The sequence below is a fragment of the Ranitomeya variabilis genome, chromosome 5 (assembly GCF_051348905.1).
Source record: "Ranitomeya variabilis isolate aRanVar5 chromosome 5, aRanVar5.hap1, whole genome shotgun sequence".
Classification (NCBI taxonomy): domain Eukaryota; kingdom Metazoa; phylum Chordata; class Amphibia; order Anura; family Dendrobatidae; genus Ranitomeya; species Ranitomeya variabilis.
Genome location: NC_135236.1, coordinates 67,711,443 through 67,783,531, shown reverse-complemented (window position 1 = coordinate 67,783,531; position 72,089 = coordinate 67,711,443).

Genomic DNA, 72,089 nt, shown 5'->3' with positions numbered 1-72,089 from the left:
AGCCAAACCTCCTTGTAAAGACAATAGAAATCAGTACTAAATAAATTACCTCTGTAACCGTATAGCGGATTTAAAAAAGACAAAACTGAATACTCAAGGGAGCAGTGTGATAAAATAAAAGTAAAATCTGGTCAATTTTGATTTGGTTCATGTACAAAGCCAAGGTCCTCTTTAAAGAATTGGGAAACAGAAGGAAATATAATCCAATAATAAAAAAAAACTATTCTCACTGATTTCAATCCCCAGCAAATCTGACACTTATCTGGTCCCTGACTGTTTTTGCTTACCTTCCTAAGTGATGGCGTACCATAAATTCACACGGTTACTGTAGCCATTCACTGGCATGGCTGGTAATGCTAACGTGATATCATTACAATGGCAAGCAGAAAGCTGGGAGTAGGGCGGTAATGAGACATCCCCTTTTAAATGATGTACTGGGGACCCTAAGAACGGTGCTAAAATCTATTTTCAACCCACCATGAAAATGGTCTTCAGCCCATGCGTCTTAATAATATAGCAAAAAAAAAGAGCATAGAACTGGTAGCAAAAGTGTTAACACCTTCACAGTTTGTCTTTGTTTGTTAGAACTTTTCGTAGAATTTACGCATTCCCAAATACACAATGTGCTCACCCAGTACAATCCAAATTCCAGGTCCCTATTGTTTTTCATGCATTCTGCAGAAGACATGTTGGGTCATGTAATGCAGGTAAATATGTCTGGCATGTCTTCATTATAGGTATGAAGCTTGAGAAGAAGGTGGTTGGGACCTCTCTAATATACTACAGTAATTCATAACCAATATCAGCTAGGTAAGATCAAGGACTCTTGTGAAAATCAACAAAAAAATGTGATAGTCTTCGAAAGCTGACAAGGAATGTTCAAGAATGTGCAGAAAAACTTCACATCAACTAGAATGTAATGAGATAAATACAAAAATACAAGCTATGCACCATCAAGGCATATAGGAAGCAAAAAAAAGAGAACTTCAGTGGAATATTATGCAACTGGCAAAGGTGCCGGGCTGTTGCTTATTACCTTTTTCCACTGAAAACACATGCAAGCTGAAACAAATCGATCCAAATTGAATTTGCTTAAAATTTCACCCAAATTTCTGATTAACTTTTCTCAAATCCATCAAAAAGGAGGCCATAATGGGTAAAAAAGTAAAATAATACTCACCTCTCACCAGCTCTCACACAGCTTCCTCAAGCTCTGCTCAGTTCCATAGCTTCTTGAAGCCTTCAATTCTAACTAGGCCTCACAACAATTACTAGGCCTCACAATAATGACTAGGCCTCACAACAATGGCTAGGGCTCACAAAGATGGCTAGGCCTCACAACGATGACTAGGCCTCACAACGATGACTAGGCCTCACAATGATGACTAGGCCTCACAACAATAATAAGGCCTCTAAACAAAAACTAGGCCTCACAACGATGGCTAGGCCTCAAAACGATGACTAAGCCTCACAACAATAAGGCCTCTCAATGATAACTAGGCCTCTAAACAAAAACTAGGCCTCACAATGATGACTAGGTCTCACAATAATAATAAGGCCTCTCAATGATAACTAGGCCTTTTGACAAGAACTAGGCCTCTCAAAGATGGCTAGGTCTCATAATGATGGCTAGGCCTCACAACTAAAACTAGGCCTCACAAAGATGCCTAGGCCTCACAACAGTGCCTAGGCATCACAACAATAATAAGGCCTCTCAATGATATCTAAGCCTCACAATGATGACTAGGCCTCACAACAATGACTAAGCCTCACAATGATAACTAGGCCTCACAACGATGACTAGACAACACAACAATGACTAGGCCTCACAACGATGCCTAGGCCCCACAACAATAATAAGGCCTCTCAATGATAACTGGGCTTCACAACAATAACCAGTCCTCACAACGATAACTAGGTCTCACATTGTCATGACCACACTGGGTAAATTACACCATGACTGTTGTGAATTTGCTTTTTGCTCCCTCTAGTGGTTACTAGTTTTTTGACTCTGGTTTTTCTGTCATTCCTTTTATCCGCACCTGGGTCGTTAGTTAGGGGTGTTGCTATATAAGCTCCCTGGACCTTCAGTTCAATGCCTGGCAACGTAGTTATCAGAGCTAGTCTGCTGTGCTCTTGTCTACTGATCCTGGTTCCAGTTATATCAGCTAAGTCTGCCTTTTGCTTTTTGCTATTTGTTTTGGTTTTGTATTTTTGTCCAGCTTGTTCCAAATCTATATCCTGACCTTTGCTGGAAGCTTTAGGGGGCTGGTGTTCTCCCCCCGGACCGTTAGACGGTTCGGGGGTTCTTGAATTTCTAGTGTGGATTTTGATAGGGTTTTTGTTGACCATATAAGTTACCTTTCTTTATTCTGCTATCAGTAAGCGGGCCTCTCTGTGCTAAACCTGGTTCATTTCTGTGTTTGTCATTTCCTCTTACCTCACCGTTATTATTTGTGGGGGGCTTCTATCCAGCTTTGGGGTCCCCTTCTCTGGAGGCAAGAAAGGTCTTTGTTTTCCTCTACTAGGGGTAGCTAGATTCTCCGGCTGGCGCGTGTCATCTAGAATCAACGTAGGAATGATCCCCGGCTACTTCTAGTGTTGGCGTTAGGAGTAGATATATGGTCAACCCAGTTACCACTGCCCTATGAGCTGGATTTTTGTATTCTGCAGACTTCCACGTTCCTCTGAGACCCTCGCCATTGGGGTCATAACAGTTTGCCAGGCCAGTATTAAATGTTTAATGCATTGCAGAAGAGGGATTATAAGAAAGAAGATTCTGAGTTTTTTTTTTTTTTTTTTTTCTTCTTCCCCTTTACCTCAGAGTGGCTATGCTTGCTGCAGACATGAATGTCCAGACCTTGATTACAAGTGTGGACCAGCTGGCTACTCGTGTGCAGGGCATACAAGACTATGTTATCAGAAATCCTAGGTCAGAACCTAAAATACCGATTCCTGAACTGTTTTCCGGAGACAGGTTTAAGTTTAGGAATTTCATGAATAATTGTAAATTGTTTTTGTCCCTGAGACCCTGTTCATCTGGAGACTCTGCTCAGCAAGTAAAAATTGTTATTTCATTCTTACGGGGCGACCCTCAGGATTGGGCTTTTTCGCTGGCGCCAGGAGATCCGGCATTGGCTGATATTGATGCGTTTTTTCTGGCGCTCGGTTTACTTTATGAGGAACCCAATCTTGAGATTCAGGCAGAAAAGGCCTTGCTGGCTATGTCTCAGGGGCAGGACGAGGCTGAAGTGTATTGCCAAAAATTTCGGAAATGGTCCGTGCTGACACATTGGAACGAGTGTGCACTGGCCGCTAATTTTAGAAATGGCCTTTCTGAAGCCATTAAGAATGTTATGGTGGGTTTTCCCATTCCCACAGGTCTGAATGATACTATGGCACTGGCTATTCAAATTGACCGGCGGTTGCGGGAGCGCAAAACCGCAAATTCCCTCATGGTGTTGTCTGAACAGACACCTGATTTAATGCAATGTGATAGAATCCTGACTAGAAATGAGCGGAAAATTCATAGACGCCGGAATGGCTTGTGCTACTACTGTGGTGATTCTACACATGTTATCTCAGCATGCTCTAAACGTATAGCTAAGGTTGTTAGTCCTGTCACCGTTGGTAATTTGCAACCTAAATTTATTCTGTCTGTAACTTTGATTTGCTCACTGTCGTCTTATCCTGTCATGGCGTTTGTAGATTCAGGTGCTGCCCTGAGTCTTATGGATCTGTCATTTGCTAAGCGCTGTGGTTTTACTCTTGAACCATTAGTAAATCCTATTCCTCTTAGGGGTATTGATGCTACGCCATTGGCAGCAAATAAACCGCAGTATTGGACACAGGTTACCATGTGCATGACTCCTGAACACCGCAAGGTGATACGTTTCCTGGTTTTACATAAAATGCATGATTTGGTTGTTTTAGGGCTGCCATGGTTACAGACCCATAATCCAGTCCTGGACTGGAAGGCTATGTCAGTCTCTAGTTGGGGCTGTCGTGGTATTCATGGGGATTCCCTGCCTGTGTCTATTGCTTCTTCTACGCCTTCGGAAGTTCCTGAGTATTTGTCTGATTATCAGGATGTCTTCAGTGAGTCTGAGTCCAGTGCACTGCCTCCTCATAGGGACTGTGACTGTGCTATAGATTTGATCCCAGGCAGTAAATTTCCTAAGGGAAGACTGTTTAATCTGTCGGTACCTGAACATACCGCTATGCGTTCATATATCAAGGAGTCTCTGGAGAAAGGACATATTCGTCCGTCTTCTTCCCCTCTTGGTGCGGGATTCTTTTTTGTGGCAAAAAAGGACGGATCTTTGAGGCCTTGTATTGATTATCGGCTTTTAAATAAGATCACTGTCAAATTTCAGTATCCTTTACCGCTGTTGTCTGACTTGTTTGCCCGGATTAAAGGTGCCAAGTGGTTCACCAAGATAGACCTTCGTGGTGCGTACAACCTTGTGCGCATTAAGCAAGGTGATGAATGGAAAACCGCATTCAATACGCCCGAAGGTCATTTTGAGTACTTGGTGATGCCTTTTGGGCTCTCCAATGCGCCTTCAGTTTTTCAGTCCTTTATGCATGACATTTTCCGGAAGTATCTGGATAAATTTTTGATTGTTTATCTGGATGATATTTTGGTTTTTTCTGAGAATTGGGATTCGCATGTGGAGCAGGTCAGGTTGGTCTTTAAAATTTTGCGTGAAAATTCTTTGTTTGTCAAGGGCTCAAAATGTCTCTTTGGTGTACAGAAGGTTCCCTTTTTGGGGTTCATTTTTTCCCCTTCTGCTGTGGAGATGGACCCAGTCAAGGTCCGAGCTATTCTTGATTGGACTCAGCCCTCGTCAGTTAAGTGTCTTCAGAAGTTCTTGGGTTTCGCTTACTTCTACCGTCGTTTTATCGCTAATTTTTCTAGCATTGTGAAACCTTTGACGGATATGACCAAGAAGGGCTCCGATGTAGCTAACTGGGCTCCTGCTGCCGTGGAGGCTTTCCAGGAGTTGAAACGCCGGTTTACTTCAGCGCCTGTTTTGTGCCAGCCCGATGTCTCACTTCCCTTTCAGGTTGAGGTGGATGCTTCAGAGATTGGAGCAGGGGCCGTTTTGTCACAGAGAGGTCCTGGTTGCTCTGTTATGAAACCTTGTGCCTTTTTCTCTAGGAAGTTTTCGCCTGCCGAGCGAAATTATGATGTGGGCAATCGGGAGTTGTTGGCCATGAAATGGGCATTTGAGGAGTGGCGTCATTGGCTCGAGGGTGCTAAGCATCGTGTGGTGGTCTTGACTGATCACAAAAATCTGATGTATCTCGAGTCTGCTAAACGCCTTAATCCGAGACAGGCCCGCTGGTCATTGTTTTTCTCCCGCTTTGATTTTGTTGTCTCGTATTTACCAGGTTCAAAGAATGTGAAGGCCGATGCTCTTTCTAGGAGCTTTGTGCCTGATGCTCCTGAAGTCGCTGATCCTGTTGGTATTCTTAAAGATGGAGTTATCTTGTCAGCTATTTCTCCGGATCTGCGACGTGTGTTGCAGAGATTTCAGGCTGATAGGCCTGAGTCTTGTCCACCTGACAGACTGTTTGTCCCGGATAAGTGGACCAGCAGAGTCATTTCCGAGGTTCATTCCTCGGTGTTGGCAGGTCACCCGGGAATTTTTGGCACCAGAGATCTGGTGGCCAGGTCCTTTTGGTGGCCTTCCTTGTCAAGGGATGTGCGGTCATTTGTGCAGTCCTGTGGGACTTGTGCTCGAGCTAAGCCTTGCTGTTCTCGTGCCAGCGGTTTGCTCTTGCCCTTGCCTGTCCCGAAGAGACCTTGGACACATGTCTCCATGGATTTCATTTCTGATCTTCCGCTATCTCAGGGCATGTCCGTTATCTGGGTGATATGTGATCGCTTCTCCAAGATGGTCCATTTGGTTCCTTTGCCTAAGCTGCCTTCCTCTTCCGATCTGGTTCCTGTGTTTTTCCAGAACGTGGTTCGTTTGCACGGCATCCCTGAGAATATTGTGTCAGACAGAGGATCCCAGTTCGTTTCCAGGTTCTGGCGATCCTTTTGTAGTAGGATGGGCATTGATTTGTCGTTTTCGTCTGCTTTCCATCCTCAGACTAATGGACAGACGGAGCGAACCAATCAGACTTTGGAGGCTTATTTGAGGTGTTTTGTCTCTGCTGATCAGGACGATTGGGTGACATTCTTGCCGTTGGCTGAGTTTGCCCTTAATAATCGGGCTAGTTCCGCCACCTTGGTTTCGCCTTTTTTCTGCAACTCTGGTTTCCATCCTCGCTTTTCTTCGGGTCATGTGGAGCCTTCTGACTGTCCTGGGGTGGATTCTGTGGTGGATAGGTTGCAGCGGATCTGGAATCATGTGGTGGACAACTTGAAGTTGTCACAGGAGAGGGCTCAGCGCTTTGCCAACCGCCGCCGCGGTGTGGGTCCCCGACTACGCGTTGGGGATTTGGTATGGCTTTCTTCCCGCTTTGTTCCTATGAAGGTCTCCTCTCCCAAATTTAAACCTCGTTTTATTGGGCCTTACAAGATATTGGAAATCCTTAATCCTGTATCTTTTCGTCTGGATCTTCCTGTGTCGTTTGCTATTCACAATGTATTTCATAGGTCCTTGTTGCGGCGGTACATTGTGCCTATAGTTCCTTCTGCTGAGCCTCCTGCTCCGGTGTTGGTTGAGGGCGAGTTGGAGTACGTGGTGGAGAAGATCTTGGATTCTCGCCTCTCCAGGCGGAGGCTTCAGTACCTGGTCAAGTGGAAGGGCTATGGTCAGGAGGATAATTCCTGGGTGGTCGCCTCTGATGTTCATGCGGCCGATTTAGTTCGTGCCTTTCATGCCGCTCATCCTGATCGCCCTGGTGGTCGTGGTGAGGGTTCGGTGACCCCTCACTAAGGGGGGGTACTGTTGTGAATTTGCTTTTTGCTCCTTCTAGTGGTTACTAGTTTTTTGACTCTGGTTTTTCTGTCATTCCTTTTATCCGCACCTGGGTCGTTAGTTAGGGGTGTTGCTATATAAGCTCCCTGGACCTTCAGTTCAATGCCTGGCAACGTAGTTATCAGAGCTAGTCTGCTGTGCTCTTGTCTACTGATCCTGGTTCCAGTTATATCAGCTAAGTCTGCCTTTTGCTTTTTGCTATTTGTTTTGGTTTTGTATTTTTGTCCAGCTTGTTCCAAATCTATATCCTGACCTTTGCTGGAAGCTTTAGGGGGCTGGTGTTCTCCCCCCGGACCGTTAGACGGTTCGGGGGTTCTTGAATTTCCAGTGTGGATTTTGATAGGGTTTTTGTTGACCATATAAGTTACCTTTCTTTATTCTGCTATCAGTAAGCGGGCCTCTCTGTGCTAAACCTGGTTCATTTCTGTGTTTGTCATTTCCTCTTACCTCACCGTTATTATTTGTGGGGGGCTTCTATCCAGCTTTGGGGTCCCCTTCTCTGGAGGCAAGAAAGGTCTTTGTTTTCCTCTACTAGGGGTAGCTAGATTCTCCGGCTGGCGCGTGTCATCTAGAATCAACGTAGGAATGATCCCCGGCTACTTCTAGTGTTGGCGTTAGGAGTAGATATATGGTCAACCCAGTTACCACTGCCCTATGAGCTGGATTTTTGTATTCTGCAGACTTCCACGTTCCTCTGAGACCCTCGCCATTGGGGTCATAACACATGACGTTTTGAAGCATAGTCAGCATGGGAGGTGAAAAACTGCCCTGAAGAGTGACTGGAGCTGGAGGGAGCTGCGTGATGGAACAGGTAATTCGTATGAGCCTTACATTGCTGAGATAGGAATAAGTACATCCATCTTTGACCATTGGAAGTAGTATTATGGGATAAACATAGAACAATTGAGCTGCACTGGTTCTGTAACTTCCATAGAAATGAATGGGAGTTATGGAAAAAACATAGCACATGTACTTTCATAACACTTTAAGCAATGTAAATATAGAAAAAATGGACCAGATTCATTCTTGAATTTGTGCTTTTTATTCATCTGGTTTTAGGTGGTTGTCACCTGTTTTTCATTTGTGCAACTTTCTCCTTTTTTAAAAGTATATTCCTTATTTGTTCCCTGTTTTTTATGTTTGTCATTGTGTGTGTGGGGGGAAGGGATGTTGTGGTTTCCATATCTTTTCAGATGATTGATCAATTGCAACTTTTAAAATGTTTGCATAAACATGCTCCAGTGGCCTCTAAACTTTGTGCATGTAGTACATTTTTTTGTTAAATTTTGCCGAAAAGCTTAACTATTTTCTGTTAAAATGCCAAGAAGAAGGGGAAAAACAAAGAGCACGTTTTATTTTTTTAATTTTTGAGCCACATTTTGGAAAAAAGAGCGCAAAATCAATCAACAAATGGAACAAAACAAAAAGAAACTTTAAAAAATGCAAATTATGAATGGAGCCAAATAATGTATCTGTAAACGTATATCTTCTTTCTAGTGTTTTCAAAAGTAGCTAAAAAGGGTTAAACACATTCAAACTCTTTCATGTGGTCAGAACTCTAACTTTGACCACAATATCAATGTCAATCTGGAAAACCATATCCCTAGACTTTTTGGACCAGTGATGGTCATTTTTGAACTGCAGACTAAAACCTTATAAATGAAGCTGATCATTTTGTATATGGATTTAGAAAGATCTGAAGTTAAGTGTGGATCAACAACTGAACCAAAAACAGGAATTTCAAGCAATGAGACCCAAAAGGACAATCTTCCATAATTAGAAATATTCTGTATACTTGATTGGCTTTAGGATGTCCCCTACATTTTTTTTTTTACGTTTTACAGTGAGATAGTCAATGGTTCACAGTGTTTTACTCATCTTTCATTTTTTTACTTGAAACCTTAAGTAGTTTTTAAGATGTTCCCTGTGTCTCTTTATAAACAATGGATCTATCCTCATGTAAAGTATAACTACAGCATGTGCCTAAAGAATGGACCTAGAATAACACTTCATACCAAGCCAAATTCTTCATACTTGAAAGAAAAGTGGTGGGTAAACTTCCCGGGATATACTGTTGGTAGACACTAATCCCAACATCATAAATACTTCACTTGGAATATTATGAAAAAACGTAATATTTGCATAATTGTGTAGCGTCTGCTCTCCGAAAGAAATACGTTTGCCCTCAACCCAACAAAAAGTTGACCAAATTTCCATGTATATGAGAACATATATGTAGAAGATACAGTATATGTTCAATTGAAATATGTAATATTAATATGGCTCATGATGGCCAATGTTCTTCTACAACCCAAAGTATTGTCCACTAAAATATGTTGAAATAAGTGAAGCTTTATTTAGCCAACTCCGACAGGTGCATACAGACACATGGCCCATCCTTTCAACCTTAAATGGTCCTCCTCAAGGTTATCTAAATACAGATAATACAACATAGTGAAAAAGAAAAGTGGTAACTATATACAACATCAAATAAAGTGTTTACATGGTGTAAACATATATACAGAGGGTGAAGTAAATATTGAACATGTCACCAATTTTATGTATATTTCTAAAGGGGCTACTGACATGAAATTCTCACTAGATGTTGATAACAAGTCATCCAGTACACACAGGAAAAGAAATCAAACCATAGATGTACATAAAACATTTTTCTCTATATTTTTCTCTGTGCATAAATTAAGTTATGTCTGTGTAATAAAGAGAAATGACACAGGGAAAAAGTATTGAACACACAAAGAAAGAGAGGTGCAAAAAGCCAAGGAAAGTCATGACACCAGCTGACATCTATCAGTAACTAGAAAGCAATCCTGCCACTTAATGAAAAATAATATCAGCTGGTTCAAGTGATGGCCTATAAAAAGGTGTCTCATTACCAAGGTGCCATACAAGAAGCATTTCATGAAGGGTAAAACCAGTGTGCTTTCTCAAGACTATAACAACCTTATTGTTGCAAAACATACTGATGGCAGTTGTTACAGAAGAATTTATAAAGTATTGTAGGCTTCAGTGAGCACTGTTGGGGCCATAATCCAAAAGTAGAAAGAACATCATTTCACCATAAACTGGCCACAACCAGGTGCTTCCTGCAAGATTTTAGACAGAATGGAAAAAATTATCAGAAGATTTGTCTAAAGGTACCGTCACACTAAGCGATGCTGCAGCGATACAGACAACGATGCCGATCGCTGCAGCATCGCTGTTTGGTCGCTGGAGAGCTGTCACACAGACCGCTCTCCAGCGACCAACAATGCCGAGGTCCCCGGGTAACCAGGGTAAACATCGGGTTGCTAAGCGCAAGGCCGCGCTTAGTAACCCGATGTTTTCCCTGGTTACCAGTGTAAAATGTAAAAAAACAAACACTACATACTCACCTTCGCGTCCCCCGGCGTCCGCTTCCTGCACTGACTGAGTGCCGGCCCTAACAGCAGAGCGGTGACGTCACCGCTGTGCTGTGCTTTCACTTTGCGGTCGGCCGGAGCTCACAGTCAGTGCAGGAAGCGGATGGCGAGGGACGTGTGACAGACATCAGAGGGTGAGTATGTACTGTTTGTTTTTTTACATTTTACACTGGTGACCAGGGTAAATATCGGGTTACTAAGCGCGGCCCTGCGCTTAGTAACCCGATGTTTACCCTGGTTACCATTGTAAAACATCGCTGGTATCGTTGCTTTTGCTGTCAAACATGACGATACACGCCGATCTGACGACCAAATAAAGTTCTGAACTTTAATCAACGACCAGCGATATCACAGCAGGATCCTGATCGCTGCTGCATGTCAAACACAACGATATCGCTATCCAGGACGCTGCAACGTCACGGATCGCTAGCGATATCGTTTAGTGTGACGGTACCTTAAGAGCCAAGGACCACCTATGGAAATCTACTGGAATCAGGAGGTACCATTGTTTTGTTTTTTAAACAAATAAGTAATTTCACTCAATCTCCATGGCTTGTATGCATGCTCACCACGGAGTGGTCCTGTAAGAAGAATTTCAAGGTCCTGGAGTGTCCTAGCCAGTGTCCAGACCTGAACCTAATAGAAAATCTTTAGAGGGAGCTGAAACTCAAGGTTGTCCAGCAACAGCCCCGAAACCTGAAAGATCTGGAGAAGATCTGGATGAAGGAGTAGGTCAAAATCCCTGCTGCAGTGTGTGAAAACTTGATCAAGAACTACAGGAGATATCTGACCTCTGTAATTGTAAACAAAGGTTTCTGTACCAAATGTTAACAGAAATAACCAATGATGGTTTCGGGGATTGGTACTTTTGGCAGTGTGGACAGGGGCCAAGTCCTGCTTGAGAATGAAATTTCCATCTCCAATAAGCTTGTCAGCAGAGGAAAGCATGAAGTTCTCTAAAATTTCCTGGTAGATGGCTGCGCTCACTTTGGTCTTGATAAAACACAGTGGACCTACACCAGCAGATGACATGATTCCCGAAACCATCATTGATTGTGGATACTTGTAAAGAGGAAGATGAGAGACACCAGACCCAACAATGCAGATGAGCTAAATGCTGCTATCAAAGCAACCTGGGCTTCCATAACACCTCAGCAGTGCCAAAGACTGATCGCCTTCATGCCACATTGCATTGATGTAGTAATTGATACCAAAGGAGCCCTGACCAAGTATTGAGTGCATTTACTGAACATACATTTCGGATTTTAAAATAATTTTTTCAAGCTGGTGTTATAAAGTATTCTAATTTAATGAGATAATGACGTTTGGGTTTTCATTGGCTGTAAGCCATAATCATCAACATTAACAGAAAAAAACACTTGAAGTAGATTATTATTATTATTATTATTATTATTTATTTATAAAGCACCATTGATTCCATGGTGCTATACCTGAGAAATAGATCACTCTGTAATGACTCACTATAGTATATGAGTTTCACTTTTTGTATTGAAGAACTGAAATAAATGAACTTTTTGATGATATTCTAATTTTGTGAGATGTACCTGTGTTGTACCATTGTCCCCACATAAACTAATCGCTCCAGTAATACATTTTCTTCAAGGGATCCTCTTTTCAGGTAGGTTAAAGCTACTTATTTGCAGTTATGCGGATATTCTGCAGGTAAATAGCATTGTGAATGTGCCTGGCTTCTGTCCTGAAAGTGCGACTCTTGGAAAATAATTGTTTTCCTCCCGGGAGCTGCCAGCTTTCAGTCATGCAGGCATGCTGGTGTGACTACACACACTGCTTATAGCACTGTGAGCCACAGTCATAGGCACTATGCACTTAGCGGTGATTGACGCTGCTCTGCCCCCATGACTGAAATCTGTAACCATGACAGACCCTTTAAAAGTAAAGCATTTATCTATAGCTTAAGCTGTATAGTGTTTTTTTTACATTCAGCATATTATGCTTCCTGAAGTTATATTTTTTTTTTTTTTTTTTTCAGTTAGGCTATGTTCACAAGTATTTGTGATCAGAGCTCTGTTCGTGAAAAAAAACTGACAGTGTTCAGATGACCATTTTTTTTTTGCTCACAGATCGAATATCTGCATGAAAAAAATCGGACCATTTACCAGTTACTTTCATATTTCGGATAAGACTTCTTCAAGTACTTTGGTGCACAAAAAAAATCAGTTCAGCGGTCAAAATACCAGGAACATAGCTGATCAAGCAGAGGGTCAAAGCAAACGTATGGTCAGAGCGTGGTCCTTGGTCAGGCAGCAGTAGATGAGAGCATTGAGCGCAGTGAAACAAAGCAAAAACCAGTGAGCAAGAAGCTACAACTGGCACTAGTCTGAGGCAGAGCTGGTTAAATATCCAGGTAATTATCCGACCAGCAGACACCTGGAAGAAGCTCAGACAACCCCCCACTCCGATTGGATGACTAGACTGTCATACAAAACACTGACCACTCAGCATGCCCCAGCATCCGATTGGGCAGTTGATCTGTCTATCAAATACGCACAGTCCTGCTATAGATTGGACAGCAGACAGTAATTCACGGTGTCCAGACACACTGAAAGTGGAGAATCATGACAGAATGAATGTGAGTGTTCATGTTTCTGAGAAAAAGCCCACCAAGCTCTGAGCTTGCAGCTCCACAAGCCAGCATGCTACCTGGAGATGCAGAGCGTATGCCTCTCACTTGAACATCTACTCCTGGAGACAGGCCCTGAATTGTGGGGTAATATGATTTAGCATGGACCTTTGAGAGCCACTAATGGATCTGGATTGCCCCCACGTGTAAGGGCAATGGGGTACTCGGTACCGGGTCCTTCTCAGTTCTGGGGATGTCACGGTGGCCTGACCCGGCCCGTGGCCCTTTGAGCGGCGTCCAATTAAAGGGGAAGTCTGTATAATGTTCGTGACGCCACCTGTGGTACTCGGTCAGGATGACCGACGCTGCTTAGGGGTCCGCTGGGGTGATGGAATGGCAGCTAGATGGTATACCTTCCCACAGGTGAAGTGTATCCCCAGGGCTTCCCAGAAGTGTAGGTGGTGATGGTGGATGATGTAAAGTGCAGTGAATAACAAGGACACAAAGGTTGCAGTCTCTTTACTTTTTACTGAAGACTTCAGCATTCACAGTCCAGAGTACAGATCACAGGGCAGGCAGAGTCCGGCCGGTCCAAAGGCAAAATCCAGAGTTCTCTTATCCAGGTGGAAATCAGTAGCCTTCTTACTAGCGCCTGTGTGTTGTAGTACCTCCCTGCTGAGCACCACGGGATAGTCCTCACAACTTTCGTGGATGTTCTAGATGTTATTTCTTCCTCTCTGTCCCCCAGATGGTATGGATAGGACATACCCGTATGACTGATGGCCTGAGGCTTGTTTATAGGGACCCTAGAGACGCCCCGACCCCCACAATTTGCCACTGTGTCTTCTTAGGTTTTAAGGCCGGGGAGCCAACTTGGAATTGACTGTCCTGCCGGTCTTTGAAGTAAAGCGTGGAGTCAATTACTCCCTCGGTGTTCCGGCCACCGGCTATGCGCCTCAGAAGGAGGCAGCCTCTTACAGGACAGAACTCCTTCTGGTGTTGTCTCCTTGTGCTGTGACTTAGTTTTTCACTCCCTGCCACACAATTCCTTTCTTGTCCTTCGTTAGGATGCTGTCGCACGTGGGGCAGCCACAGCTCCGTGTCTTTCTGTCTCGTGCTAGGCCTCTGCCAGGATCCCACCCCTGACAGGGACCCTCTATCTGCAGCTCAGATGTTCCTCCTTTCCCCCTGTCTGCCTGACAGGTGTTGCCTGGGCCGAGCCCAGTCAGCTTCTCCCTAACTTTCTATCCAGCCCACCAGTTTTACACTAGTGTGAGGAGTGTCCTAATAGATAGAAACAAGGCTCCCCCTGGTGGACTGGAGTGTGAAGTGTGGTGTCTGTTTTGTGATACCTGGAAAGATGAACTCCTTTAGTACCATCAGACGTAATATCACTCCCCCTGGTGGAAGAGCGACATTACTGCAACAACCAGGACTCTGGGGCGCTGCAGATCACTGGGTTGAACTGACTGAGGCCCCTTTCACACATCAGTTTTTTGCCGTCACAATCCGTTGGATCAACGGATCCGTCACAGATTGTGTAAAACTGATGTGACGGATTCGTTTTTTCGACAGATCCGACTAGCGGATCTGACTAATTGGATCCTTAACCCCTTTCTGTCATCGGACATACTATTCCGTCCATGTGGGGTGGGCCCTACTTCCCAAGGATGGAATAGTATGTCCAGCACGATTGGCCTCGCTCACGGGGGGAGCGCGGCCGATCGCGGCCGGGTGTCAGCTGACTATCGCAGCTGACATCCGGCACATTACCCCCCCGCCACACTGCGATCAAACATGATCGCAGTGTGCCGGCGGTATAGGGAAGCATCGCGCAGGGAGGGGGCTCCCTGCAGGCTTCCCTGAGACGATCGGTACAAGGCGATGTGCTCACCTTGTACCGAGTGTCTCCTCCCTGCAGTCCCCGGATCCAAAATGGCCATGGGGCTGCATCCGGGTCCTGCAGGGAGGTGGCTTCACAGCGCCTGCTCAGAGCAGGCGCCGGGAAGCCTCCCTGTTGTGCACGTCAGATCGCCGATCTGACACAGCGCATAGCAAAGTGTCAGATCGGCGATCTGTCACTTTACTGTGATGTCCCCCCCTGGGGCAAAGTAAAAATGTAAAATAAAAAGAAAGAAATTACATGTGAAAAAAAAATAAAAAAATTCCTAAATAAATAATAATAAAAAAAAATATTGTTCCAATAGATACATTCCTTTAGCTAAATAAAAATAAAAAAACAATAAAAGTACACATATTTAGTATCACCGCGTCCGTAACGACCCGACCTATAAAACTGTCCCACTAGTTAACCCCTTCAATGAACACCGTAAAAAAAAAAAAAAAAAAACGAGACAAAAAACAACGCTTTGTTATCATACCGCCAAACAAAAAGTGGAATAACATGTGATCAAAAAGACGGAAATAAATAACCATGGTACCGCTGAAAACGTCATCTTGTCCCGAAAAAAACTAGCTGCCATACAGAATAATTAGCAAAAAAATAACAAAGTTATAGTCCTCAGAATAAAGCAATGCAAAAATAATTATTTTTTATATAAAATAGTTTTTATCGTATAAAAGCGCCAAAACATAAAAAAAGATATAAATGAGGTATCGCTGTAATCGTACTGACCCGAAGAATAAAACTGCTTTATCCATTTTACCAAACGCGGAACGGTATAAGTGCCCCCCCAAAAAGAAATTCATGAATAGCTGGTTTTTGGTCATTCTGCCTCACAAAAATTGGAATAAAAAGCGATCAAAAAAGTCACATGCCCAAAAATTTTACCAGTAAAACATCAACTCGTCCTGCAAAAAACAAGACCTCACATGACTCTGTGGACCAAAATATGGAAAAATTATAGCACTCAAAAATGTGGTAACGCAAAAAAGATTTTTTGCAATAAAAAGCGTCTTTTAGTGTGTGACGGCTGCTAATCATAAAAATCCGCTAGAAAACCTGCTATAAATAGTAAATCAACCCCCCCCTTCATCACCCCCTTAGTTACGAAAAATAAAAAAATAAAAAAAATGTATTTATTTCCATTTTCCCATTAGGGTTAGGGTTAGGGCTAGGGTTAGGGCTAAGGTTAGGGTTAGGGCTAGGGTTAGGGTTAGGGTTAGGGCTATGGTTAGGGCTAGGGTTAGGGCTAGGGTTAGGGTTAGGGCTAGGGCTAGGGTTAGGGCTAGGGTTAGGGCTAGGGTTAGGGTTAGGGCTAGGGTTAGGGTTGGGGCTAGGGTTAGGGCTACAGTTAGGGTTAGGGTTGGGGCTAAAGTTAGGGTTGGGGATAAAGTTAGGGCTAAAGTTAGGGTTAGGGTTTGGATTACATTTACAATTGGTAATAGGGTTGGGATTAGGGTTAAGGGTGTGTCAGGGTTAGGGGTGTGGTTAGGGATACAGTTGAGATTAGGGTTAGGGGTGTGTTTGGATTAGGGTTTCAGTTATAATTGGGGGGTTTCCACTGTTTAGGCACATCAGGGGCTCTCCAAATGTGACATTGCGTTCAATCTCAATTCCAGCCAATTCTGCGTTGAAAAAGTAAAAGAGTGCTCCTTCCCTTCCGAGCTCACCCGTGTGCACAAACAGGGGTTTACCCCAACATATGGGGTATCAGCGTACTCAGGACACATTGGACAACAACTTTTGGGGTCCAATTTCTCCTGTTACTCTTGGGAAAATACAAAACTGGGGGCTAAAAAATAATTTTTGTGTAAACAAAATATTTTTTATTTTCACGGCTCTGCGTTATAAACTGTAATGAAACACTTGGGGGTTCAAAGTTCTCACAACACATCTAGATAAGTTCCTTGGGGGGTCTAGTTTCCAATATGGGGTCACTTATTGGGGGTTTCTACTGTTTAGTTACATCAGGGGCTCTGCAAATGCAACGTCTGCATTCCAAATGGCGCTCCTTCCCTTCCGAGCTCTGCCATGCGCCCAAACTGTGGTTCCCCCACCCATATTGGGTATCAGCGTACTCAGGACAAATTGGACAACACATTTTGTGGTCCAATTTCTCCTGTTACCCTTGGAAAAATACAAAACTGGGGGCTAAAAAATAATTTTTGTGGAAAAAAAAAGGATTTTTATTTTCATGGCTCTGCGTTATAAACTGTAGTGAAACATTTGGGGGTTCAAAGCTCTCACAACACATCTAGATGAGTTCCTTAGGGAGTCTACTTTCCAAAATGGTGTCACTTGTGGGGGGGTTCAATGTTTAGGCACATCAGTGGCTCTCCAAACGCAACATGGCGTCCCATCTCAATTCCAGTAAATTTTGCATTGAAAAGTCAAATGGCGCTCCTTCCCTTCCGAGCTCTGCCATGCGCCCAAACAGTGGTTTACCCCCACATATGAGATATCAGCGTACTCAGGACAATTTGTAAAACAACTTTTGGTGTCCAGTTTCTTCTCTTACCCTTGGGAAAATAAAAAATTGGGGGCGAAAAAATCATTTTTGTGAAAAAATATGATTTTTTATTTTTACGGCTCTGCATTATAAACTTCTGTGAAGCACTTGGTGGGTCAAAGTGCTCACCACACATCTAGATAAGTTCCTTAGGGGGTCTACTTTCCAAAATGGTGTCACTTGTGGGGGGTTTCAATGTTTAGGCACATCAGGGGCTCTCCAAACACAACATGGCGTCCTATCTCAATTCCAGTTAGTTTTGCATTGAAAAGTCAAACGGCGCTCCTTCCCTTCCGACCTCTCCCTTGCGCCCAAACAGTGGTTTACCCCCACATATGGGGTATCAGCGTACCCAGGACAAATTGTACAACAACTGTTGGAGTCCAATTTCTTCTCTTACCCTTGGGAAAATAAAAAATTGGGGGCAAAAATATCATTTTTGTGAAAAAATATGATTTTTTATTTTTACGGCTCTGCATTATAAACTTCTGTGAATCACTTAATGGGTCAAAGTGCTTACCACACATCCAGATAAGTTCCATAGGGTGTCTACTTTCCAAAATGGTGTCACTTGTGGGGGTTTCAATGTTTAGGCACATCAGGGGCTCTCCAAACGCAACATGGCGTCCCATCTGAATTCCAGTCAATTTTGCATTGGAAAGTCAAATGGCGCTCCTTCACTTCCGAGCTCTGCCATGCGCCCAAACAGTGGTTTACCCCCACATATTGGGTATCGGCATACTCAGGGCAAATTTTGCAACAACTTTTGGGGTCCATTTTCTCCTGTTACCCTTTGTAAAATAGAACAAATTGGAGCTGAAGTAAATTTTTTGTGTAAAAAAATTAAATGTTCATTTTTATTTAAACATTCCAAAAATTCCTGTGAAACACCTGAAGGGTTAATAAACTTCATGAATATGGTTTTGAGCACCTTGAGGGGTGCAGTTTTTAGAATGGTGTCATACTTGGGTATTTTCCATCATATAGACCCCTCAAAATGACTTCAAATGAGATGTGGTCCCTAAAAAAATGGTGTTGTAAAAATGAGAAATTGCTGGTCAACTTTTAACCCTTATAACTCCCTAACAAAAAAAAATGTTGGTTCCAAAATTGTGCTTATGTAAAGTAGATATGTGGGAAATGTTACTTATTAAGTATTTTGTGTGACATATCTCTGTGATTTAATTGTATAAAAATTCAAAGATGGAAAATTGCTAAATTTTCAAAATTTTCACCAAATTTTCATTTTTTTTCACAAATAAACGCAGGTAATATCAAAGAAATGTTACCACTGTAATGAAGTACAATATGTCACGAGAAAACAATGTCAGAATCACCGGGATCTGTTGAAGCGTTCCAGAGTTATAACCTCATAAAGGGACAGTGGTCAGAATTGTAAAAATTGGCCCAGTCATTAACGTGCAAACAACCCTTGGGGGTAAAGGGGTTAATAAATCGGAACATGCTCAGATAAAAAAAACAGAATCCGGCACCCATAGGCTTCCATCCTACAAGTCTATGAAAAAAAAAACTGATCCAGCGCCATCAGTAGCCGGACCCGTTTTTTCAAAGTTCGACGGATTGCGACTGATAGCAAAAAACTGATGTGTGAATGGGGCCTAACTGATGCCAATACAGTTCTACTTATGAGACGAAAAAAGGAGCAGTAACTGGTCCCGATATGTTTTAGTAAACACTTGCTTTCCTCCAAAAATTGCCATTCTGTAGCCCCTCTTCTTAGAACCCAGATGTGTTCTGTTCCTCTGTTATTTTGCTTTCAAATTTATGTATCTAGCTACCACCAGTTGGGGATGTGTCCTGAAATTGACTGAAACTATTCAATCAGTGTATCCTCTGACAAGGGAAATTGTATCACCCAATATCTATCAATCCATCCATTTCTAGTGTAAAGAAGAGAGGAATGGCAAAAGGCAGAGTTCTAAGAAAAGTTGCTACAGAATGACTATGTCTTGGGAATGCAAATAATTACTAAACCAGACATGTCTAGAGCGGTGCCAGGTCCCTCTGTATTTTTAATTAAGACTGACTGGTTGTTAGTCAGTTCTAGGCAGAGACCCATCAAATATTTGATGTTGGTCTAAAAAGTGTACACACATCATTTAATGCCCAGCCTATCCCCTATATAGGGCCATAGGTTATGTGAAATTGCATAATGTGGTCTTTGTATTGAAATATATATTTGCCAACAGTCCCAAATTTACCAGGATTGTCTTGAGTTTTTGGAAAAAAAAGAAAAACAAAGAAAAGAAAATTTAGTACCCTATGTTATTTACATGTACTATTACTATTTACTTGCCGTATAATATATGCTCAATTTTTTTATTTATTTTTTTTCTTGGCGGAGGGTTGTTTTTAATGGTAGGTTAGCAAATACCCTTCCATATCTAGCCACCACATGAACACAATGGGATACAAAATAAAGCACGAGTCATGAAAAAGGGAGCACAATGAGGACCCAAATATTTCAGACGTGGAACCAGTTATAAATAATCGATTTTGAGTGACAGGAAGAAGTGAATTTGCAGCGCCCCAGAGTCCTGGTCGTTGCAGTACTGATGCTCCGCTGCTAAGGGGGGCTATGGTACGTCTGATGGCACTGAAGGAGTTCACCTGACCAGGTATCACAGACACCAATACACTTCACAGTCTGGCCTCCAGGGGGAGCTAAGGGTGCTATGTATTAGGCCACTCCTTACAATCTGGTAAAACTGGGGGTTAGATAGGAAGTTAGAGAGAAGCTGACTGGGTTGGAACCAGGCAACATCCTGTGGCAGAGGGTGTTGCAGGGGAAGATTCAGGGGGGTCCTTGTCAGGGGTGGGATCCTGACAGAGGCCTAGCGAACAGAAAGAACGTTACGGGACCGCGCCTGCACTTCATCGCGGCGGTACCCCAAGAAAGGACAAGAAGCGAGGTTTATTGTGCTGAGTAAGAAACGAGATCAATGCAACAAGGAGAAACACCAGTAGGAGTCGTGCTGTAAGACGAGGCAACATCGTACTGAGGCGCGCAGCCGGTGGCCGGAAACGCCGAGGAAGTATTGAGCTCCAGGCCTTACTTCAAACCTACGGCAGGACAGTCAGTTATAGGCGGGCTGTCTCACCCAACATCACCTCGGCCCTGCGGCAGTGGGGGCGCTCCAACTTAGCGTCACGAACAGGATCTACTTGAGCCTGAAGAGTCAGGTCATGTGTGCCTTGGAACTGTGATTTATTGTACTTGGACTGTGACTTATTGCAAAGACTGTGCATTGCCATTTGCCGCCAAAGGTTCCCGCCAAAACCCGCCGCCATTGCAGCGCAGAGGAAGAAGAAGGGCGTGGAAGTGGGTGTAGACAAGCTGAAGAGCGCGAAAGACAATGGCCGCCCAATCTAAATATTTCTGTACCTTGAGGACGTGTCCGTCAGCGGGCGAGATCCGCCTCCTGATTCTCAATGGTGGGCGGAGACAGAGAAAACGAAACCGCCCACGAAGGAGAGAGCGGGAAAAGGACGAGGAAGAAGAAGCGAACCACGTGGAGGACGCCATGGCGAGCTGCCCGGAACCGGAGCGTGGGGTCCGAGCAGAGGACTCCCCCAGCTACCCGGAGGGACACCGTGACCAGGCCTCCACCGCTGATACTGACGTCCTGCAGGCCGGAGTGGATGAGCTCAGCGACCAACTCCAGCGGACGCAGCTGAGCACTGAGGCCGGGTGGAAGAAGGCCTTCATCGTGAGCCTCATCAGACGTCTGTCGGCAGCCTCGTCCGGTCCGGAGCAAGAAAGAAGTTCCAGCGCTTCGAAGCTAGAAAGCAAGGCCCTGCCGGAAAGCGAGATGCTGCAAATGGAGATGACAACGTCGCAGCGCAAGGCCCTGCAACCAGCATTCCAGATCCCAGCGGAGACGGAGCAGATCGGCACCGGAGGGACCGCATCTGAAGCAGGTATGAAGAGCGACCCTGCCTCAACCAGCAGAGGACCTGTTGATAGGCCCCGTTGCGGTACCCCCTCTCCCTGGGACCTATAGACTCCGGCGCCTTACACCCTGGGATCGGGCAACGGGTATGGAGCACTTCTTAAAGACCCCGATCTCGCCAATCACCTTGCCGAGCGAGGTCTATGCTGAGCTACGGCCGCCAGAGCGAGAGTAAACCTCGATGCCATGGATATGTAAATAGTTAACTGTCTTTTTGTGTGTCTCTGCTGCTACAACCCGATTAGGGTTAACTCTTAAAGGGATCCCTTAGTTTACCCGGGATCCCTACTTTTGCTTTTGTTTTGTTTCTCGTTCATCATTGTTGAAAAGAACTGCTGGATCATGAACACTGCATGATTACAAACTTATTGTAAATAGTTTGCACCTTCTTAAGGGTGCCCTCTACTGGTTTTACAAAGAAAAGGACTCTTTGCGAAGAAACTGTTCTTGGAAACAGCACCGGAGTCCTTGCTGAGTACGAACTTGCAGCTTGAGAAGTTGCGCTACCTCATAGAGACTTGGTTCCCTTTTAAAGGGAACGTTCACCAATAGCACTTAAGGTGTAATGATGTCTTAAAATAAGAAGTAATAATGCTTACATGTAAAAGTTATATGTAGTTAGCTAGTTAAATGTAAGAAATGTTTAATAATGTGTTAGAGAATGAGGACAGGAAGTGAACCCATACGGGGTTAATTGGTGAGTCCTCCTAGGAGCCATATAGAGATGGCTCAGCGATCTTGAACTGAGAGAAGGATGATAAGATCTATACTGTGTATAGTAGCAGAGAGGCAGTAGGCCTGGATGAGAGATGGGGCAGTCCTGCAACAGAGTGAGAGGCAGTAGGCCTGGGGCAGATAGACAGGCGGTCCTGCAGATGTAAAGAAGGAAAATGAAGAAAACTTGATTAGCCTTATAGCGTTTTATAAGAAGGTCTTTAGTGGATTCAGCGTGTACGTCCTTAAAGGCAATGTTAAATTATTGTTCAGAAATTGCACTAAGTAGAATACCTGGTTGGGTAAGAGAAGTTATTTATAGTATGTTATTTAAAATATTTAACCATGTTTGTAACGTTCAAGTGTCCTCACCTCCCATAAAGGGAAGCCTTGTTAAAGTTTACTTGTTATTGCATTTCAAAAATTGTATGTCTTTTTGCTGACATGTAGTGTTGTTTTCTTCCCAGTCCAGGAGTACTGGATTTAACAGGGGGGGAGTGCAGCGCCCCAGAGTCCTGGTCGTTGCAGTACTGATGCTCCGCCGCTAAGGGGGGCTATGATACGTCTGATGGCACTGAAGGAGTTCACCTGACCAGGTATCACAGACACCAATACACTTCACTATGTATTAGGCCACTCCTCACAGTCTGGTAAAACTGGGGGTTAGATAGGAAGTTAGAGAGAAGCTGACTGGGTTGGAACCAGGCAACATCCTGTGGCAGAGGGTGTTGCAGGGGAAAATTCAGGGGGGTCCCTGTCAGGGGTGGGATCCTGACAGAGGCCTAGCGAACAGAAAGAACATTATGGGACCGCGCCTGCACTTCATCGCGGCGGTACCCCAAGAAAGGACAAGAAGCGAGGTTTATTGTGCTGAGTGAGAAACGAGATCAACGCAACAAGGAGAAACACCAGTAGGAGTCGTGCTGTAAGACGAGGCAACATCCTACTGAGGCGCGCAGCCGGTGGCTGGAAACGCCGAGGAAGTATTGAGCTCCAGGCCTTACTTCAAACCTACGGCAGGACAGTCAGTTATAGGCGGGCTGTCTCACCCAACATCACCTAAGCAGACATAGGGGGCAACATTTGGAGAGGGGCGACTCTAGGGTCCCAGAAGACCTCCGAGCCTACCCGTCATACGGGTGCATCCTAGCCATAGCATCTGGGGGACGAAGAAGAACATCATAATCGAGTTGTGAGGGAACTTCAGAAACAGACACAACAGTTGTGAGGACTATCCCGTAAGCACAGCAGGGAAGGACTGCAACACACAAGCGCTAGAAGGTAGGCACAGATTTCCACCTGCAAAGGGAACTCTGGAGGTGCCATCGGACCGGCTGGACTCACGCAGCCCGGTTAACCGTATTTCGGACTGAGGATCCTGAAGCCTTCAGTAAAGAGGTAAAGAGACTGCAACCTGGTGTCCTCGTTATTCATCGCGACCTGCACCACACAATCATCACTTTACACTTTCACTGGACGCCCCTCAGCAGGGTCACGGACCGGGCCTAGCCACCGTGACAACCCCAGAACGAGACTCAGAGGCCCGGTACCGGGTGCCCCTCGGCCCTGCGGCAGTGGGGGCGCTCCAAATTAATTGCTTTGTTGGACTAGTTAAAAAGGTATGATGGCAGTCCCATGGAGAAACCCTATGGCAATGTTCACAATGAGTTTTTCAAATTACTCAAAAACTATGAGCCGATTTATCATTTGTGGAGGGTTTTTAAGTCATTTTTCTTTATTTGATATTTGGTATTTAAAATGGCACACATGGCTCATTACATTTTTAGAAAGTCAAAAATGGTCATAATTTTGTCGTAAAATTTTTGTTTTTGCACTTACAACTACAAGTGCTTATCACAAAATTAGAATATCATCAAAATGTTAATTTATTTCAATTCTTCAATGCAAAAAGTGAAACTCATATATTATATAGAGTCATTATAAACAGAGTGATCTATTTCACGTGTTTATTTCTGTTAATGTTGATGATTATGGCTTAAAGCCAATGAAATCCCAAAAGTGATTATCTCAGTAAATTAGAATAATTAATGAAAAACACCTGCAAAGGCTTCTTAAATGTTTAGCCCCTTCATGACCCAGCCTATTTTGGCCTTAATGACCTTGCCGTTTTTTGCAATTCTGACCAGTGTCCCTTTATGAGGTAATAACTCAGGAACGCTTCAATGGATCCTAGCGGTTCTGAGATTGTTTTTTCGTGACATATTGGGCTTTATGTTAGTGGTAAATTTACGTCAATAATTTCTGCGTTTATTTGTGAAAAAAATGGAAATTTGGCGAAAATTTTGAAAATTTTGCAATTTTCAAATTTTGAATTTTTATTCTGTTAAATCAGAGAGTTATGTGACACAAAATAGTTAATAAATAACATTTCCCACATGTCTACTTTACATCAGCACAATTTTGGAACCAAAATTTTTTTTTGCTAGGAAGTTATAAAGGTTAAAATTTGACCAGTGATTTCTCATTTTTACAACAAAATTTACAAAACCATTTTTTTTAGGGACCACCTCACATTTGAAGTCAGTTTGAGGGTTCTATATGGCTGAAAATACCCAAAAGTGACACCATTCTAAAAACTGCACCCCTCAAGGTGCTCAAAACCACATTCAAGAAGTTTATTAACCCTTCAGGTGTTTCACAGCAGCAGAAGCAACATGGAAGTAAAAAATGAACATTTAACTTTTTAGTCACAAAAATGATCTTTTAGCAACAATTTTTTTATTTTCCCAAGGGTAAAAGGAGAAACTAGACCATGAACGTTGTTGTCCAATTTGTCCTGAGTACGCTGATACCTTATATGTGGGGGTAAACCACTGGTTGGGTGCACGGCAGGGCTCGGAAGGGAAGGAGCGCCATTTGACTTTTTGAATGAAAATTTGGCTCCAATCTTCAGCGGATAGCATGTCACGTTTGGAGAGCCCCCGTGTGCCTAAACATTGGAGCTCCTCCACAAGTGACCCCAATTTGGAAACTAGACACCCCAATGAACTTATCTAGATGCATAGTGAGCACTTTAAACCCCCAAGTGCTTCACAAATTGATCCGTAAAAATGAAAACGTACTTTTTTTTCACAAAAAAATTCTTTTAGCCTCAATTTCTTCATTTTCACATGGGCAACAGGATAAAATGGATCCTAAAATTTGTTGGGAAATTTCTCCTGAGTACACCGATACCTCATATGTGGGGGTAAACCACTGTTTGGGCATATGGTAAGGCTCGGAAGGGAAGGAGCGCCATTTGACTTTTTGAATGAAAAATGATCTCCATCGTTAGCGGACACCATGTCGCGTTTGGAGAGCCCCTGTGTGCCTAAACATTGGAGCTCCCACACAAGTGAACCCATTTTGGAAACTAGACCCCCCAAGGAACTTATCTATATGCATAGTGAGCACTTTAAACCCTTATGTGCTTCAGAAATTGATCCATAAATATGAAAAAGTGCTTTTTTTTCACAAAAAAATTTCTTTTAGCCTCAATATTTTCATTTTCACATGGGCAACAGGATAAAATGGATCCGAAAATTTGTTGCCCAATTTCTCCTGAGTACGCCGATATCTCATATGTGGGGGTAAACCACTGTTTGGGCGCACGGCAAGGCTCGGAAGGGAAGGAGCGCCATTTGACTTTTTGAATGGAAAATTAGCTCCAATCATTAGCGGACACCATGTCGCATTTGGAGAGCCCCTGTGTGCCTAAACACTGGAGCTCCCCCACAAGTGACCCCATTTTGGAAACTAGACCCCCCAAGGAACTTATCTAGATGCATAGTGAGCACTTTAAACCACCAAATGCTTCACAGAAGTTTATAACGCAGAGCCGTGAAAATAATAAATACGTTTTCTTTCCTCAAAAATAATTTTTCTTTTCTCAAAAATGATATTTTAGCCCTGAATTTTTTATTTTCCCAAGGGTAACAGGAGAAATTTGACCCCAAAAGTTATTGTACAGTTTCTCCTGAGTACGCTGATACCCCATATGTGGGGGTAAACCACTGTTTGGGCACACGTCGGGGTTCGGAATGGAAGTAGTGACGTTTTGAAATGCAGACTTTGATGGAATGCTCTGCGGGCGTCACGTTGCGTTTGCAGAGCCCCTGATGTGCCTAAACAGTAGACACTCCCCACAAGTAACCCCATTTTGGAAACTAGACCCCCAAAGGAACTTATCTAGATGTGTTGTGAGCACTTTGAACCCCCAAATGCTTCACAGAAGTTTATAACGCAGAGCCGTGAAAATAATAAATACGTTTTCTTTCCTCAAAAATAATTTTTTTGCCCAGAATTTTTTATTTTCCCAAGTGTAACAGGAGAAATTTGACCCCAAAAGTTGTTGTCCAGTATCTCCTGAGTACGCTAATACCCCATATGTGGGGGTAAACTACTGTTTGGGCACATGCCGGGGCTCGGAAGTGAAGTAGTGACATTTTGAAATGCAGACTTTGATGGAATGCTCTGCGGGCGTCACGTTGCGTTTGCAGAGCCCCTGATGTCCCTAAACAGTAAACCTTCCCACAAGTGACCCCATTTCGGAAACTAGACCCCCAAAGGAACTTATCTAGATGTGTGTTGAGCACTTTGAACCCCCAAGTGCTTCACAGAAGTTTACAACGCAGAGCTGTGAAAATAAAAAATCATTTTTCTTTCCTCAAAAATGATGTTTTAGGCAAGCAATTATTTATTTTCACAAAGATAAAAGGAGAAATTGGACCCCAATAGTTGTTGCCCAGTTTGTCTCGAATATGCTGGTATCCCATATGTGGGGGTAAACCACTATTTGGGCACACGCCGGGGCTCAGAAGGGAAGTAGTGACGTTTTGAAATGCAGACTTTGATGGAATGGTCTGCGGGCGTCACGTTGCATTTGCAGAGACCCTGATGTGTCTAAACAGAAGAAACCCCCCACAAGTGACCCTATTTTGGAAACTAGACCCCCCAAGGAACTTATCTAGATATGTGGTGAGCAATTTGAACCCCCAAGTGCTTCACAGAAGTTTACAACGCAGAACCGTGAAAATAAAAAATCATTTTTATTTCCTCAAAAATGATGTTTTAGCAAGCAATTTTTTATTTTCACAAGGGTAGCAGATGAAATTGGACCCCAATAGTTGTTGCCCAGTTTGTCCCGAGTATGCTGGTACTCTGTACATGGGGGTAAACCACTGTTTGGTTGCACGTTGGGGCTCGGAATGGAGGGTGCACCATTTGACTTTTGGAATGCAAGATTGGCTGGAATCAACGGTGGCGCCATGTTGCGTTTGGAGACCCCTGATGTGCCTAAACAGTGGAAACCTCTCAATTCTAACTCCAACACTAACCCCAACACACCCCTAACCCTAATCCCAACTCTAGCCATAACCCTAACCCCAACACACCCCTAACCACAACCCTAACCCAACACACCCCTAACCCTAATCCCAACCCTAATTTCAACCCTAACCACAACCCTAACCCCAACACACCCCTAACCAAAACCCTAACCACAAGCCTAATCTTAAACCTATTTCCAACCCTAGCCCTAATTCCATCCCTAACCCTAAGGCTATGTGCCCACGTTGTGGATTCGTGTGAGATTTTTCCGCACCATTTTTGAAAAATCCGCAGGTAAAAGGCACTGCGTTTTACCTGTGGATTTACGACAGATTTCCAGTGGTTTTTGTGCGGATTTCACCTGCGGATTCCTATTGAGGAACAGGTGTAAAACGCTGCGGAATCCGCACAAAGAATTGATATGCTGCGTAAAATACAACGCAGCGTTTCTGCACGGTATTTTCCGCACCATGGGCACAGCGGATTTGGTTTTCCAAAGATTTACATGGAACTGTAAACCTGTTGGAAAACTGCTACGAATCCGCAGCAGCCAATCCGCTGCGGATCCGCAGCCAAATCCACACCGTGTGCACATAGCCTACATCTAAGGCTATGTGCACACGCTGCGGAAAACGCTGCGGATCCGCAGCGTTTCCACAGCTGCGGGTCCGCAGCAGTTTCCCTTGAGATTATAGTTCAATGTAAACCTATGGGAAACAAAAAACGCTGTGCCCATGCTGCGGAAACAACTGCGCGGAAACGCAGCGGTTTACATTCCGCAGCATGTCACTTCTTTCTGCGGATTCCGCAGCGGTTTTACAACTGCTCCAATAGAAAACCGCAGTTGTAAAACCGCAGTGAAATCCGCAGAAAAACCACGGGGAATCCGCGATAAGTCCGCTGCGGTTTTACACTGCGAATTTATCAAATGTGCTGTGGAAAAATCCACAGAGGACCAGAATACCCTAACCCTAAGGAAAAATCCACAGAGGACCAGAAAACCCAAACCCTGACCCTGACACTGAACCCTGAACCTAGTGGGGGAAAAAAAAAAAAAAATATTTTCTTTATTTTATTGTTGTCCCGAGCTATAAGGGTGATAAAGGGGAGGGGGTCATTTACATTTTTTTTTATTTTGATCACTGTGATAGGTTTTCACAGTGATCAAAATGTATATAGAACGAATCTGCCGGCAGGCAGATTCGGCGGGCGTACTGCGCATGTGCCCGCCATTTTGGAAGATGGCGGCGCCCAGGGAGGAGACGGACCGACACCGGAAGGCTCGGTAAGTATGTGGGGGTAAGGGGGGGAGCTCGGGGGGTGGATCGGAGCAAGGAAGGAGCGGGCAGGAGGACGGGGGAGCGGACAGGAGGACGGAGAGGACCGGGCCACATAATGGACGACTGGGGAGGAGATCGGGGGCGGTGGGGGGGGGGGCAGAACATGATTTCCAGCCATGGCAGATGCTATTGCAGCATCGACCATGGCTGGATTGCAATATTTCACCATTTTCATAGGTGAAATATTGCAAATTGCTCTGATTGGCTGTTGCACTTTCAACAGCCAATCAGAGCGATCGTAGCCACGTGGGGGCAAAGCCACCCCCCCTGGGCTGAAGTACAACTCCCCCTCTCCCTGCAGATCGGGTGAAATAGGAGTTAACCCTTTCACCCGATCTGCAGGGACGCGATCATTCTGTGACACAGCATATGCGTCACAGGTCGGATTGGCACCGACTTTCATGATGCATACGCTGTGTCACAGGTCGGGAAGGGGTTAAAAAGGTTCCTTAGTCTGTTTTAGTAGCTCCACAATCATGGGGAAGACTGCTGACTTGACAGATGTCCAGAAGGCAGTCATTGACTCACTCCACAAAGAGGGTAAGCCACAAAAGGTCATTGCTAAAAAAGCTGGCTGTTCACAGAGTGCTGTATCCAAGCATATTAATGGAAAGTTGAGTGGAAGGAAATAGTGTGGTAGAAAAAGGTGCACAAGCAACCGGGATAACCGCAGGCTTGAAAGGATTGTTAAGAAAAGGCCATTCAAAAATTTGGGGGAGATTCACAAGGAGTGGACTTCTGCTGGAGTCATTGCTTCAAGAACCACCACACACAGACGTATCCAGCACATGGGCTACAAGTGTCACATTCCTTGTATCAAGTCACTCATGACCAATAGACAACACCAGAAGCGTCTTACCTGGGCCAAGGAGAAAAAGAACTGGACTGTTGCTCAGTGGTCCAAGGTGTTGTTTTCAGATGAAAGTAAATTTTGCATTTCATTTGGAAATCAAGGTTCCAGAGTCAGGAGGAAGAGTGGAGAGTCCACAATCCAAGCTGCTGGAGGTCTAGTGTGAAGTTTCCACAATCAGTGATGGTTTGGGGAGCCATGTCATCTGCTGGTGTAGGTCCACTGTGTCTTAGCAAGACCAAAGTCAGCGCAGCCATCTACCAGGACATTTTAGAGCACTTCATGCTTCGTTCTGTCGACAAGCTTTTTGGAGATGGAAATCTCAATCTCTAGCAGGACTTGGCATCTGTCCACAGTGCCAAAAGTACCAATACCTGGTTTAGAAACAACAGTATCACTGTGCTTGATTGGCCAGAAAACTCGCCTGACCGTAACCCCATAGAGAATCTATGGAGTATTGTCAAGAGGAAGATGAGAGACACCAGACCCAACAATGCAGACGAGCTGAAGGCTGCTATCAAAGCAACCTGGGCTTCCATAACACCTCAGCAGTGCCACAGGCTGATGGCCTCCATGCCACGCCGCATTGATGTAGTAATTGATTGAAAAGGAGCCCTGACCAAGTATTGAGTGCATTTACTGATCATACATTTCAGTAGGCCAAAATTTAAGATATTAAAATCATTTTTCAAGCTGGTGATATAAAGTTTTCTAATTTACTGAGATAATGACGTTTGGGTTTTCATTGGCTGAAAGCCATAATCATCAACATTAACAGAAATAAACACTTGAAATAGATCACTCTGTGTGTAATTAATCTATATAATATATGAGTTTCACTTTTTGTATCGAAGAACTGAAATAAATTAACTTTTTGATGATATTCTAATTTTGTGAGAAGCACCTGTAAGATGAATATCACATAAACAAAAAAAGAAGGTGCAAAGTACAAAAAGCTTGATAAAAATAATAGACCCACAGGCAATATTGAATTGGGCCATATGAGTATTTTTAAAAAGGAATCAACAACAGGAAAGGCTACTTTTTTGGAAAAATGTTCAAGGAGTTTTTGCTCTCCTGAAGGAATTTTGATGTGTATTGTAAGTTTTCTTTCCTCAAGCATTGTTTTGCAGCCTTTTCATAGGACACAGCCTGGATCCATTAGGATCCGCTTCAAAGATGTGTCATGCCCTCTTTGTTTTTTTAAAACCTTTTTGAGAAGAAAGACCTTGAAAACATCCAAGATATACTCACACTAAGTATTTTTGCTGAGTTTTGGAGAAGAAACGAAGCAGAAGCTCCAAATTTTTTAGGAATTTTGAGGTTTTGAAAAGTATTTTGAAGTGTTTCGGCTGAGTGGCTATGTGCACACAGAAACTGAGAGAAAACTCCAGATTCTCCAAAAAAAATGCAAAACTCCTCAAAAACTTTGAGTTTCCGTTCAGCTTCTGCTCAGTTTTTCCTCCAAAAATGCAGCATGAGAATACCCCAAAGTGGATTTCCCACAGAAATTAATGAGTAGTCTTCTAACTTTTTTCAAGCAGTTTTTGAGGAGGATTTTGGAACTGATCCACTCTGAAAAACTCTTAAAAAAATCCTATTTTGTATTCCTTCAGTTTCAATGAAAGAAAAGGTGAGGTAACGTGATCTTTCTTCTTCCTAGTATGTAATAGGTTTTCCCTGGATATCTTTGATATGTGACCTCTACTAGCGTCAGGACTATGTGCGTATCTCCTGTATTGCGGAGGTGGGATGAGTAGGATGAGATCTGACAGGAATGGTTCAGCTCTTTAATTAACGCTGGTTAAGTGTCTGCTGACTTGTGGTCTGTGGACAGTAACGCTTGCAGACAGATGGCTGAGGGTTGCGTGACAGCAAATGGCAGATAACTAGGTGAAGGTCTCCATGCTCGGCTTCCTTTACAGAGGAAACAAGCAGATAAAGTTTCAGCCATGTCTGTATTGTCATTGAACTGACGTACCCGATGACAATTCTCATCATCCAAAAATATTTCATGTGTCACATTGTAATTATCCATTGTCATTGTGTTATCTAACGCAGCTGGGACCAGGGAGAGGAGCATAGGGAAATGTATGAAAGCGCAATAATTCGTGGGTTCATGGATGAGACTGTTGGGGCTCATGGACGGCTATCGGCTTCCCTACAAGCGATAAATTGTAAGGCACCCATGTGTATACTCATAACCTAGCACATTTCTTGGGATTCTCCCCCCCCTAAAGACTATGAATGGAGAGGTGGCGCGCAGGCATGGCTAATGCACTTTTCTAAGAGCTCTGTTCTTGGCAATGGTGGGGTCCCACTAGTTTGCACCCAATAAAACAGCAAGTTATCGCCTATCCTGTGTATAGGTGATTATTACTATCAATACAGAGAAACCAAGGAACCAAGGCACCAGACATCCTCCTTTTGGAAACTTTATTAGTGCAGAAAAATCACAACATATCAAGCCATACGAAAAGAGAGCTATGCGTGTTTTTCTATGGCTTGATAAAGGCCCTGCACAGCCGAAATGTTGTGACTTTTCTGCACTAATGAAGTTACCAAGAGGAGGACGTCTAGTGCCCTGGTTCCTGTATTTTTCTTTATTGCTACAAATTTTTGGAATAGTGGTCCCGAGTGTGCACAGGCAACGGAGTGGTGCACGGGGAATGGAGTTGTGTGTGGACAACAGAGTGGTGCACAGACAACAGAGTGACGCACGGTCAACGGAGTGATGCACGGTCAACGGAGTGGTGCACGAACAATGGAGTGGTGCACGAACAACGGAGTGGTGCACGTGCAATGGAGTGGCGCACGTGTAACAGAGTGGCGCCCGTGTAACAGACTGGTGCACAGGATTCATCTACTGCAAGTATAAGTGATCACTATCAATGTTGGGAATAACCCATTGAGAGAATATAGCTCCATAATACATGGCGTTATAGAAGTACCATATGGTGGCACACTATATACAGCTTTATCATGTGCATGAGCGCTTAGATCTCAGACAAATTTTAAAAATAATGAAATCAAACCAACAGAAACCACATGGGCCCCACACCATCTGTGTGTAAGTGTAAGCGGTTGATTGTCCTTACCCATGTATATAAATGGAAAATAGTAACGTATACTCCGAATAACTTAGTTTAACAAAAAAAGGGAGTTTTTATACGAATATATATATATAGAGAAAAAAGAAAAATTACCAATGAGTAAATATAAAAATATAAATTTTATTGTGACAATAATAAAAACACATAGCATATTTTAGTACACAGATAAAAGGAAAAAACCCTAGTAACAAACATCCAAGTCACAGGCAAAAGAAGAAAAGTAGAAAACACATCAGGGTATTCTCATAAGTCAGCATCAGTATCAGCGCAAAAAAACATGGTGTGACTATATTATATACTTTGAAGGTCCATGTGGACATACATCTACCATGCTTAAAATCAGTTGCTGTGCCTACTTAATGCGAGACTGCTTACCCATGATGGAATAGTTAATCTGCCTGGGGCTCCGAATACCCCCTGACGCGCGTTTCGCGTTTCTTAAAGAAACGCGAAACGCGCGTCAGGGGGTATTCGGAGCCCCAGGCAGATTAACTATTCCATCATGGGTAAGCAGTCTCGCATTAAGTAGGCACAGCAACTGATTTTAAGCATGGTAGATGTATGTCCACATGGACCTTCAAAGTATATAATATAGTCACACCATGTTTTTTTGCGCTGATACTGATGCTGACTTATGAGAATACCCTGATGTGTTTTCTACTTTTCTTCTTTTGCCTGTGACTTGGATGTTTGTTACTAGGTTTTTTCCTTTTATCTGTGTACTAAAATATGCTATGTGTTTTTATTATTGTCACAATAAAATTTATATTTTTATATTTACTCATTGGTAATTTTTCTTTTTTCTCTCTATATATATATTCGTATAAAAACTCCCTTTTTTTGTTAAACTAAATTTTAAAAATAATCTTGACTGCAGCAAATATGTTGGCCAATGTACATCAAGGCATGATGGTGTAGAATTTTTTAAGTGTTGTATTATTGCATGGCTGACAATTCAATTTAGTTTTGAGCGCCCTCAATCAATGAAATAGGAACTGATATTTGGGATTTATTTCATCCTGTGGTAGGGTTGTAGAATCAGTGATTAGATCCATTGCATTCATCTGAATTTAAATCAAATCAGTTAATCTAGTGTATGGCTCCATCAGTCAGTGGATTGGAAGAAGAATATGCCATAGACATGGCCACGAGGACCAATGAATAGGTCGGCCAACAGTCCTCGACTCCCACTCTCCCATAGACTTTAATGTTTTATTCTGCTCATGGAAACGTGTTATTACTGTTTAAAAAGGGAGAAACGGGAAGTTGTTGTCATTCATACGTGGGACCAATTCTCTTAGTAAATGGAGTAGGATTTGACTAAAGGGAACCTGTTGGGTGATTCATGTTGCCCAAACCAAAGGCATCATGAATCAGAGCTTGGCTGCATGAATACAGTTGGGTATATTATTCTATGAAATGTTCCAGAGTTTCAGAGAAGATATACTAGAAGATGTGTCCCAAGCTGGCTCTTCCCAGCGCTGCTAGAGGTGATTCACAGGTCTCTCATTTGTGTGCATATAGGGCGAGACCTGTCAATCACCTGCAGCAGCCCTGGGAAGAGCCGGCCAGGGGAGGATCTTCTTATATACTTTCTCTGAAAACTCTGGTGCCGAGAATTATATCCTTGACTGCAATTGTGCACCCAGGCTGGGATTCATGATGCCTGTGGTGTGGGCAGTATGATTTGCCTGACTGGTTCCCTTTAAAGACATTGTCCAACTTAGTAGTCTGATGACCATTGGCCAAAAAACAGCAATTCTGGAGTTTTAATTTTTTTTTCTTTATCGTGTTAAATAATTTGCTACAACAGGCTTTTACAGAAGTGACAATACCAAGAGCTATGCTTTTTTTTAGTTTTTTATTATTCTCTGAAAGACAAAAAGCAGTGACTTAAATTTTCAGGGTTTTTTTCTTTTACTTTTGTTTTTGTCTTCTCCCCCCAGGATGATTGGGTTGCCCTAACATACATGGAGCGCCCCCACGTTAAGGGCAATGGGGTACTTGGTACCGGGTCCTTCTCGGTTCTGGGGAATGTCACGGTGGCCCGACCCGGTCCGTGGCCCTTTGAGGGGCGTCCAATTAAAGGTGTAGTTTGTATGGTGTTCGTGACGCCACCTGTGGTATTCGGTCAGGGTGACCGACACTGCTAGGGGTCCGCTGGGGTGAAGGAATGGCAGCTAGATGGTATACCTTCCCACAGGTGAAGTATGTCCCCAGGGCTTCCCAGATGTGTGGATGGTAATGGTGGATGATGTGAGGCGCAGGGAATAACGAGGACACAAGGTTGCAGTCTCTTTACCTTTTACTGGAAGCTTCAACATCCACAGTCCAGGGTGCAGACCACAGGGCAGGCAGAGTCCAGTCGATCCGAAGGCAAATCCAGAGTCCCCTTATCCAGGTGGAAATCAGTAGCCTTCCTACTAGCGCCTGTGTGTTGTAGTACTTCCCTGCTGAGCACCACAGGATAGTCCTCACAACTTTCGTGTATGTTTCTGATGTTCTCTCTCTCTGTCCCCCAGATGGTATGGATAGGACAACCCGTATGATGGGGTAGGCCTGGAGCTATTTTATAGGGACCCTAGAGACGCCCCTCTCCCACAATTTTGCCTCTGTGTCTTCACAGGTATTAAGGTCGGGCAGCCAACTTGGAATTGACTGTCCTGCCAGTCTCTGAAGTAATGCGTAGAGTCAATAACTCCCTCGGTGTTCCGGCCACCGGCTACGCGCCTCAGAAGGAGGCTGCCTGTCTCGGGGCAGAACTCCTCCCGGTGTTTTCTCCTTGTGCTGTGACTTCGTTTCTCACTCTCTACAATACACTTCTCTCCGTGTCCTTTCTTAAGATGCTGTCGCATGTGGGGCAGGCGCAGCTCCTTGTCTTTCTGTCTCGTGCTAGGCCTCTGTCAGGATCCCACCCCTGATAGGGACCCTCTGTCTGCAGCTCAGATGTTCCTCCTTTCCCCCTGTCTGCCTGACAGGTGTTGCCTGGGCCGAGCCCAGTCAGCTTCTCACTGACTAGATGTTACCTGGGCGAAGCCCAGCCTGCTTCTCTCTCACTTTCTATCCAAACCACCAGTTTTACCCTTCTGTGAGGAGTGCCCTACTAGATAGGAGCATGGCTCCTGTTGTGAATTCTGCTTTTGGGCTCCCTCCGGTGGTTGTAGGTGGTAATGCAGTTGCCCCTGAGTTGCAGTCCTGGTCAGGTGTATCTGCTGATTGCAGTTCTGACTGGGGTATTTAGGCGTGCAGGATTAATTAGTCCTTACCAGTTGTCAATTGTTGTTGGGAGGTGTAGAACCTCTGCCTGGTTCCTCCTGCCTTTCTGACAAATCAGCAAAGATAAGTGTCTGGTTTTTTTTTCTCCTGTGGCACATATGTTGTGTGCTTCACAATTCAGTGCTATTCTTTGTGTTTTCTTGTCCAGCTTAGATTGTGTCAGTATTTTCTCAGTATTGTTGGATTCTCTGGAGTGGCAGATATACATTCCATGTCTTTAGTTAGATTGTGGAACTTTTTGTATTATCTGCTGTGGATATTTTTGGAAGGGTTTTAATACTGACCGCCTAGTAATCTGTCCTATCCTTTCCTATTTAGCTAGAGTGGCCTCTTTTGCTAAATCCTGTTTTCTACCTGTGTGTGTCTATTCTTCTCCTACTCACAGTCATTATTCGTGGGGGGCTGCCTATCCTTTGGGGGTCTGCTCTGAGGCAAGGTAGCATTCCTATTTCCATCTATAGGGGTATTTAGTCCTCCGGCTGTGTCGAGGTGTCTAGGGTATGTTAGGCACACCCCACGGCTACTTCTAGTTGCGGTGTTAGTTCAGGATTGCGGTCAGTACAGGTTCCACCGACTCCAGAGAAAGTTTCATGTGGCTCCAAGGTCAACAGATCATAACAGTACAACTGGCCCATAATGAGTTAAATGCATCTCAGAAGAAGGGAAGAAAGGTGTTGAGCCATTTTTTTTTCTGCAGTCTGTTTTGTCTTTTTTTCCCTCTTTATTTATGGGTGGCTGAGGAGTCTTGTGCCAGCATGGATGTTCAGGAATTAGCTTCTCGTGTAGACCAGCTTGCTGCTAGGGTACAGGGTATTTCTGATTATATTGTTCAGACTCCTGCTTTAGAGCCGAAGATTCCTACTCCTGATTTGTTTTTTGGTGATAGGTCCAAATTTTTGGGTTTTAAAAACAATTGTAAACTGTTTTTTGCTCTGAGACCGCGATCCTCCGGTGATTCCATTCAGCAGGTTAAAATTGTCATCTCCCTGCTGCGTGGCGATCCACAGGATTGGGCATTTTCCCTGGAATCTGGGAATCCGGCCTTGCTTAATGTAGATTGCTTTTTTCAGGCTTTAGGATTATTATATGATGAACCGAATTCTGTGGATCAAGCGGAGAAAACCTTGTTGGCCCTGTCTCAGGGTCAAGAGGCGGCAGAATTGTTTTGTCAGAAATTTAGAAAATGGTCTGTGTTGACTAAATGGAATGATGATGCTTTGGCGGCAATTTTCAGAAAGGGTCTTTCTGAATCCATTAAAGATGTTATGGTGGGGTTTCCCACGCCTTCCGGTCTGAGTGATTCTATGTCTCTGGCCATTCAGATTGATCGGCGCTTGCGGGAGCGTCAAACTGTGCGCGCTGTGGCGTCATCCTTAGAGCAAAGTCATTGTGGCGACGCTTCTCATGTCATTTCAGTCTGCCCTAAGTGGACAAAAAGGATCGCTAGTTCATTTACTATCAGTACCGTACAACCTAAATTTCTGTTATCGGTGTCCTTGATCTGCTCATTGTCATCATTTTCTGTCATGGCGTTTGTGGATTCAGGCGCCGCCTTGAACTTAATGGATTTTGAGTTTGCCAGGCGTTGTGGTTTTCCCTTGCAGCCTTTGCAGAACCCTATTCCTTTAAGGGGGATTGATGCTACACCTTTGGCTAAAAATAAGCCCCAGTTTTGGACACAGGTGACCATGCACATGGCGCCAGCCCATCAGGAAGATTGTCGATTTCTGGTGTTGCATAATTTGCATGATGTTATCGTGCTGGGTTTCCCGTGGTTGCAGGTACATAATCCTGTGTTGGATTGGAAATCTATGTCTGTGACTATTTGGGGTTGTCAGGGGGTTCATAATGATGTTCCTTTGATGTCAATCTCCTCTTCTTCCTCTTCTGAAATTCCAGAGTTTTTGTCTGATTTTCAGGATGTATTCGATGAGCCCAAGTCCAGTTCCCTTCCACCGCACAGGGACTGTGATTGTGCGATTGACTTGATTCCAGGCAGTAAGTTTCCTAAGGGCCGACTTTTCAACCTGTCTGTGCCTGAACATACCACCATGCGGAGTTATGTTAAGAAGTCTTTGGAGAAAGGGCATATTCGGCCATCTTCTTCACTGTTGGGAGCAGGTTTTTTTTTTGTTGCTAAGAAGGATGGCTCCTTGAGACCTTGTATTGATTATCGCCTCTTGAATAAGATCACGGTCAAGTTTCAATACCCTTTACCTTTGCTTTCCGATTTGTTTGCTAGGATTAAGGGGGCTAGTTGGTTTACGAAGATTGACCTTCGGGGGGCATATAATCTTGTTCGTATTAAACAGGGTGATGAATGGAAAACTGCGTTTAATATGCCCGAAGGCCATTTTGAATACCTTGTGATGCCATTCGGGCTCACTAACGCTCCATCTGTTTTTCAATCCTTCATGCATGATATCCTCCGGACTTATATTGATAAATTCTTGATTGTATATTTGGACGATATTTTGATTTTTTCCGATGATTGGAAGTCTCATGTGGAACAGGTCAGGATGGTATTTCAGATCCTTCGTGACAATGCTTTGTTTGTGAAGGGGTCTAAGTGTCTCTTTGGGGTGCAGAAGGTTTCTTTTTTGGGCTTTATTTTTTCTCCCTCATCTATGGAGATGGATCCGGTTAAGGTTCAGGCCATTCATGATTGGATTCAACCCACATCCGTGAAGAGCCTTCAGAAATTTTTGGGTTTTGCAAATTTTTATCAACGTTTCATTGCTAACTTCTCCAGCGTGGTTAAACCCTTGACTGATTTGACGAAAAAAGGCGCTGATGTGGCGAATTGGTCCTCTGTGGCTGTCTCTGCCTTTCAGGAGCTTAAACGCCGATTTACTTCTGCTCCGGTGTTGCGCCAACCAGATGTTTCTCTTCCGTTTCAGGTTGAGATTGATGCTTCTGAGATTGGGGCAGGGGCCGTTTTGTCTCAGAGGGATTCTGTTGGTTCTTTGATGAAACCGTGTGCCTTCTTCTCCCGCAAGTTTTCGCCTGCTGAACGCAATTATGATGTCGGCAATCGGGAGTTGTTGGCTATGAAGTGGGTGTTTGAGGAGTGGCGACATTGGCTTGAGGGAGCTAAGCACCGTATTGTGGTCCTGACCGATCATAAGAATTTGATTTACCTCGAGTCTGCCAAACGGCTGAGTCCTAGACAGGCTCGATGGTCCTTGTTTTTTTCCCGTTTTGATTTCGTGGTTTCGTATTTTCCGGGTTCTAAGAATATTAAGGCTGATGCCCTTTCTAGGAGTTTTTTGCCTGATTCTCCTGAGGTCCTTGAACCGGTCGGCATTCTGAAAGAAGGGGTGGTCCTTTCTGCCATTTCCCCTGATTTACGGCGGGTTCTTCAGGAATTTCAGGCTGATAGACCTGACCGCTGTCCTGTGGGGAAATTGTTTGTTCCTGACAGATGGACTAGTAGAGTGATTTCTGAGGTTCACTGTTCTGTGTTGGCTGGTCATCCTGGTATTTTTGGTACCAGAGATTTGGTTGGTAGGTCCTTTTGGTGGCCTTCGTTGTCACGTGATGTGCGTTCTTTTGTGCAGTCCTGTGGGACTTGTGCGTGGGCCAAGCCTTGTTGTTCCCATGCTAGTGGGTTACTTTTGCCATTGCCGGTCCCTGAGAAGCCCTGGACGCATATTTCTATGGATTTTATTTCTGATCTTCCGGTTTCCCAGAGGATGTCGGTTATCTGGGTTGTTTGTGACCGGTTTTCTAAGATGGTTCATTTGGTGCCCTTGTCTAAATTGTCTTCCTCTTCAGAGTTGGTTCCGTTGTTTTTTCAGCATGTGGTTCGTTTGCATGGTATTCCGGAGAATATTGTGTCCAACAGAGGTTCCCAGTTTGTTTCTAGGTTTTGGCGGGCCTTTTGTGCTAGGCTGGGCATTGATTTGTCTTTTTCTTCTGCATTTCATCCTCAGACAAATGGCCAGACCGAGCGAACTAATCAGACTTTGGAGACTTATTTGAGATGCTTTGTGTCTGCCGATCAGGATGATTGGGTGGCCTTTTTGCCATTGGCCGAGTTTGCCCTTAATAATCGGGCTAGTTCGGCTACTTTGGTTTCGCCTTTTTTTTTAAATTTTGGTTTTCATCCTCGTTTTTCTTCAGGGCAGGTTGAGCCTTCTGACTGTCCTGGTGTGGATTCTGTGGTTGACAGGTTGCAGCAGATTTGGGCTCATGTGGTGGACAATTTAGTGTTGTCTCAGGAGGAGGCTCAACGTTTTGCTAACCGTCGTCGGTGTGTTGGTTCCTGGCTTCGGGTTGGGGATTGGGTTTGGTTGTCTTCCCGTCATGTTCCTATGAAGGTTTCTTCTCCTAAGTTTAAGCCTCGGTTTATTGGTCCTTATAGGATTTCTGGGATTATTAATCCGGTGTCTTTTCGATTGGCGCTTCCGGCCTCTTTTGCTATCCATAATGTCTTCCATAGATCTTTATTGCGGAAATATGTGGTACCCGTTGTTCCCTCTGTTGATCCTCCGGCCCCTGTGTTGGTTGATGGGGAGTTGGAGTATGTGGTTGAGAAGATTTTGGATTCTCGTTTTTCGAGGCGGAGGCTTCAGTACCTTGTCAAATGGAAGGGTTATGGCCAGGAGGATAATTCTTGGGTTTTTGCTTCTGATGTCCATGCTGCTGATTTGGTTCATGCTTTTCATCTGGCTCGTCCTGATCGGCCTGGGGGCTCTGGTGAGGGTTCGGTGACCCCTCCTCAAGGGGGGGTACTGTTGTGAATTCTGCTTTTAGGCTCTCTCCGGTGGTTGTAGGTGGTAATGCAGTTGCCCCTGAGTTGCAGTCCTGGTCAGGTGTATCTGCTGATTGCAGTTCTGACTGGGGTATTTAGGCGTGCAGGATTCATTAGTCCTTGCCAGTTGTCAATTGTTGTTGGGAGGTGTAGGACCTCTGCCTGGTTCCTCCTGCCTTTCTGCCAAATCAGCAAAGATAAGTGTCTGGTTTTTTTTTTCCTGTGGCACACATGTTGTGTGCTTCACAATTCAGTGCTATTCTTTGTGTTTTCTTGTCCAGCTTAGATTGTGTCAGTATTTTCTCAGTCTTGTTGGATTCTCTGGAGTGGCAGATATACATTCCATGTCTTTAGTTAGATTGTGGAACTTTTTGTATTATCTGCTGTGGATATTTTTGGAAGGGTTTTAATACTGACCTCCTAGTAATCTGTCCTATCCTTTCCTATTTAGCTAGAGTGGCCTCTTTTGCTAAATCCTGTTTTCTACCTGTGTCTATTCTTCTCCTACTCACAGTCATTATTCGTGGGGGGCTGCCTATCCTTTGGGGGTCTGCTCTGAGGCAAGGTAGCATTCCTATTTCCATCTATAGGGGTATTTAGTCCTCCGGCTGTGTCGAGGTGTCTAGGGTATGTTAGGCACACCCCACGGCTACTTCTAGTTGTGGTGTTAGTTCAGAATTGCGGTCAGTACAGGTTCCACCGACTCCAGAGAAAGTTTCATGCGGCTCCAAGGTCACCAGATCATAACAGGCTCCCCCTGGTGGTCTGGAGTGTGAAGTGTTGTATGATGCTGTGATACCTGGAAAGATGGACTCCTTTATTACCTTCAGACGTAATATCACTCCCCCTGGTGGAAGAATAACATTACTGCAGAAACCAGGACTCTGGGGCGCTGCATACACATGAGACACCTGTTGGCCAAATGACAGCTATTTCTCTCGACTCCCCCGTGCACATGAGCGCTCAGCCGAAGTTTCTTGTGTTCTCTATGAGAGACCCTCTGCCAAAATCATCTAGCGGCATCTTATCTCCCCACAAAGCCAAAGGATCAGGATTGAATTCCAACTGCCCCATCGTTATATCCCCACATAATCTGCAAGGGGGCCTTCTATACTCATCAGATGATTCGCTGATCCCACCAAAATTGACAGGTTTAGCAGAATTTTATCTCTTGTATTTGGACTGAGCTGCACAGGAGACTAGTCAGATGGGCGGGTTCCCGGCAGCTTCTCCTCGCCCACTGCCCTGGAGTGACAGATCTCCTCTGTGTGTCTATATAAAGAGACCTAGGGAGTATCAGGCAACATATCAGCTGTTGGTTCCCTTTAAGAATAATGGGATATCCATGAGCCACTAAATACAAAATCTGATTCATAAATAATGTTGCCTATAGTGTAACTTTCCTTTTTTCCTTTTATAATTAGTTTTTTAGTTTCCCACTATTTTCAACATTGTTCTGCAAGTGAATGGAAACATACACCAGTAGAGCGAAAGGAAAAGCAAAACAAAAAATGTAAAGTTCCATTTAAAAAAAAAAAGTAAATATATATATATATATATATATATATATATATATATATATATATATATATATATTAATGGCGCTATTGGTAAATGGTTTGTGGCTATACGAAGTGACACCATAGGGAACTACATTTTAAAATCTATTTTCACCTTATGATAAATTATATGATTGTGTTTCCCGGGACGATCAAAATGAATTTAGCATGAAAATATTTCCAGAGAAGTGAAGGTGAAGTTATAAATGTGTCACACATCCATTGTGATACAGATAATTCACACATGCAAAAAAAAGGCGCAGTGGGAATTATTCACTATGGAAACTGAGCTCTGAATGTGGCTTTTGCGTCATTTGGTGTTCTCTGCGGAAAAGTCACTCCATCCTTTACCTCCTCCCACCATTCGCTTTCCAGTAGGCTTCATTTTTCTGGAAATGTGATAATGGCAGCAGAAGTCTATGTTAGCGTTTAACAATTACCTTGACCAGGACTGATTCCAGATCTTCTGCTACTTTAGATAAAATTTTATTGGAGCCCCCAACCTCCAAAATACCCCAACCTATCAAAAAAACCTCAGATATTAAAATATCATTTCCCATCCCCTCCGTATTAACCAGGATGAGCAGTAATAAATTCCACTATATACTGTATATATACCTAAAAATGCTTCATAAAATACAAAAATAATTCCACCATACGCAGTACATTAAATATTGCTATATTATCTACATAAATAGTTCTACAACATGCTATATATTCTATTTATACATATATAGTAGTGCTAAATAGAGATGAGTGAATTCATCGATGTGATGAAGCAAATTTGTCTATCCCCCAGGAATTAGAATTAGATTTGCACAGATTGCCTGCTGTTATTTTACACATCGCAGAAAACTGCGTGAGTTACAGAAGGTTGACGTAACCACAACACGAGCATGCAAGCTTCCACATAATGTCTTGCAGCTATCACATCACCATGTGTGTAGTGCAATAGGGAGTATTGAAGCCTGTTTAAAAGCTGAGGCAGGGAATGCATCAGCCATTTTAGGGTGATTTAGAATAGTGAGAGGACGTCAGAATTTTGGACAAATGCTTAAATCAGTAAACTGAAAAAAAGCAGCACTGAAAAATCTGAGAGAAGTATTCTGTGAATTAGACCAAGGTCACATGAGTGTTGATTCTCTCACGAGAGAGAATCCGATCAATTATGTTAATGACACTCTGATTAGAGTTCAAGTCAAGTGTCTGGTTACTGTGATCCAATTCTCTCTCATGAGAGTAACGTATCACAGCTGTGAAGGAGATGGAGAACTTAATTTCTCCATCTTCTCCATTGTCTGTGTCTTCGTAAATCAGAATGCATTTGGATGGCACAGTCCTATGTTTTATACGTACCATAAACTTGAATGGGGGTGCATGATCTCATTAGCAGATCCATTTGCAGCATGCTGCTAATTTTTTCTTATGCCAAATTAGCTTGAGAAAAAAACACAGATCTGCACTGCCCCATAGTATAATACTGGTCCAAGGGCTATCCAACAAAACATTGTACATAACTCATCTGAGTTATGCGCTCAGGTGAGGAAGCCTTAATGCCAAGACTGAACTGATTTGTAACAAAGAGAAAAGTAGGGGAATTGCCAGCAATAGTGCCAATGTGAGTGGTGTAGCTAGGCTGGCACCTTGTACTGCTGCATTTGAATTGCAGATATATTTCCTAATTATTCATGCTCTAGAAAACAGCAAGCCAGCGCAATATTTTTTTAAGGAAATAAAACTGAGGTCCGTGTCAGTCAGAGAGCGTGTGTTTGTCACAAGCTACTACAAGGGCTTGCCAAAGTAGTTACCCCCTTGGCTTTTCACCTATTTTATTACATTACAACCTGTGTTTAAATATTTTTATAATCCGATTTGTGTGTGATGAATTAGCACTAAATAGTCTAAGTTGGTGAAGTGAGAAAAATATAGGCATACATTAAATTTATAGGACCAAATAACTAAAAATTGTTATGTGCATATGTGTTCACCCCTTTTGTGATGAAGCCCCTAAATATTTTTGGCGCAAGCAATTTTCTTCATAAGTCACATAGGTGTCACATGGCCTGTCACACCTATTGTGAAAGGCCACAGAGGCTACAGCATCATTAAGCAAGAGGCGCCACTAACCGAACTCCATGAAAACCAAGGAGATCCCGAAATAAGTCAGGGACAAAGTTGTGGAGACGTCCAAGTCAGCGTTGGGTTATAAAAAAAATCCCAATCTCTGCTGATCCCCTGGAGCACCATCAAATCTATTATCATAAAATGGAAAGAAAGAACATGGTACCACAACAAACCTGCCAAGTGAGGGCTGTCCACCAAAACTCTCAGCCCAGGCAAGAAGAGCATAAGAGTGTTAGCACAGAAACAAATGGTAACCCTGAAGAAGCTGCAGAGTTCGCAAGCAGAGACCGAAGTATCTGTCATCTGTCCATATGACCACAATAAGCCGTGCAGTCCATAGAGGTGACTTTTAGTGAAGAATGGTCAGAAAAAAGGCTTTACTTACACTCAAAAATTGTAAGGCTCGTGTTGAGTTTGCCGAAAGACATGTCGGAGACTCCCAAATGTATGGAGGAAGGTGCTGTGGTCAGATAAGACCAAAATTTAACTTTTTGACCACCAAGATAAATGCTCTGTCTGGCGCAAACCAACACAATTCTTCACCCCAAGAACACCATCCCAACATTGAAACATGGTGGTGGCAGCATCATGCTGTGGGGATGTTTTCAGCAGCTAGGTCAGGGAAAATGGTACAAATCGAGGGGAAGATAGTGAGAAATACAGGGATTTTCTTGAGCAAAACCTGTTTCAGTCTGTCAGTGATTTCAGACTGGGACGGATGTTCACCTTCCAACAAGACAATGACCCAAAGCATACTGATAAAGCAACACTCGAGTGGTTTAAGGGGAAAAGTGTAAATGTTTTGGAGTTGTCTTGTTAAAGCCCATACCATAATCCAATTGAGAATCTTTGGTCAGATTTGAAGATTGCTGTTCCCCAGAGGAAACCATCTTACTTGAAGGAGCTGGAACAGTTTTGCCTTCAGGAATGGGCAAAAGTCCCAGTGGCCAAATGTGGAAAGCTCATAGATAGTGTTGAGCATTCCGATACCGCAAGTATCGGGTATCGGCCGATATTTGCTGTATCGGAATTCCGATACCGAGATCCGATACTTTTGTGATATCGGGAATCGGTATCGGGATCAATATTAATGTGTAAAATAAAGAATAAAAATAAAAAATATTGATATACTCACCTCTCCGACGCAGCCTGGACCTTACCGATGTAACCGGCAGCTTCCGTTCCTAAGAATGAGCGCTTGAAAGACCTTAGATGACGTCGCAGCCTGTGATTGGTCGCGTGAGCGGTCACGTGACCGCCACGCGACCAATCACAAGCCGCAACGTCATCTAAGGTCTTTCAAGCGCTCATTCTTAGGAACGGAAGCTGCCGGTTACATCCGTAAGGTCCAGGCTGCGTCGGAGAGGTGAGTATATCAATATTTTTTATTTTTATTCTTTATTTTACTCATTAATATGGATCCCAGGGCCTGAAGGAGAGTTTCCTCTCCTTCAGACCCTGGGAACCATACAGGATACCTTCCGATACTTGGTGTCCCATTGACTTGTATTGGTATCGGGTATCGGTATCGGCGATATCCGATACTTTTCGGGTATCGGCCGATACTATCCGATACCGATACTTTCAAGTATCGGACGGTATCGCTCAACACTACTCATAGAGACTTATCCAAAGCGACTTGCAGCTGTATTTACAGCAAAAAGGGGGGTCAATAGTTATGCACACTGAAGTTTTCAGTTATCTTGACCTATATGTTCATTGACTCACAATAAAAAGAAAACTATATGTTCACAGTTGTAGGCATGTTCTTTACATAAACTGATGCAAACCCTCAAGAAACAGTGAAATTCCAGGTTGTGAGGTAGCAAAACGCAAAAAATGTCAAGTGGGGTAAATGCAATCTGTATATTAATTTTTTGCATTTCTTATTCATCCATTTTATTACAGAGCAATAACTATGTTTAAGAATACAAAATCAAATCAAAATCCATTTTGCTGAGACTTTCTACCTCACCTGTTTTGACAGGGGATTGTCTCCAATTTGAAATATTGAAAACTGTCTTGGCCGCGCCAATGTCCGTCACATGCTCAGGCACCCTGACTTTTCATTCCCCTGTCGTAAGACCTACATAAATCATAGGGCAACCACAGCTAGCATAGTAGATCACATGTGTGGTACTACAAGAGATATAATGGTTAATATGGAAATGTTTCGTCCCATCAGCTGAGTCGAAGATTGTGCTGCGAAGTACATTGGCGAAGGCAAGACAGTGGCAGCACGGATAGCATCCCAAAACCGGCCCCTTTGAACTGAAGTGGTTCATTTTTTTTGGAACATAATTACTTTTTACAAGTATATCTGTTAAGTTTTTAAAGTGCCTAGGTGTCATAAGGGGTAGTTCAGCAAGGAAAAGTCCTAGAGAATACTCCGTTTTAAGCATCGGCCAATGTTTGGCAAAGGTAGATCCCATGTTAGTCCATTCTTGCTTTGTAAGCAGCATAAAGCGGTGTCTGATAAAATACTCCTCAACTTTGAAATTTTAAGACCAAAAAGGAAAAGTTGTGGAATCACAGGCTCAAAGGACATGTTAATGACACGCAAATTATGAAAAAATAGAAACAAAAGTTTCAAAGCATCTGGATTTATTCAGTATTTAATAAGAGCGCCACAATCAAAAATACACACACAAGTTGACATGCTTTCAATCAGGTTATCAAAGGCTGTTTGAGGAATGTTTCAAAATGCCGAAAGCACGTAAGAGCTTAAATCACCAAGATCCGTTGCTGGCAGCTACTTTTGAAATTGGTGACTAATGATATACCAGATGTGCCACTTTACTCTAAATCCCATCCACAAAGACATTAATAAAGAGGTTAAAAAGTGCACATCCCTGCAGTCCTCACTGCTCGAAGTACAGATTCTTGTGGTTCTCACTGCTCCAAGCACAGATCTCTGCAGTCCCCACTGCTCCCAGTACAGATTCCTGCGATCCCCACTGCTGACTTTATCCCATTTAGAGAACATACCATTTATGACAACTTTTTGTTTCCAGTCATTTAGCCAATCCCTTACCCATCTGCATATAGTTTCCCACAGTCCTTGCTTCTGTAGCTTCAGTATAAGGGTGTTAAATAGAACACTATCAAATGCCTTTGCAAAGTCCAGATATATCACATCAGCCGAATTACTGACATCCAGATTTGCACTTACCTCCTCATAGAAACCCAACATGTTAGTTAGACATGACTTATTCTTCATGAATCCATGCTGGTCGTCAGTTATTATATTATTATCTACAATATATTTCTGCAGGTCATCTCTTATAATGCCCTCAAAAATTTTGCACACTACTGATGTCACGTTTACCGGACGGTAGTTGCCTGGATCCACTTTCTTACCTTTCTTAAATATTGATACCACGTGAGCCATCCTCCAATCCTGTGGCACTACCCCTGTTACACCAGAGTCTAAGAATATGAGATACAGTGCTCTTTCAATTATTGAGCTCAATTCCCTCAGTATCCGTGGATGAATGCCATCTGTGCCAGGGTGTTTGTCAATGTTTAAATTGCTCAGACGTAGATGCACTTCTTTCTGTGTTGAACTTGTTTTTATCAGGATGTGAATATTGATTTTTCCCTTGTTGAATGATCCCTGTAACAGACAGTTCATTGGTGAACATGGATAAAACGTGCCTGTTTAATATCTCAGCCTTTTCTTTGTCCTCTGTAATTATCTTGTTATCGTCATCTTTTAAGGGCCCAATACCAACTATTTTTTTATTTATTGCATTGATATATTTATAAAAAAAATTGGTATTTATTTTAATGTTGTTGGCAATTTGTTTCTCTGTAGATAACTTTTCTAGCTTGATCTCCTTTTAACATTTCTTATTTAGATCTTTATACTCCTGAAATGCTATTTCAGTATTCTCAGCTTTCAAGATTTTGAATTCCCTTTGTTTTTGTCTTATTAAACTTCATACTGTCCTGTTCATCCATAATGGTTTCTTTTTATTCCTTGACATTTTATTACCAGAGGGTATAAGTTTTTTGCAGGATTCTAGTAGCACTCCCTTAAAAATGCCCCATTTATGTTCGGTATCCCCAGTTACCATAACTTTGTACCAGTTTATAAAATTAAGCTCTTTCCTTAATTTGTTAAAATCAGCTTTCTTAAAGTTCCAGGTTTTGGCTTTTCCCCTTTTGAATGTTTGATTGAAAATTACATTGAAACTTACCATCAGGGCCGGACTGGCCATCGGGCACTTCTGGCAAATGCCAGAAGGGCCGGTGCCAGTAGTGGGCCGCTGCACTGTTCCTCCCCCTCCCCCTGCCAGTGCCGCCGCCGCCGCATTTAACTATACCGGCGTCTATGACGCCGGTATAGTTCAATGCAATGATGGAGGAGAGAGCATCTCCTGACGCTCCCTCTCCCATCATTCCCCGCTCTGCCTCTGACAGTACACTGCAGGTGCGCGATGACGTCGTATCATCGCGCACCTGCTGTGTCCTGGGCAGACTGCAGCCGCCGAGACAGGAGCAGGGAGCAGCGCGGGCAAAAGGAAAGGTGAGGAGAGTGTGTTTTTTTTTTTAACTGGACTGTGGGGCCATTATCGGGGGGGTTGGTGGGGGAGAGATGAGATGTGGGCTGTGCTCTATATATCCCTATGTGGGCTGTGCTGTATATACCCCTGTGTGGGCTGTGCTCTATATATCCCTGTGTGGGCTGTGCTGTATATACCCCTGTGTGGGCTGTGCTGTATATACCCCTGTGTGGGCTGTGCTGTATATACCCCTGTGTGGGCTGTGCTGTATATACCCCTGTGTGGGCTGTGCTGTATATACCCCTGTGTGGGCTGTGCTGTATATACCCCTGTGTGGGCTGTGCTGTATATACCCCTGTGTGGGCTGTGCTGTATATACCCCTATGTGGGCTGTGCTGTATATACCACTGTGTGGGCTGTGCTGTATATACCCCTATGTGGGCTGTGCTGTATATACCCCTGTGTGGGCTGTGCTCTATATACCCCTGTGTGGGCTGTGCATACCCCTGTGTGGGCTGTGCTGTATATACCCCTGTGTGGGCTGTGCTGTATATACCCCTCTGTGGGCTGTGCTGTATATACCCCTGTGTGGGCTGTGCTGTATATACCCCTGTGTGGGCTGTGCTGTATATAGCACTGTGTGGGCTGTGCTGTATATAGCACTGTGTGGGCTGTGCTGTATATAGCACTGTGTGGGCTGTGCTGTATACTACTATGCGGGCTGTGCTGTATACTACTACGCGGGCTGTGCTATATTATGTGCTATATACCAGGGGTGTCAAACTGCATTCCTCGAGGGCCTCAAACCATGAGTGTTTTCAAGATTTCCTTCTCTTTGCACAAGGTGCTGGAATCATTCTGTGCAGGTGATTAAATGATCACCTGTGCAATACAAGGAAATCTGTTATGACCCCAATGGCGAGGGTCTCAGAGGTACGTGGAAGTCTGCAGAATACAAAAATCCAGCTCATAGGGCAGTGGTAACTGGTTTGACCATATATCTACTCCTAACGCCAACACTAGAAGTAGCCGGGGATAATTCCTACGTAGATTCTAGATGACACGCTCCAGCCGGAGAATCTAGCTACCCCTAGTAGAGGAAAACAAAAGACCTTTCTTGCCTCCAGAGAAGGGGACCCCAAAGCTGGATAGAAGCCCCCCACAAATAATAACGGTGAGGTAAGAGGAAATGACAAACACAGAAATGAACCAGGTTTAGCACAGTGAGGCCCGCTTACTGATAGCAGAATAAAGAAAGGTAACTTATATGGTCAACAAAAACCCTATCAAAATCCACACTGGAAATTCAAGAACCCCCGAACCGTCTAACGGTCCGGGGGGAGAACACCAGCCCCCTAGAGCTTCCAGCAAAGGTCAGGATACAGATTAGGAACAAGCTGGACAAAAATACAAAACCAAAACAAATAGCAAAAAGCAAAAGGCAGACTTAGCTGATATAACTGGAACCAGGATCAGTAGACAAGAGCACAGCAGACTAGCTCTGATAACTACGTTGCCAGGCATAGAACTGAAGGTCCAGGGAGCTTATATAGCAACACCCCTAACTAACGACCCAGGTGCGGATAAAAGGAATGACAGAAAAAACCAGAGTCAAAAAACTAGTAACCACTAGAGGGAGCAAAAAGCAAATTCACAACAGTACCCCCCCCTTAGTGAGGGGTCACCGAACCCTCACCACGACCACCAGGGCGATCAGGATGAGCGGCATGAAAGGCACGAACTAAATCGGCCGCATGAACATCAGAGGCGACCACCCAGGAATTATCCTCCTGACCATAGCCCTTCCACTTGACCAGGTACTGAAGCCTCCGCCTGGAGAGGCGAGAATCCAAGATCTTCTCCACCACGTACTCCAACTCGCCCTCAACCAACACCGGAGCAGGAGGCTCAGCAGAAGGAACTACAGGCACAATGTACCGCCGCAACAAGGACCTATGAAATACATTGTGAATAGCAAACGACACAGGAAGATCCAGACGAAAAGATACAGGATTAAGGATTTCCAATATCTTGTAAGGCCCAATAAAACGAGGTTTAAATTTGGGAGAGGAGACCTTCATAGGAACAAAGCGGGAAGAAAGCCATACCAAATCCCCAACGCGTAGTCGGGGACCCACACCGCGGCGGCGGTTGGCAAAGCGCTGAGCCCTCTCCTGTGACAACTTCAAGTTGTCCACCACATGATTCCAGATCCGCTGCAACCTATCCACCACAGAATCCACCCCAGGACAGTCAGAAGGCTCCACATGACCCGAAGAAAAGCGAGGATGGAAACCAGAGTTGCAGAAAAAAGGCGAAACCAAGGTGGCGGAACTAGCCCGATTATTAAGGGCAAACTCAGCCAACGGCAAGAATGTCACCCAATCGTCCTGATCAGCAGAGACAAAACACCTCAAATAAGCCTCCAAAGTCTGATTGGTTCGCTCCGTCTGTCCATTAGTCTGAGGATGGAAAGCAGACGAAAACGACAAATCAATGCCCATCCTACTACAAAAGGATCGCCAGAACCTGGAAACGAACTGGGATCCTCTGTCTGACACAATATTCTCAGGGATGCCGTGCAAACGAACCACGTTCTGGAAAAACACAGGAACCAGATCGGAAGAGGAAGGCAGCTTAGGCAAAGGAACCAAATGGACCATCTTTGAGAAGCGATCACATATCACCCAGATAACGGACATGCCCTGAGATAGCGGAAGATCAGAAATGAAATCCATGGAGATATGTGTCCAAGGTCTCTTCGGGACAGGCAAGGGCAAGAGCAAACCGCTGGCACGAGAACAGCAAGGCTTAGCTCGAGCACAAGTCCCACAGGACTGCACAAATGACCGCACATCCCTTGACAAGGAAGGCCACCAAAAGGACCTGGCCACCAGATCTCTGGTGCCAAAAATTCCCGGGTGACCTGCCAACACCGAGGAATGAACCTCGGAAATGACTCTGCTGGTCCACTTATCCGGGACAAACAGTCTGTCAGGTGGACAAGACTCAGGCCTATCAGCCTGAAATCTCTGCAACACACGTCGCAGATCCGGAGAAATAGCTGACAAGATAACTCCATCTTTAAGAATACCAACAGGATCAGCGACTCCAGGAGCATCAGGCACAAAGCTCCTAGAAAGAGCATCGGCCTTCACATTCTTTGAACCTGGTAAATACGAGACAACAAAATCAAAGCGGGAGAAAAACAATGACCAGCGGGCCTGTCTCGGATTAAGGCGTTTAGCAGACTCGAGATACATCAGATTTTTGTGATCAGTCAAGACCACCACACGATGCTTAGCACCCTCGAGCCAATGACGCCACTCCTCAAATGCCCATTTCATGGCCAACAACTCCCGATTGCCCACATCATAATTTCGCTCGGCAGGCGAAAACTTCCTAGAGAAAAAGGCACAAGGTTTCATAACAGAGCAACCAGGGCCTCTCTGCGACAAAACGGCCCCTGCTCCAATCTCTGAAGCATCCACCTCAACCTGAAAGGGAAGTGAGACATCGGGCTGGCACAAAACAGGCGCCGAAGTAAACCGGCGTTTCAACTCCTGGAAAGCCTCCACGGCAGCAGGAGCCCAGTTAGCTACATCGGAGCCCTTCTTGGTCATATCCGTCAAAGGTTTCACAATGCTAGAAAAATTAGCGATAAAACGACGGTAGAAGTTAGCGAAACCCAAGAACTTCTGAAGACTCTTAACTGACGAGGGCTGAGTCCAATCAAGAATAGCTCGGACCTTGACTGGGTCCATCTCCACAGCAGAAGGGGAAAAAATGAACCCCAAAAAGGGAACCTTCTGTACACCAAAGAGACACTTTGAGCCCTTGACAAACAAAGAATTTTCACGCAAAATTTTAAAGACCAACCTGACCTGCTCCACATGCGAATCCCAATTATCAGAAAAAACCAAAATATCATCCAGATAAACAATCAAAAATTTATCCAGATACTTCCGGAAAATGTCATGCATAAAGGACTGAAAAACTGAAGGCGCATTGGAGAGCCCAAAAGGCATCACCAAGTACTCAAAATGACCTTCGGGCGTATTGAATGCGGTTTTCCATTCATCACCTTGCTTAATGCGCACAAGGTTGTACGCACCACGAAGGTCTATCTTGGTGAACCACTTGGCACCTTTAATCCGGGCTAACAAGTCAGACAACAGCGGTAAAGGATACTGAAATTTGACAGTGATCTTATTTAAAAGCCGATAATCAATACAAGGTCTCAAAGATCCGTCCTTTTTTGCCACAAAAAAGAATCCCGCACCAAGAGGGGAAGAAGACGGACGAATATGTCCTTTCTCCAGAGACTCCTTGATATATGAACGCATAGCGGTATGTTCAGGTACCGACAGATTAAACAGTCTTCCCTTAGGAAATTTACTGCCTGGGATCAAATCTATAGCACAGTCACAGTCCCTATGAGGAGGCAGTGCACTGGACTCAGACTCACTGAAGACATCCTGATAATCAGACAAATACTCCGGAACTTCCGAAGGCGTAGAAGAAGCAATAGACACAGGCAGGGAATCCCCATGAATACCCCGACAGCCCCAACTTGAGACTGACATAGCCTTCCAGTCCAGGACTGGATTATGGGTCTGTAACCATGGCAGCCCTAAAACAACCAAATCATGCATTTTATGTAAAACCAGGAAACGTATCACCTCGCGGTGTTCAGGAGTCATGCACATGGTAACCTGTGTCCAATACTGCGGTTTATTTGCTGCCAATGGCGTAGCATCAATACCCCTAAGAGGAATAGGATTTTCTAATGGTTCAAGAGTAAAACCACAGTGCTTAGCAAATGACAGATCCATAAGACTCAGGGCAGCACCTGAATCTACAAACGCCATGACAGGATAAGACGACAGTGAGCAAATCAAAGTTACAGACAGAATAAATTTAGGTTGCAAATTACCAACGGTGACAGGACTAACAACCTTAGCTATACGTTTAGAGCATGCTGAGATAACATGTGTAGAATCACCACAGTAGTAGCACAAGCCATTCCGGCGTCTATGAATTTTCCGCTCATTTCTAGTCAGGATTCTATCACATTGCATTAAATCAGGTGTCTGTTCAGACAACACCATGAGGGAATTTGCGGTTTTGCGCTCCCGCAACCGCCGGTCAATTTGAATAGCCAGTGCCATAGTATCATTCAGACCTGTGGGAATGGGAAAACCCACCATAACATTCTTAATGGCTTCAGAAAGGCCATTTCTAAAATTAGCGGCCAGTGCACACTCGTTCCAATGTGTCAGCACGGACCATTTCCGAAATTTTTGGCAATACACTTCAGCCTCGTCCTGCCCCTGAGACATAGCCAGCAAGGCCTTTTCTGCCTGAATCTCAAGATTGGGTTCCTCATAAAGTAAACCGAGCGCCAGAAAAAACGCATCAATATCAGCCAATGCCGGATCTCCTGGCGCCAGCGAAAAAGCCCAATCCTGAGGGTCGCCCCGTAAGAACGAAATAACAATTTTTACTTGCTGAGCAGAGTCTCCAGATGAACAGGGTCTCAGGGACAAAAACAATTTACAATTATTCATGAAATTCCTAAACTTAAACCTGTCTCCGGAAAACAGTTCAGGAATCGGTATTTTAGGTTCTGACCTAGGATTTCTGATAACATAGTCTTGTATGCCCTGCACACGAGTAGCCAGCTGGTCCACACTTGTAATCAAGGTCTGGACATTCATGTCTGCAGCAAGCATAGCCACTCTGAGGTAAAGGGGAAGAAGAAAAAAAAAAAAAAAAAAAACTCAGAATCTTCTTTCTTATAATCCCTCTTCTGCAATGCATTAAACATTTAATACTGGCCTGGCAAACTGTTATGACCCCAATGGCGAGGGTCTCAGAGGTACGTGGAAGTCTGCAGAATACAAAAATCCAGCTCATAGGGCAGTGGTAACTGGTTTGACCATATATCTACTCCTAACGCCAACACTAGAAGTAGCCGGGGATAATTCCTACGTAGATTCTAGATGACACGCTCCAGCCGGAGAATCTAGCTACCCCTAGTAGAGGAAAACAAAAGACCTTTCTTGCCTCCAGAGAAGGGGACCCCAAAGCTGGATAGAAGCCCCCCACAAATAATAACGGTGAGGTAAGAGGAAATGACAAACACAGAAATGAACCAGGTTTAGCACAGTGAGGCCCGCTTACTGATAGCAGAATAAAGAAAGGTAACTTATATGGTCAACAAAAACCCTATCAAAATCCACACTGGAAATTCAAGAACCCCCGAACCGTCTAACGGTCCGGGGGGAGAACACCAGCCCCCTAGAGCTTCCAGCAAAGGTCAGGATACAGATTAGGAACAAGCTGGACAAAAATACAAAACCAAAACAAATAGCAAAAAGCAAAAGGCAGACTTAGCTGATATAACTGGAACCAGGATCAGTAGACAAGAGCACAGCAGACTAGCTCTGATAACTACGTTGCCAGGCATAGAACTGAAGGTCCAGGGAGCTTATATAGCAACACCCCTAACTAACGACCCAGGTGCGGATAAAAGGAATGACAGAAAAAACCAGAGTCAAAAAACTAGTAACCACTAGAGGGAGCAAAAAGCAAATTCACAACAGAAATCCTGAAAACATGACCTGTTTGCAGCCCTTGAGGAATGCAGTTTGACACCCCTGCTATATACTATGTAAGTTGTGCTATATACTATGCGGGCTTTGCTATATACTATAGGGGGTATATTATATTCTATGGGGGAGGCCGTGTTATATACTATGTGGCTGTGTTATATACTATTGCGGGGGTATATTATATTCTGTAGGGGAGGCTGTGTTATATACTATGGGGGTATATTATATTCTATGGGGGAGGCTGTCTTATATACTATGGGGGGCTGCATTATATTCTATGGGGGCTACATTATATATTATGGGGAGGTGGGCTGTATTATATTCTATGGGGGGCTGTATTAGATTTTATGAGGGATGATTTCATCATACTCCGATGGGGCTGCATTATATTCTATGGGGAGGTGGGCTGTATTCTATTCTATTCAGGGCTACATTAAATTCTATGGGGGGCTGTATTATATTTATATTCTATGAGGGGTGCTTTCATCATACTCTATGGGGGGCTGCATTATATTCTATGGGGGGTTACATTATACTCTGGGGTGGCTGCATTATACTCTGTAAGGTGGTGGCTGCACTATACTGTATGTGGGCTGCATTATACTGTATCGAGGACTATGGGGAATACGTTATACTATATGAAGAACTATGGGGTGCATTATACTGTATCGAGGACTATGGGGAATACGTTATACTATATGAAGAACTATGGGGTGCATTATACTATGGAAAGTGAATTGTACTACATGGATGACTATGGCGGTGCATTATACTATATGGAGCACTATGAGAAGTGTATTATGCTCTGTGGAGGACAGAGCAGTGTATTTTAATATATGGAGGACTATAGGGAGTGTATTATACTATATGGGGGACTGTGGTGCACATTATAATATATGGAGGATAATGGGGTGTATTTTACTAAACAAGTAAAATGCTGCATATTCAGATTATTTTTGCCAGAACAAAAATCATTGTTCTCAGCAGCACATCGCCAGCGTAAACTATAGATGTGCTGCTGATAACATGATACTGTATGGTGATCTGTTAGTGATCGTTCTGTCCCATCATTCTGTCTCAGACGGTGGAAAGAGGCCGGGAAACAAGCGTTGAACAACTTTAGTATGGTCGATCAAACTCATTTAGCGGCCTGAACTCAGCGCATGTAAATACAACCGAAATGCTTTTGTGTGATGTGCAATATGTTAGCATTTGGGGCCCCATTTTAAACTTTGCCTAGGGCCCCACTTTGCCTAAAACCGGCCCTGCCTACAAGTGTACAAAGATATTATACAGTCACCATGTGACAAGTGGGCCTGTGTAACTTCAAATGCCAGGGCTGAATTTTAGGGTACCGTCTCACAGTGGCACTTTTGTCGCTATGACGGCACGATCCGTGACGTTCCAGCGATATCCATACGATATCGCTGTGTCTGACACGCAGCAGCGATCAGGGACCCTGCTGAGAATCGTACGTCGTAGCAGATCGTTTGGAACTTTATTTCGTCGCTGGATCTTCCGCTGTCATCGTTGGATCGGTGTGTGTGACACCGATCCAGCGATGCGTTTGCTTGTAACCAGAACCAGGGTAAACATCGGGTTACTAAGCGCAGGGCCGCGCTTAGTAACCCGATGTTTACCCTGGTAACCATCGTAAAAGTAAAAAAAAAACGTACATACACACATTCCGGTGTCCGTCAGGTCCCTAGCCGTCTGCTTCCCGCACTGACTGACTGCCGGCCGGAAAGTAAAAGCAGAGCACAGCAGACGGCTAGGGACCTGACGGACACCGGAATGTGAGTATGTACGGTTTTTTTTTTTTACATTTACGATGGTAACCAGGGTAAACATCGGGTTACTAAGTGCGGCCCTGCACTTAGCAACCCGATGTTTACCCTGGTTACCCAGGGACTTCGGCATCGTTGGTCGCTGGAGAGCGGTCTGTGTGACAGCTCCCCAGCGACCACACAACGACTTACCAACGATCACGGCCAGGTCGTATCGCTGGTCGTGATCGTTGGTAAATCGCTTTGTGTAACGGTATCCTTTGACCCAGTCCGGCCCTGCTTACCATGTTATGGTCACTGCTTCCCAAATGCTCCCTGACCTGTAGAGCTGAAATTGTATCTGGTCTATTTGAAAGAACCAGATCAAGCAGATTACCTCCTCCCCTGGTTGGTTCATCTACCAGCTAAGGCCGGGGTCACACTAGACCGTAATACGGACGAGTGCTATGCGATAAAAAATCGCATAGCACTCGGCCCAATGTTAATCTATGGTTCAGCTCCCATCATCCGATATTTTCTCCACCGTATTTCGGATCCGAGGGAACTTGGACAGCACATGGAGTACTGTATCCAGTTTTGGGCACTGGTGCTCAGGAAGGATATAATGGAACTAGAGAGAGTACAAAGGAGGGCAACAAAGTTAATAAAGGGGATGGGAGAACTACAATACCCAGATAGATTAGCGAAATTAGGATTATTTAGTCTAGAAAAAAGACGACTGAGGGGCGATCTAATAACCATGTATAAGTATATAAGGGGACAATACAAATATCTCGCTGAGGATCTGTTTATACCAAGGAAGGTGACGGGCACAAGGGGGCATTCTTTGCGTCTGGAGGAGAGAAGGTTTTTCCACCAACATAGAAGAGGATTCTTTACTGTTAGGGCAGTGAGAATCTGGAATTGCTTGCCTGAGGAGGTGGTGATGGCGAACTCAGTCGAGGGGTTAAAGAGAGGCCTGGATGTCTTCCTGGAGCAGAACAATATTGTATCATACAATTATTAGGTTCTGTAGAAGGACGTAGATCTGGGGATTTATTATGATGGAATATAGGAATATAGGCTGAACTGGATGGACAAATGTCTTTTTTCGGCCTTACTAACTATGTTACTATGTTACTATGTTACTATGTTACTATGAACTCGCAGCAGGCTGCGATTGTCAGCGTATCTCGGCCGAGACTCGCCAATGCAAGTCTATGGGTGCGAGAAAAAATCGGATTACACACGGACCATGCGTGTGCATTGCGAGAAATACGCAGCGGTGTTCTATAGAAAAGCCGGTAATTCAATTGCCGGCTTTGCATTTCTCCTTCACAAACCCGACAGGATATGAGACATGGTTTACATACAGTAAACCATCTCATATCCCCCTTTTTTTTGCATATTCCACACTACTAATGTTAGTAGTGTGTATGTGCAAAATTTAGCCGCTGTAGCTGCGAAAATAAAGGGTTAAATGGCGGAAAAAATTGGCGTGGGCTCCCGCGCAATTTTCTCCGCCAGAATGGTAAAGCCAGTGACTGAGGGCAGATATTAATAGCCTAGAGAGGGTCCATGGTTATTGGCCCCCCCGTGGCTAAAAACATCTGCCCCCAGCCACCCCAGAAAAGGCACATCTGGAAGATGCGCCTATTCTGGCACTTGGCCACTCTCTTCCCACTCCCTGTAGCGGTGGGATATGGGGTAATGAAGGGTTAATGCCACCTTGCTATTGGAAGGTGACATTAAGCCAGATTAATAATGGAGAGGCGTCAATTATGACACCTATCCATTATTAATCCAATTGTATGAAAGGGTTAAAAAAACACACACACACGATTTAAAAGTATTTTAATGCAATAAACACAGCGGTTGTTGTAATAATTTATTGATCTCTCAATCCATTTTCAGACCCTCGCTTGGCAAAATAATAAACGCACAAGATACATACCTTCTGATGTCCTATCACGTCCCACGAGGTAATCCATATAAAGGGGTTAACTAATATTACAGGCACGAGCTGCGATAAACCACTCGCTCGTGCCTGTAATCCCCGGGTGCTGAAAGGAAAGCAGTGATCTATACTTACATTCAGTCGCGGTGATGCGCCCCTGCTGGATGTTCTCATGAACTGCAGCCTGGGAACTTTTTCCCACGCTCCAGGTCATATGAGGACATCCACCAGGGGGCGCATCACCGCGACTGAAGGTAACTATAGGTCATTGACCTACAAAATTGTTTGCAAAAGTGCCTCCTGACGAAGATCGGCGAAACGCGCGTTGAGGCGGCAGGCTTTGGATTTCAGGTTGAATACCGCATATAGGTAACCCTTTTCCCCCATGCAGCATTTTAATATCCTTGCTTTAATTGGTAATATGCACTTTTATCCTTGATTTTCCCCTACCTGGCACACTTTGCACTTTTGCAAACAATTTTGGTTTGCATTGTATCCTCACAGATACTATGGTGGGTTTTTCAATAAGGGAGCCTGCTGGCTCGTTTCAGTGCAGTAGAACCATATCCTAGTATTATATTATATGTATTGCACTTTTATTATATTATTGGTACAATGCTATTTTTTTGCTAGCATAGTGTTGTGTTATTCATTTCACAATACGGGGTATTTGAAATTTTCATGCGGTTCACCTGTCATTATCCTTCAGTCCTGCTTGGTTAGTAATTACTCTGCTCTGTATTTTATTTAATAAATATTTTGGAATATACTCCTTGGGTTTCTGTTTATATTTAGTTTCCTTGGTTGTAACATTAGTAGTGTGGAATATGCAAAAAAAAGGGGGATATGAGATGGTTTACTGTATGTAAACCATGTCTCATATCCTGTCGGGTTTGTGAAGGAGAAATGCAAAGCTGGCAATTGAATTACCGACTTTTCACAGATATCGCGCTGAATGAAATATAAATACAGAATATATATATATGTGTCTAAATGACATATATATATATATATATATATATATATATATATATATATATATATATATATATACTGTATATATGTTTTCCCGAACATTTGAGCACATAAATCCATTAGATGTCGGTTTTGCAAGCTTGCGAGAAAATCTCGGCATACGGATGCCATACGGATGTCACACGGATCATTTGATGCGAGGAAATCGCATCCTCGCACTGCACACGGATCACTGTTTTTGAAACATTTGTGCGATTCTTGGCCGTGAAAAAAGGAACCGTTTGTTTATACGTTAAGTGTGTCCCCGGCCTAAGAGAGGTAATTGTCCTGAACTGTGGATAAGAAATTGTAGCTTTTAGCACAACCATAAGATTCTATGTCCCATTGAATGTCTGGATAGTTAAAATTCCCCATTATGAGAACCCTATTACTGTTTGCTGCCTTTTTAGTTTGTTGCAGCATTTCATCCTCTACCTGTTCAGCTATATTAGGAGGCTTGCAGCAAACTCCAATTAGCAGCATTCCATTATTGCCATCCCCATATACATTTATCCAGCTTTCTCTGGCTCCGATATTCTTCCGGTCACTCCCTCGGGAGCCTCGTGTGATTCTGCCATCTTTGTCACCCACAGATCACGAATAGTATATGGATGAGGAACTGAATACAGAAAAATGTTTCAAGGTTTTTTTGGGAGTGTTATATCACAGAGAAATGTTCCACAAAGCACCTAATACTCTGGATGACAATGTCATTTTTGTCACTCAAAAAATAAAAATGCGGTCAATTGCTGCAGCTATATTTAGCAATGGACTGCAAAACCCTAATCACTGCCTAGAGACTGCATTCAGCTACTCTCCCTGCTCCTGCAACTCTATCTCCCTAGGCTAAATGCAGATTGTAACTGATACAAATAGCACAAAATTAGCCCTTAGGGTATGTGCACATGTCAGGATTTCTTGCAGAAATTTCCTGAAGAAAACCGGAAATTTTCTGCAAGAGATCCGCATGCTTCTTTTCGCGTTTTTTTTTTGCATTTTGCAAGCGTAATTAGCTTGCAGAATGCTAAAGTTTTCCAACCGATCTGTAGCATCGCTTGTAAAACTGATTGACAGGTTGGTCACACTTGTCAAACATAGTGCGTGACAAGTGTGACCAACTTTTTACTATAGATGCAGCCTATGCAGCATCAATAGTAAAAAGATATAATGTTAAAAATAATACAAAAATAAAAAAAAAGGTTATACTCACCCTCTGATGGCCCCCGATCTCCTTCTGCTGTTGCTTTGTGTGTAGGACCTGCGATGACATCGCGGTCACATGACCCCGACGTCACGGTCACATGACCGCGACATCACGGTCACATGACCGCGACGTCATCGCAGGTCCTTCACACAGAGCATCTATAGGAACGGAAGAGAGAGCATGCACCGATGAGAGGCTAGAAGACTCCGCGGCCATCAGAGGGTGAGTATATCACTATTTTTTTATTTTAATTCTTTTTTTTTTACCAATTATATGGTGCCCAGTCCGTGGAGGAAAGTCTCCTCTCCTCCACCCTGGGTACCAACCGCACATGATCTACTTACTTCCCGCATGGTGGGCATAGCCCCATGCGGGAAGTAAGCAGATCAATGCATTCCTATGTGTGCGGAATCCCCGCGATTCCGCAAATTAATGAACATGTTGCTTTTTTTTCTGCAATGCGATTTTTTCGCGGAAAAAAATGCAACATTTGCACAAGATATACGGAATACACTAATAATGGGAGGCATATTAAAGCAATTTTTTTCGCAACTTTATCGCGTTTTTATAGCGAACGCGAAAAAAACGCAAAAAATCCTGAACGTGTGCACCTACCCTTACAATTAGCCCTTACAAGGACTGTTAGTATGATGGTTCAGCTTCAGCACCAGTATCAAGGCTAGAGGACTCTGATTTGTTAAACTGGGCACACACATGCCTGGACAAGCACTCTCTTCCTCCAATAACAACTGTCACAGAGCTGTGCATTGGCGTCAGTGTGACAAGCCTGGCAGCGCCTGTCCTTTTATAACCCCTGATGTCTCACGGCCAGCCAATCACAGTAATGCCACTACCAAGATGGCTACGACATTACAGTGACAAGTAGAGATGAGCAAACCTTTCAAGGTTCGGTTCGATTTGTCAAACGTTTAGACGTTCGCCAAACATATTCACCGAACAGTTCAATGAACGTATCAGAACACCATTAGATTCAATAGGAGGCCAAGCCATACATATGCACAACACCTTAAAGGGTGACAAAAAGCTTTCCAGACAGCTAAAATCAGGGGCACACACCATGAAAAGTGGCATCAATTGACCCACAGTAGAAATTTTCAAATGGCACAGCAGCAGTCAGCCATCGGCCAAGCGGTTATCTGTCAGGACACTACCAGCAGTGCTGAAGTCACTTTCTGAGAGAGCGCTGGTTGCCAGTCATAACAAAACCTCCAAGGCGTGACAGGCAAACTCAAATTATGCTTCCATTTTGAAGACCAAAATGAAAAAGGGTCCAAACCCCCCTGATGGCATTAATACTGAGGTCAGCAAGTGTCATTTGCACCATGTCCGTACTGGGTTAGCCCAGGCTATGCAAAAAACATACTGCACCAGAGCTCATCGCTGCTGCCACAATCGCTGCAACATGTGCAGAGTGGAATTCCACAGGTAGGCCGAAAAACCTTTGTAGCAATAAAAGTCGATGACCTGTTATCGCACAAGGCCTTCCCTGGCTCCAGTTTCAGTGGAAGCAGCCACTACTCTAACTCGGCATGTATAGCTGTGCACAACTCTTGAGCTGTGTGACTGCGATACCCAAGGCATATTAATTTGAACACTGCCTGATTGCGGTCAGCCATGGATGAGCAGTATGGAGGTGGGGGGGATTCTATCTGCACTGTTGGAATGCATGTCAGATTAAGGGAGAGGTTAAGGGCACAGGTGGAGGCCCTAGAGGAAATGGAAGAGCCAGAAGCAGTGGAAGAAGTGTGAGATACAGAGGTTTGTCCCACAAGCATTGGGGATTCTAAGACTTGTGGAGCAGCTCCTTGACCACCTATCCCCACAGCCACCAGAGTCACCCAGTGCCCAGTCAGTGAGATGTAACGCCCCTGCCCATGTTTTCTCATCCAGGTGACATGCACCCTGGCAGGCATAGATTTTTTTCAGGGAACGGGTGATGCTGTCCGTGACATGCTGGTTTAATGCAGGCACAGCTTTCTTAGAAAAGTTATGGCAACTGGTACTGGGGGGACTGCGGCGGCCATCAACTTTCTGAAACAGTCTGTATCCATCAGGCCAAAAGGCAGCATTTCTCTGGCCAACAGCTTGAAAATGGTAGAGTTCAAGTTCTTAACTTTGGCATGTTTATGAGGAATCATTCTTTTATGTGACCACAACTGCGGGAACGAGAGCTGGCTACTGTGCTGAGAGAGGTTGGAGTACAGAGAAAAAGACAAACTGCTGGACTGTGAGTGAGGTGCAGGTGGAGATTTTATGATACATTGAGAAAGATATGTTGTGCTAGGTGACACAAAAGGAGTGGTGATGAGCGAGTATGCTCGTTACTCGAGGTTTCTGAGCATGCTCAGGTGTTCTCCAATTATTTTGGGCTTGCTCGAAGTTTTAGTTTGTTTCGACGCAGCTGCATGATTTGCAGCTGCAAGACAGCCTGAATACATGTGGGAATTTCCTAAGAAGCAGGCAATCCCTGCATGTGTTCAGGTTGTCTAACAGTCGCAAATCATGCAGCTGCGGCAACACAAACTAAATCTCAGAGCACGCCCAAAGTACTCAGAGAACACCTGAGCATGCTTGGAAATCTCGAGTAATGAATGAGCACACTCGCTCATCACTAAAAAGGAGCAGTCATATCCACTTCCATAACAACTGATGGGCTCTCATCACCCCGACTGTATTGGGTAAACAAGTGGAGTTTCTGCAGCTGGAGACCAGTGTGAGAAGGCTTTGCATGGTGATGGAGTAGGAAGAAGCAGCAGCAGATGGGGTTGATGGGATGGCTGGTGGTTGGCGAGGCCTGCTAGTCCGCATTTTAGCGCAATGAGTTTCTCACACTAAGGCATGTTGATCGAGCATGTGCTGGTTCATGCATGTAATTGTCAAATTATTGCAATTTTTCCCTCTAATGAGCTTTTTTTGCAAATTTGGCAGATAACGTTTGCTGGGTCATCCTTTGCAGTCTCAAAAAAGGCCCAGGCTAGACAACTCTTGCCACCCTTGCAAATTACACATTCATGGCTGGTTCTGGCTACAGCCAGAGTGGGGGCTGAGGATGCAGTGCTTGTCATGGTTGCATCACTACGTGTGTGAGTGGAAAGCCGCAATGTAATCTCCTCATTTTCCTCCTCCACCTCATCTGCTGAGCTACTCAGCTGTATACCTCTGGGTTCACACCAACTGTGATTTACAACCTCATCATCAACCTCTCTGTTCTCACACTCCTCACCCTGAGAGTCACCCTCCTTTTATTCCTGCCCTGACACCCCAGTACAGTGCGTGTAGGCCTCTAGTTTCTGAGTCTCATCAGGATCACCTCAACCCTTGGTGGTTAATGTCTGTTGATGAGGGTCTGGATTCTGCTCGGACTCTACTTTGTTTGGCCCTGGATCTAACATTAAAAAATTTTGGACATCGGTGCAGATGCTTTCCTCTTCTAGATTCTGTGATTATTCAGAGTGGACCTCTGATGCCCATGGAATAGAACATGTGAACAGCTCTACAGAATGGCCCACCTGTGGTTCCTCACAGTCAGTTGGGCATTTGGAATTTTTTGACGCAGTGGGAAACAAGGGTGATTGGGGTGCCACCTCTGATGATTGTACTTTGTGTGCCGTTAAGGTGGAGGAAGTGGAGGAGTGGTGACTTGATGCAGTGCCTACCATCCACTGTAGCACATGCTATTTCTGAGCCTCATCTATAAGGCGTATTGCTGTGTGGCTGCCAAAAAAAGGGAGTTGAGTAGGCTGGCCAGTAACAGATGTTGTCAGTGGTCTTTGGCTAGGATGAGATGGTGTTTGCTCACTTGAGCTTTCATTCACATTAACACCTAACCCACGTACATATCGAACACCAAGCGTATTCCCCCTTCCACCACGACCCTGCTTTTTCCCCACTCATGGTGTAAGTAGTCTTACCCTCTTGTAACTTGCTATTTCACAATCTTAGGACCACAGCTGTCAGTCATTTTTCACTAAATGAACAATCACTATTTATTTTCTTAGTAGTGTGCCTGAACACTGTTATACCTAACAATTTTTAGGTGGAAATCTGACCTTCTGACTTGTCATTGAAACACAGTTTTATCACGAAGGATTTGGAGTAGCTAATGGGCGTCTGTAGATTGCCACACAGTTTTAGCACAATCTAGTTCGATGCTGGAAGATTGATTTCACACAGTACAGAAACCTAACTGACTAGATAACTTATTATTCACTAACTTTTACCATTGATATATTAATATCTAGTTAAAGGAAAGAAGTACATGATGATAAAAATAAAAAGTTTTATTTTATTACTTCCAATATTAATTTTTTTTTCTACAAATAAAACTAAGAAAATTGCTGGATCTGAACATGAATATAAAAGAGGGATGTGATTATATGGTATACCGCACAGGATGGATATACAATACAAAAATATGAATACAATATATACAGTATATATATATATATATATATATATATATATATATATATATATATATATATATATATATATATATATATATATATATTTGCACCCAGTCAGGATGTGTGAAGGCTAGGAAATAATTAGAGAATATAGTGTGAATGCTGCCAAAAAGCATGCTGTTAAATGTCATCATCAAAATCTAAAACCAAGTTGAGAGAAAATATATACATAAGGGTAAATATTGTAGTGCAATAGGGCTAAAAAAAAGGTACTGCAAAAGTTGGTTTGCAAAAATAGAATCTTATAAAGACTGCTATAAAAGAATGTTGATATAGTCACAGTGGAGATACCGTCAAGTGGAATGTTGATCAGTCAAGATAGTGCTGTACCAAGCATGTAAAGCAAAACCGTAAGAAAGAGCAAATCAATAGTATTATCGATGCATATTGTACCTGTTTTGCACTATATTGCACAATCCTGACAGATACAATGGCGTCCCTCAATGGCATTTCGCTCTTCTTCTTCAGGATCGCCAACTCCATTTTCGGAAATGCAGTCCCAAACTTGTAGTGAAAGCCCTTTCGTGAACAACCTGCCTTCTGTTACAGCAAAATATTTCACATTTTGACTCACCAGCCAGATCACCTACTGCCATTTGTCTGCACCAAATTCCCTTGTTTTTGTACACAGTGGAGTCACTTGGCTTTATTTCTATGATGGTTTGTTTTTTTCTGGTCACCCTTCTTCAAACACTAGATGTGTATCACTGGATCCCAATGGTTGCTCCCAGTTCTGAGTTGATGGCACTGCTGGACATCTTCATATTTCAAAGAGAAGTAAGCATGATGTGTCTTTCATCTGCTGCACTAAGTTTCCTCAACTGACTACTACATCTTAAAGCTAAATACACAAAACAATCCACATTTACGGGATTGTGGATGGCGAGTTTGAGTAGGTAAAAAAAAAAAAAGTTTGCTCGCAAGATAAGCCAAAGAAATCTGCTATTGACATTTCAAGAATAGGTCATCAATATAAAGTCCGCATGAAATATTTAAATGACTTTAAATTGTGTTACTTTTCATTAAGAAATTTCTTTTAAGACTCTATCTGAAAGAGTTAAAGAAAGTAAATATATGTGATTGGGGGCGACATAAACATAGTCGGGAAGTGCTCCTTTAATCCACTCTCCGCCTTATCTGAAAAGGAAGCTCATAAGTAGCTATTGAAGTGCAGATATAGGGTTGTGCTTCTGTAAGGCTACGTTCACATTTGCGGTCGGCGCCGCAGCGTCGGGCGCCGCAGCGTCGCCGCATGCGTCATGCGCCCCTATATTTAACATGGGGGCGCATGGACATGCGTCGCACTTGCGTTTTGCGCCGCATGCGTCCCTGCGGCGCCCGCGTCCGGGCGCAGAGGACGCAGCAAGTTGCATTTTTGCTGCGTCCAAAATCAATGAAAAAAAGGACGCATGCGGCGCAAAACGCAGCGTTGTGCATGCGTTTTGCTGTGTTTTTGTTTGCGTTGTGCGTTGCGGCGCCGACGCTGCGGCGCACAATGCAAATGTGAACGTAGCCTAAGTCTCCACTTGTTACCCTGTGCACAGCTTCCATCACCCTTCTGATTTTACTGCGTCTCTCTTCATAGGTTTCCTGCTTTTTCCTTTTTGTGTATTATTCCCAAAGTGAATTCAACAATTTGACACTCGAAATACAAATACTGATATGTAGAAAAGAGCAAAACTTTCAAGGAACCAAAAGACTTTGGCCTCATTACCCAAACAATATCCCAAATGGTTAAAAAGGAATGTTTTCAGAAACTGATTTTTTGTGTAAATTACGTTTTTATGTCAAATATTTTTTTTTAATGATAATGTTTTTGTTTTAATTTTTCAAATCTCTGTCTATATTAAAAAGGAAAATCTTAACTGTTGCAGTTTTCACAAAGGTCACTAGTCTTAGTACTAGACTCATACTTACTGTTTGTTTCTGCAGCCACATGGACTTCGACATCAATAGACTGGCTCTGACTCATTGATTTTTATAGAAGCATTTTCTGGGCATGTACTTATATGAGCAAAGGGTACTACTTTGGCTTAGGTGTCTTCTCTGTAGTGGTTTCCACTAAAAACCTTCACAGCACACCACGACTACCTGTGTATTATTAGTATATATATATTATTTTTTTAATAATTTATATTTTGGATAAGTTTCAGGTGTTCTGTGTTTCTAAACTTGTATATAGAGGTGTTATCAGTCATTGTACAGGAGGAGGGGGTGAGCTGTGACATCACCTATTGTGAATGGTGGATCCTGTGTTATCTACTGTATATAGAGGTGTTATCAGTCATTGTACAGGAGGAGGGGGTGAGCTGTGACATCACCTATTGTGAATGGTGGATCCTGTGTTATCTACTGTATATAGAGGTGTTATCAGTCATTGCACAGGAGGAGGAGGTGAGCTGTGACATCACCTACTGTGAATGGTGGATCCTGTGTTATCTACTGTATATAGAGGTGTTATCAGTCATTGTACAGGAGGAGGGGGTGAGCTGTGACATCACCTATTGTGAATGGTGGATCCTGTGTTATCTACTGTATATAGAGGTGTTATCAGTCATTGTACAGGAGGAGGAGGTGAGCTGTGACATCACCTACTGTGAATGGTGGATCCTGTGTTATCTACTGTATATAGAGGTGTTATCAGTCATTGTACAGGAGGAGGTGAGCTGTGACATCACCTATTGTGAATGGTGGATCCTGTGTTATCTACTGTATATAGAGGTGTTATCAGTCATTGTACAGGAGGAGGAGGTGAGCTGTGACATCACCTATTGTGAATGGTGGATCCTATGTTATCTCCTGTATATATAGAGGTGTTATCAGTCATTGTACAGGAGGAGGAGGTGAGCTGTGACATCCCTATTGTGAATGGTGGATCCTGTGTTATCTACTGTATATAGGTGTTATCAGTCATTGTACAGGAGGAGGAGGTGAGCTATGACATCACCTATTGCGAATGGTGGATCCTGTGTTATCTACTGTATATAGAGGTGTTATCAGTCATTTTACAGGAGGAGGTGAGCTGTGACATCACCTATTGTGAATGGTGGATCCTGTGTTATCTACTGTATATAGAGGTGTTATCAGTCATTGTACAGGAGGAGGCGGTGAGCTGTGACATCACCTATTGTGTATGGTGGATCCTGTGTTATCTACTGTATATAGAGGTGTTATCAGTCATTGTACAGGAGGAGGTGAGCTGTGACATCACCTATTGTGAATGGTGGATCCTGTGTTATCTACTGTATATAGAGGTGTAATCAGTCATTGTACAGGAGGAGGAGGTGAGCTGTGACATCACCTATTGTGAATGGTGGATCCTGTGTTATCTACTGTATATAGAGGTGTTATCAGTCATTGTACAGGAGGAGGCGTGAGCTGTGACATCACCTATTGTGTATGGTGGATCCTGTGTTATCTACTGTATATAGAGGTATTATCAGTCATTGTACAGGAGGAGGAGGTGAGCTGTGACATCACCTATTGGGAATGGTGGATCCTGTGTTATCTACTGTATATAGAGGTGTTATCAGTCATTATACAGGAGGAGGAGGTGAGCTGTGACATCACCTATTGTGAATGGTGGATCTTCTGATATCTACTCTATATAGAGGTGTTGTCAGTCATTATACAGGAGGAGGAGGTGAGCTGTGACATTATCTATTGTGAATGGTGGATCCTATGTTATCGACTGTATATAGAGGTGTTATCAGTCATTGTACAGGAGAAGGCGGTGAGCTGTGACATCATCACCTATTGTGTATGGTGGATCCTGTGTTATCTCCTGTATATATAGAGGTGTTATCAGTCATTGTACAGGAGGAGGAGGTGAGCTGTGACATCCCTATTGTGAATGGTGGATCCTGTGTTATCTACTGTATATAGGTGTTATCAGTCATTGTACAGGAGGAGGCAGTGAGCTATGACATCACCTATTGCGAATGGTGGATCCTGTGTTATCTACTGTATACAGAGGTGTTATCAGTCATTTTACAGGAGGAGGTGAGCTGTGACATCACCTATTGTGAATGGTGGATCCTGTGTTATCTACTGTATATAGAGGTGTAATCTGTCATTGTACAGGAGGAGGAGGTGAGCTGTGACATCACCTATTGTGGATGGTGGATCCTATGTTATCGACTGTATATAGAGGTGTTATCAGTCATTGTACAGGAGAAGGCGGTGAGCTGTGACATCACCTATTGTGTATGGTGGATTGTTGTGAAATTGGATTTTGGGCTCCCCCGGTGGCCACTGGTGGAATTGAACTTGTGTGCATCATCCCCTCTGTTCACCTGTTCCCATCAGGATGTGGGAGTCACTATTTAACCTTCCTCCTCTGTCACTTCCATGCCGGTCAACATTGTAATCAGAAGCCTTTCTGTGCATGTTCCTGCTGCTAGACAACTTCCAGCTAAGTTGGACTTTTGTCCTCGTTTGTTTTTGCATTTTGTTCCAGTTCACAGCTGTAGTTTCGTTTCTGTGTCTGGAAAGCTCTTGTGATCTGAAATTGCCACTCTGATGTTATGAGTTAATACTAGAGTCTTAAAGTAATTTCAGGATGGTATTTTGATAGGGTTTTCAGCTGACCATGAAAGTGCCTTTTCTGTCTTCCTGCTATCTAGTAAGCGGACCTCAATTTTGCTAAACCTATTTTCATACTACGTTTGTCATTTTCATCTAAAATCACCGCCAATATATGTGGGGGCCTCTGTCTGCCTTTCGGGGAAATTTCTCTAGAGGTGAGCCAGGACTATATTTTCCTCTGCCAGGATTAGTTAGTCCTCCGGCCGGCGCTGGGCGTCTAGGGATAAAACGTAGGCAAACGCTACCCGGCTACTGTTAGTTGTGCGGCAGGTTTAGTTCATGGTCAGTTTAGTTTCCATCCTTCCAAGAGCTAGTTCTTATGTTTGCTGGGCTATGTTCTCTTGCCATTGAGAACCATAACAGTTCGACCGGCCAAAAAAGGGTTAAATTAATTGACAGAGAAAGGAGAGAAAAGAGAAGTCTGCTGAAGATTTTTTTTTTTTTTTTTTTTTCCCTTCAGTTCTGAGTGTGCTTGTAATTGAATCTCTTGCAAGTCTGCCTATATTGCAGCCTCTCTCTCTCTCTCCTTCTAATCTTGGAATGGCTCTGTGTTCACCTGTTTAAAATGGATATTCAGAGTTTAGCTGCAGGTTTGAATAATCTCACCACGAAAGTTCAAAATTTACAAGATTTTGTTGTTCATGTTCCTATATCTGAACCTAGAATTCCTTTGCCTGAATTTTTCTCAGGGAATAGATCTTGCTTTCAAAATTTCAAAAATAATTGCAAGTTGTTTTTGTCCCTGAAATCTCGCTCTGCTGGAGATCCTGCTCAGCAGGTCAGGATTGTGATTTCCTTGCTCCGGGGCGACCCTCAGGATTGGGCTTTTGCATTGGCTCCAGGGGATCCTGCGTTGCTCAATGTGGATGCGTTTTTTCTGGCCTTGGGGTTGCTTTATGAGGAACCTCAGTTAGAGCTTCAGGCGGAAAAGGCCTTGATGTCCCTATCTCAGGGGCAAGACGAAGCTGAAATATACTGCCAGAAATTCCGTAAATGGGCTGTGCTTACTCAGTGGAATGAGTGCGCCCTGGCGGCGAATTTCAGAGAGGGTCTCTCTGATGCCATTAAGGATGTTATGGTGGGGTTCCCTGTGCCTGCGGGTCTGGATGAGTCCATGACAATGGCTATCCAGATCGATAGGCGTCTGCGGGAGCGCAAACCTGTGCACCATTTGGCGGTGTCTACTGAGAAGACGCCAGAGAATATGCAATGTGATAGAATTCTGTCCAGAAGTGAACGGCAGAATTTTAGACGAAAAAATGGGTTGTGCTTCTATTGCGGTGATTCAACTCATGTTATATCAGCATGCTCTAAGCGTACTAAGAAGCTTGATAAGTCTGTTTCAATTGGCACTTTACAGTCTAAGTTTATTCTATCTGTGACCCTGATTTGTTCTTTATCATCTATTACCGCGGATGCCTATGTCGACTCTGGCGCCGCTTTGAGTCTTATGGATTGGTCCTTTGCCAAACGCTGTGGGTATGATTTGGAGCCTCTTGAAACTCCTATACCCCTGAAGGGGATTGACTCCACCCCATTGGCTA